This window comes from Mytilus edulis, chromosome 11 (genome assembly GCF_963676685.1).
Source record: "Mytilus edulis chromosome 11, xbMytEdul2.2, whole genome shotgun sequence".
In the NCBI taxonomy this organism is placed as follows: Eukaryota; Metazoa; Mollusca; class Bivalvia; order Mytilida; family Mytilidae; genus Mytilus; species Mytilus edulis.
The window spans coordinates 6,945,363-7,017,451 of NC_092354.1; the positions used below are offsets into that span (position 1 = coordinate 6,945,363).

Below are 72,089 nucleotides of genomic sequence, written 5' to 3' on the forward strand. Positions count from 1 at the left end.
GCATTAAAAAATTAATGGTTATGATTTATATGCTATTGACATTTAGTAAATAAGGTATTAATTTTTTGTTTAAATAGAGACAAAAGTTTAGTTACTAAGATATAGGCAGTTGATATTCAATGAAACTAAACACACTATATAGAAAATTATGAATTTAAAAATAACCTCTGAATTTTGTTATGGATAGCATGTATCATATCTTTCCTTTGAACGATTTTAGATTTTTTTGTATTGTTTTAAAACTTTCAAATTTCCTTCCCTTAACATATTTAAATGGCTGAGCTTTACTAAAAATGATTATAGCAATTTTCAGATCTTTAGATGAAGTTTTCTTGGCATGGCTTGAGGTGAATTGAGGTATACTTAAAATATGGTCTACGTTGTCTCCAATCAGTTGTATGATGGCTGCTGAGCTACTGGCTTTCCTGGAACCATTTTCATTTTTTTTTCTTTCTATATTAATAAACATTACAGTGCTCTAGCTAGAATTCAAAAGGGGCAGGGTGCTAGTGGAGGGCAGGGCACTTTTTTATGATAGGAGAAGGCACTGCTCATTTTTTTTTGTCTACGTCCCTGCGTGTATCACGATTTCACATATTTTTTTTTCTGTATATATTGTTAATAAAGATGCATAAGTTGTTGTTTTGATTATTTATTCTATAAAATTTGCATAAGAAAAGTCATTCATACTACATGTTCATAAAACATGGCAATACACATTCATACTATTAACCAAAAGAGGCAAAATAAACTTACTTTTCTCCCCCACCCCCTCTCCTTCCAAAAGAAAGATCATAAACTAAACATCTCATAGTTGACCATACATGTACATGACAGAGTACTTTAAAATTTTCATCTAGAGCTTGACCCTCAACACCTGTTTTCATTGTTCATGTTCAGAAATATATTATTTAGTGTAGCTTCATCAAGTTGATTTGTGATGAGAGTTAAACTGCACACTTTCAGGTTAGAAAGTACATAGCTTGGACACCTGTTCAGAACTTTAAAACTTGTTTTTAAATTTCTATTTTGACAATGTATAAAACATGGATTGCCAAAAGTATGATTATCAAAAATAAATTGCAATATATTTTTTTTTGTATGTTATTTTTTCCTATTTTTAGTGCTAGATAATATTTTAGGAGCACAATTTTGTAATAAGCTTTTTTCAGGGGAAATAACTCCAAAATTAATTTCCATGTTTACGTCTGCTTGTCGCTCACAAGTTGAGATGAGCGATGTTTCTGTAAAGGCATAGTTTTATTTTGATAACTTCAATTCAATTCTAAATTCACGAAAGTCTTCATTCATACACTCTTCCATGGTGACTTGAGGATCGAAAAGAAAATGCCGACACATTCATCATATTTATGACAAAGGTACATTGTCTTAAAATTAAATTACCTAGTAATTAACACTTTTGAAGTCTTATCCACTATAATTGATTGTAATGACATGATTAACCTCGTTACCTGGGGGCAATCACCAGGTGTCAGATATGTAATTGAACTTCTGATAAGAAATCGATTGAAACAAAAGGCAATTTTACCAAAACGGCACAAGGGTTTTTCGAAAAACAGCGTCAGGGCAGAAGGGCGCGGCTAAGGGCACCCAGGGCGCGGCGCCCTTCTATTTTGGGCTAACGAGACCACTGCATTATATTTAAGTAATACAGATGTGATTGATGTTTTCTTTATATTATGAAACTGTACAAGGTTTTGTCTGCATGTGTTGCTCCCAATATCTTACTGTTTAGTAAAGTAATTAAACTAATATCTTAACCCTTTTTAATAGATTTCATCGATCATAAGCAATATTAGATTCATAGTTTGCAATTGTATAATATGAGAATTTATCAGGTTAACCTTACTTCACCATATAAATTTATCCGCAGTGATGTTAAGGTTGATCGCCAGACAAAATGAGCCAAAAAATGACGTTTTTTCAGTGTCTGGCTTAAAAAGAGGAAAATGGCATCGGTTCAACATCATACTTGCATTTATGTATTCTGGATATGTTTTTCTTTAAAAAAAAATATACAAACTATATTTAGACTATAAATGTTGGTCACGTGATGTATCTAAATTGAAAGTAGACACACTGCTAAAAAAACGGGACAGAACAAGGGCATACTGTTGATAAAATTTTATAAACAAGGTATCTATGACTTGGAAATCATCTATATTTTATTAAAAATACATGGCAAAGTTTTATATTACAGCATGTTTAAGTGAAAAGATGAGCTGAAATGGCAACAAGCTAAAAAAGACGGATTTTCTCCCTTTCGTTTCAGTTTCTAGACTAAACCCGTATCGATGCATTCTTTGCCACTATGCAAGAAATTGTTAAAAACTATACTCTTTCAGACAGAAAAAGAATTTCTAAAATAAAATGTTCGTATGCCCTTGTTCTAGTCCGTTTTCATTAATTAATTGACAATATAAAAGGTAAACATGACCTTTAAAACGTTTGGATGACGTGACGAATTGTAAACGTTGTCCGTCAACGGGTTCATTATCCGGTTTGCCAAGTCTCCACAAGACGTGATTATTATTGATAAAAACTTCCAATCATTTGTTGTACTAGATGAACAAGAACTCGGAGAATGTTTTAACAAAATATTTAAAATATACCTATAAAAACAAAACCTCTTACAAGGTTAAAAATTTCAGTAGAACCAAGGGCTCTTTAAGGGGTTACAATACCCTACTGTATGGAGTGTTGTTGATATATTTTTTTACTGCATTAATCATTTGTATTTAATACTATTTTAACTTACCTCAATGGATTCCCCCCCCCCCCCCCCCCCCCCCATGCATTAAAACTATTGAATACTCATGCATAAGCTCTCTGGTTACAAATATATACAACAACCCCCTGTTTGCCCCTTTTGACATTTGACGTTTTTTCCCAATTTTTTTTCTTCTTTTGTATGAATGATTTCTGATTTGTTTGATCAATAATGAGTGTTAACATGCTAGTTCATTTTTTTAAATTCCAGTTTATTTTTTGTAGAACTTCAAGAGGCACCCATAGGGACATATGGTGATGATGTTGATGGAATGGAAGTATGCAGACAATTTCGTTTCAGGCTACCTCTTGAAAAAAATATGTTTAATGTTTGTTAGTAAATTAAAATAATATGTATATAATTCATAATTGTGTTGACTTTTTCACTAACATTTGAACTTGCCTTTTCTTTCTCCTTCACAATGCACCTCATATAAAAAAAATCATTCAAATCTTTTTCAATTTTTTATTTATTTCAAATACATTATGACAAATTTTTGAACAAAATAACAAGAACTACAGCAAACATTTCTTTTTACAAAATATTTGAAAAATGTCAAATTTTTTATGAATATTCATTGGAATCAAGATGGCAGACAAGCCGACTACACATCCATAATGAATACATGCAACTTTGCTAAAATATTAATAACAAGATCTACAAAAGACAAAGAATCTATAAAATACTGGGATGAGAAGTCTAAACCTCAATTACAAGAACATATAAAAACGCCTTCAGCTCCTAAATATGATACCACCATCAGTCCAGCTCAAAGATTCCACTCCTTCAATAATTATATTACTGGGTGTCCAAAAATGGCAATCTCATTTGATAAATTCAGACGTAGTCTTCCTAAACTTGAAAAGGAAATTACCACCAATTCAAACTGGTCCAATTCAAACAAGACTCAGGACAAGACCAAATATATAAAGTCTTTTTCGTTATATGCATGGGACAAGTTAACTCTACAAAAAAAGAATAACCATACAATATATGATTGCAAAGCATGTCTTGTTACTAATTCAGACATTGCCTCAAGCCACTGCTCTTATCCAAGCAAGAACAGAGACCTTGTTGAGCTATGTACCAATATAACAGATACTATATTGGAGAATTCTCCACCAACATCAAAGGGCGTCGAAAATGAAATTCAAAACTTTGTACAAATTTTATCTCCTATAGCAGAGAAAAAACATGGTATTGATTTAACAAAATCTGTATCAAAGATAATGAAATTAACACCAAAAAAGAGTTATTTGGAAAAAAGAAAAATAGAAACCACATGCAATAAAGAAAACAACACTAAAATCATGAACCAAATAGCTGCAAATGATGCTGATGTCAAGAATTTTTTATCTTCGGGTAAATCATACAATCAGTATGACAGGGACAGACTTTCTGCATACCATATAAGTCACGAGGAGGCAGAAACCTCTATGTTGAATAGGGTACAAAAAGAACAAGAAGGAAAAAATATACCCAAAAAACACCATGGCAATTTTACGTCCTACACTTTTGACCAGGATATGTTCCTAGACGAAGTTAAATCAACTACACCAGGGAGCAAAGTTAACTGGCAGTATCTGGCAAGAAAATATAATGTATTAAATAAAAATGGTATCCGCCCACTAAATGGTGGACAAGTTTTAAAACAGTTTGCTCAAGACAATGGTGTCAATATACACAGCTTCAACCCTCAATCAAGAGTCAGTGGACGAGATTACATCAGGAGAGTACGACGTGCCAAAAAAAGATTGACCAAGCGAACATCTATACCATCAGTCAAAACAGCCAACAACATCAAATCAATTGTCAAGAAAAAGCTAGATACTGGTGTGATCAACATTGGGAAAAAAATCATTCCAACCAGAATCACATCAAATACAATTAATAAAGAAGGTACAAATCATGTATATCGTAATATCTATATTTTAAAAGAAAAACCATGTATTGTTGAAGGCCTTACATTTGACTTCATCCACTTCATTTGAACTTTGGTGGATAGATATCCTAATGGCAATCTAACCACATCTCCTTATCTCAACAAGTAGATCTTTATAATAAACCTACTATGATAAGGTATAAAGAAATTATAATAAAAGAAAAATAATAATTGCTGCATCTTATAAATAATCAAAACAAACAGCTAAATATATTTCACTTTTATGCAAACGCTAAATATAGTTATAAATACTAACCTATCAACCATATACAATGCAAACACTAAATAGTTGTCAATAATAATTTATCAACCCTGTCTCATTGGCAGTCATACCACATCTGTTCATTTTTAAAAGCAACCAATATTTTTAAACATGATAACAATTGAACTATTAAAAATAAAATAAGATCAAATGCATAAAACCATTATCAACAAAGTCAAGTAACATCCTGTCACAACATGCATCCTCACATGAGGAAAAAACAAAAATAGTTCCAATTCATTGCACTGTATAAAAAATGACAATGTACATTCAGAAACTTTCACATGCATTGATTAATGTGATCACTGTATATATTAGAAATGTCAGATTGTCACTGCTTTTAATCTCAAGAAAGCATAATTTGCATTTATTAACACAACAACTCAAAGTTAAAATGCATTTTAAAAGCAAAAAAAGTATATGGGTACTAATTCGACTAGACAAAAAATTAGTCTTATGCAGGTTAATGAACTTAACATACCCGTTCCCTGAATATAAAATGCACCCTTCTATCATAGGTGGGACATAAAATGATTCTACTTGATCTTGTTTTAAAAAAAAATTGCAAGAATTACATCCATTTATAAGGTTTATGAGAGTTGTCTTTCTTCTATAATTAAAATAAAAACTTTTTCAGGCAACATTAAACTTAAAAATATACAACTGAAAAAATATTGCTTTTATCAGTCTACTAGCTCATATAAAACCATGAAACATACAGTTTAAGCAAGATGTCAATCAATAGCAGGTATTGCAGTGAAGGCAATTCCCCCTCCAACCTAGATATAAAAATAAATTAAAACACCCTTAGCATTTTCTTATGCATCATATGATTTCTGGAACAAATCCCTCAGAGAGTATTTTAAGCTCTAACTGCATCAATTTTTAATTTAATGGGTAGCAAATTAAGTTTGCTGTGGAGCCAGTTAAACAGGCATATTGCAACCATTTCATAACCAAAAGAATTCATCATAGCTTAAAATGTAATATGGTTCTCTCTTTTCTAATGAAAAGGCTAGAAATCTTTTATAAAAAATACAATTCATAATGTCATGTATGTTTTCAGGGCAAAATTATGAATGGATGCCATGAAAATTGGTGACATGATTTAATCTAAATGATGTTGCATTAAAATAATTATTGTTACCAAGTTCTGAAATACATACTGAATTGCTTTTATATATCGTCATGTTAGAATATAAAACAAAGACAGTTTTGCTTATTAAAAAATCAAGTCTTTTCTATTTTACATGACAAGATTAAAATTACATCAATATAAATTCCCATTTCAGGAAGTTGGTTGCTAATTTTCAAAATAAATATCTTTCCATAACACTAATATATATTGATAGGGATTAATTAAGGAATCTAAAATCAAAACAAATATAGGAGTAAATGTGCTAGTATTTGAGATATCAGCCATAGGATTTTGGTGGGAAAATGATTTATCGGTAATTCGTATATTTAGGAGATTACTGTATTGTATTTTAAGCTCCGACAGCATCAATTGGAGATTTGATGGTTGCAAATAAAGTTTACTAGCGACGCGTTAACAGAGGCAGTAAACTTGTATTTGTGACCATCAAATCCCCAATTGATGCCGTCTGAGCTTTAATACAATATTGTTATCTCATAGCATCACTATTGATTGATGCCATGGAAATAAGTGACGTTATCCAATCAAAATGAAAGTTTCAAACATTGTTGCATTAGAATTTCCCTTTGATATTACTGCCTAATATTTTCGAGTATCAAAGTACTTGCTGTCTCACTGAAAATATAAGGCAATACATTACGTGACGTCATAATTACCGATAAACGGAATAGTAGGTAGTTTCGTTATTGATACTGACTATATCATGTGGAATATCTTAACTCGCCCTAACAGGCTCGTCTAGATATTCCACATGATATAGTCAGTATCAAAAACAAAACTACCTATTATTCTATATATCTCTCTAGACTTTTCATAGGTTTATCATTGACCAGTTATAAGTTCTCAAGAACTATCAACAATTAAAAAAATCAGATTTTATGACACTTTTACAAATGGCTATGATTGAACATGTTAAAGATCTATGAAAAGAAAAATGGGGGTTTATGGGCAAAGTTTGTTAAGGCGTTCAAATGGATAAAACCAGAGGATTTCAAAAATCTATCAAAAATCCCAAAACATGACAAGCAAACATCCTAACAGAGTAACAGATAAAACACAAAATCAGAATAGCACTTTTTTATAATAAACACTTTTTATTACATTGGTTGCAATAAATTACATTGATCTCCCAGTTGAATAAAAAACCGGTAATTTCACATGTGAAATAAACATGGTTATTTCACTCTCTAACGTCATACAACAATAGGCGTTGTCAAGATGTCGATAAAGTTTGATCTAAACAAATTGTGAATGCCTAGGGAAATAATATAGTTCCTTACATTTTCTACATTAATTTCATAAAAAAAAAAGCCATTAGCCAATGTAATAAAAAGTATAAACTAATCCCCGTATTTGAATATAAAAAATAAGACAACTTGTGACCGAACGCCGCTATGGATTAAACTTGTGCTGCACACTCATTTAATCCATTCGTCTTTCGGTCACACGTTGTCTTATTTCTGATATTCAAATACAGCGATTAGTTATACTATAAATCCATATCTGATCATTTTTTTAAAAAATTTTCACAGAATTAAAAAATCCACTATCATACTCAATTTGATATATTGATAAATAATTAATATTTACATTTGATCATGAAGACATTATGGTTTCCTAAGAATAATATATATATCTTGTACATTAAATTAATAAATTTCAGGTACATTTGTTGAGACTGAAAAGATGATCTACAGTAGGAAATTTGACCTACATACACTCACGAGAAGAATTCCTAGAAGAACATGTGAAAGCTGGCATCATGAGGCAATTTACAGATGACGAGTACAACAATCTTTCTGATGAAGAAATCAATGAGAGGTATTAAAAACCAAATGACATAAAAAGTACTTTTATGTTATATATTAACTCAATACCTTACTAATGTATAAAACCCCAGAACTCAGATTTGAAAAATCTTAAATTAATAAAAAATGAAAAGGAGCTTAGATCAATAGATAATCAATAATCAACCCAAGATATATTCAAACTGGCTAAAGTGTCAACATCGAACAAACTGACAAGGCTATATCGAGAGCGTGGCACTCTCTTTGCACGAGACATCGGATTTAACGTCCCCCTTCTGACCGGACCGGACGTGACTGCGAACTTAATACATCCCGCACATTCAAACGGACGCCTCACTTCGGCAATCGTTTTACTGCCGGTCGGGAGAAGACCAAGTGGCCATATTTCTATACCCCAGTCACCCTTGGGGAGCAAGTTGTCTTGAAAAGTCACGAGTATAAAAATGTATGTCAACATATATCAAATATTGCAGAAATTGTATGTCTATCACCTAAAATGGTTGTCAAAGTTCTATGCCCTTCAGAAAAGGACAATCTTTTTAAGGCTGGTTAAGGGTAAAACAAAAATTTTCATGCAGATGACACAGAGCAAGATTTGTTGGATAAAATAAATTCTGATATTGTTGATAAGGAAATCGTTGGGTGCTCTCAACTAAAAGGTTGTGGCGGGATTGAGCTGTAGGAATGCAACCAGAATTCCAGGGACCTTCAGGTTATTGACTGTTCATGGTCCGTCAAGAAACTAAAGGATTACTTAGGAAATCAGGTAAAATTGTATTGTATGCCTATACAAAAAGTTTTAGATATGGAGCCAGTACAGAAGAGTTGTAATTCTCGATCAGAATTTAAATGTTATAGCCGCTATAAAACTTTTTTCTGTAAAAGATATCCGAGAACATTCAAATACATGTGTTATTGCGAAACTAAATGAAGAAAATCCAAACAGTGACTCAGATGATTTGCTAGATCCTATGTTGAATCGCAACGACACCGTAAAATATGACACTACAAGTATTTTATTAAAAAAATATTCAGTCAAGAATGTACATTTTATTAGAATAAATATAAGTTTTGTTTTCTCATTGTTACAGGCTAACTAGTTCATTTTCCAGTAATAGCTGTGCGACATTACACTTCTAGTATACACTTCCAACAAACAAATGGAGGTGTATCATGACGTTGATTAGCTATACAGCCCTTACACGGTTGGTCAGTTAACTTCCGACACTCCTTTTAAACATTTCTTTATACTATAAATGACATATTTATTTTCCATTACCTGTGTGACGTAAGAAAAATAATTGTCACTTCATGGCTTCTACCTATATGAATTTACCACCATATTTTAGAGATACATTTCGGTTAATAAAAATCGAGTAATCCCTTTCACCATGTAAACTTCAAGGTATTCCTTACTAGATACACTTTGAAATGAAAGTTTGTATTATCTGGATATTAAGTGTTTCATTGATCACTTCGAATAGAAATAATGTGATCTTTCAGGATAGCGTTCCTGGTATTTTGATAACTATTTTCACCACTGGGTAAATGCCACTGCTGTAAGTAATGACTTTATTTACAGAGGGTGACTCAATTAGCTTTCGCTAATCTACCTTGAGGCTCTCAAAGAGAACAACAATACAAATATTTCAAAGCTTAAAATTTCTAGCATCAGTGACTGACTATAAACTGTCTGTAGAACAAGAGAAAACTTAATATATATAAACAACTCGTCTAAACATCAAATCCCCAAGGGTGGCTGGGGTATAGAAATATGGTCACTTGGTCTTCTCCCGACCGGCAGTAAAACGCTTGCCGAAGTGGGTCGTCCGTTTGGCTGTGCGGGATGTATTAAGTTCGCAGTCACGTCCGGTCAGAAGGGGGACGTTAAATCCGATGCCTCGTGTAAAGGGAGTGCCACGCTCTTTGCACGTTAAGAACCCTTGCAACAACTCTTTGAGGGGTCCGTAGGTGGCCTGCTGCAAGGCAAAATTTCTGTCCCTATCCAATATACCCTCATTTTCCAGTGGCAGTCTAAATTTACCCGACCATCATCCCAGATGGCCTCTATTGTATCAACCTACCTATTGTATTTATTGTGAACTTGTTCTCGTCCTGAATATGCATGAAATATTTGCCACTGGACGTTAAGCAACCAACAATCAATCAATCAATCTAAACATCAACCCAACAATGTAAAATCTGTAAATTTGCTTTCGCAAATACATATATATATATACATAACATACAAATCATTAGAATATTTGAGTAAGTTGTTATGAATCATTTATAGTCATGTTCTAAAGAAAAAAGGGGGGCGAAAGATACCAAAGGGACAGTCAAACTCATAAATCTAAAACAAACTGACAACGCCATGGCTAAAAATCAAAAAGACAAAAAACAAGCAATATTACACATGACACAACATAGAAAAGTAAAGAATAAACAACACTAACCCCACCAAAGATTTCCTCATTGAATTTGTGTTCGGTCGTACAACAGCTAAATTATTATTTGCAGATGACCTTAGATTTCTACTATGTAGGTTAACAATTGGACAACACAGTTTTTTTAGTAATCAGGTGCTTTATCGTTTAGAATTTTATGAACAAGAATAGTTTATGATATGAAATTCTAAATTTGAAATTCAACCACTTTAAGGAGCTACCATTTGATTTTTATGGGGGGGGGGGGGGGGGGGGCGGGGTTGAGTTTGGCTAGGATAAAAAAAAATTGTCCTGCATTTTTATTTTTCACTCTGTTCGGTCCTGTATTTTTGTAGTTTATCCTGACTTTTTTTTACCTAAATTTTCGTCCTGACTTTTTTTTTACTCAAAACTCCTGTCCTGCCTATTTTTTTTCAAATTTCATCCTAGCCTCCCCCTAAAAATCAAATGGTAGCTCCCTTAGCTCTTTAAATAAATTTATACTAGGTGTTAGTATTGATGCATCAAGTATAATCCTTGCAGCTCTGTTAAGAATTTTTTTATATCCATCCTCATAGCAATTTCCTCATATTGAGAAACAAAAATCAAATATGGGCAGAATATACGCATTACAGCTTTCTACTACTTGTATCGAAAAAATTCTCAATTCTAGACAGCCGTGCGATACGAGAACTAAAGTTTTTACATACATAGTCAATTTGAAATTTCCAGTCCAAATTTTTGTCAATATATACAACCAAAAGTTTCTGTATTTCAACGGGTGTGATTGGGCTATCTTGTATACATATATTAAAGTCATTTCCTAGCAAAGTCCGTTTCTTATTTGTTCCAAACAACATAGAAATAGTTTTTACGGAATTTATAACCATCCCATTGTTTAGACACAAAAAGTATTTAACGGTGTTGGCATCGTAATTGAGTTTTCTTTCGATCTCTTCTTTATTTGTTCCTTATGTATGAAGTGGCTGTATGAGTAGCTTCTAAAGTCAAGAAGACGAACAAAAGGAGACCTAAAATGGACCCTTTGGGAACCCAATATTTGATACATTTCGATTCTGAGGCTGTATTAACAGAGCACACTTTTTGTTTTCTATTAGACGGGTACGTCTCAAACCATGTTATTGAATGATTAGATACTTTACTTTTAATACAATAACAAATTAGAAACTTATCTTGATCAAATAAACGATTTAAGGTAACATCAAATAAATTATCAAAAAAAAAATGACAAATTTACAGTAAAATGTTGAAAAATTATCAATAAAGCTAAAATTTGAATTAACTATTTACCGTTCCTATGACCCGAATTCGGGTCATAAGCACTTTTTTGCGTAAAATTTTGATTCAAACCTTACGTTCTCTGTCATTTGACTATCAACAGATTTTACAAAGGTCTTAAATGAAATCTATGAGTTTCAGCTACACGTTAAACCGCCAGTTGTGTATATTGGGGTTGATCTTTATGGTAAAATAAAGCAATTACACTATCATCGTTTTAAAAAAAATCAGATAAAATTTAGTAGAAAAACTTAAGGATAGTGTGAATCTTGAACATTGTGTTTCGTTTCTATAAACCGCTAAAATCGGTTTATTATGGATTGTCCGTAGATGGACTGTTGCAAGTCCCTATCCAACGAACCTCATTTTCCAGTGGCAGTCCAAACTCCCTGACCAACATTTTCCGAGTGGCATCTATTATGATAATTTGGAGAAGCAGCTATTCTAGTATGGACAACCTCAACCTGAGCTGCATTAAATAATTCCTGTTGAGGATTGGAATCTTCCTGTTGAAGGAAGTCTACTGATTAAATCCATATCTTTTCAATCTGTTTTCTAATTTGGAAGGAATATCTTCCCTATATAAATTGACAATAGGTGTTGCTTCCGAGTTTATATTTGGCAATATTATACTTTACCATATCTTCTTTGGAGTTCTGTGTTGTTATCAGTTGACAGTTTATGGCTATTCCATCCTTTCCTGAAAACTTCATTAATCACTAGCACCAGTTTGTAACACCTTGTGATTAGCTCAAGGGAGACTGGAGTGTAGAAATATGGATACTTGGTCTTCTCCCGACCGGAAGTTAAGGTTTCGTCCAAGTCCAATTTTTCCAAAAATGGCTGATATTTTTAATCAACTTTTTGTGCTTTATTATTCTTTACTTGCCACTAAAACAATCACAATTGCTTAAATCATAAATATGGACTTGATTGCTTACAAAATCACGAGTTATATAATAGTAATATTTCGACAGGGGTGTGTTTTGTCAGAAAAAATAATTCTGAACACATTTTTTTCAAAAAGTCCCATTAATTTATTATTTAATGGAATTCAACAAATCATATGCTATTCTATTCTCATATTGTCTCGCAGTTACAATCCTATACAACAAATTATGAATAAATTAACAAAAAAATAGCCCATTAAAGAGATTTGTGGCATTAATTGTTTCAAATGTTTTCTTCTATAAAAATTAAAAGTTTAGACCTTTTGTTTCGATCATAAGAACTAAGTTTATAATTGTACATCTACATGCCGAAGAAAGGCTAATACACTATATCTCAATCAATAATAACAATGACACATTTTTCAAGCGTATCAACTGTGAATGAAATTGCAGTAAATTGCAAATAAAATGTAACATATTCTATAATTGAACACGGATAAGTGTCTATACTAAGTATAATTGCTGCAACCAACACAGAACTAACTGCTGCCCTTCTTTTGATCGAGACTACAACACTTCTTGTTGAACCATAATTCACATCGGTCGCACTTTATCGTGTCACTGAATACCTCTGGCATGTTACAAATGCAGTGCAGTCTCAGTTGTATATCTGCATCTTACATTAGACCGATGTTTATGTGCAATTTGCGGAAAAGATGTAATATCGCTAATCGCAAAACAGCGCAACAAGTGAGAGCGAATTTGGCTTAGATCGAAGTTAGCAGATAGGACACCGTGTTGTCCCTTTTTCACAAACTCCACCAAAAATGCAATACACATTACACCACAGTCAACTTTGCAACAATTTGCAAGGATGGCGACAAGCCCTCGCGTGCACTTCGCATGCTGTCAATAAGGTATACCGATTGACTGTCAATTGACTTGTATGACAAGACCCAATGACCTTTTCCTGTGTGGTGTATTTGGGCTGATGGTGGATATGCATGTTGGAACTTTTTTCCTTCGTAATAATGCCATGTGTTGGCTTTTTCTTCGGAGTATGGCGCCAGGACGGTTGCCTCAAGACCATTCTTTCCCACATACTTGTCACTGATCAGTGCGGTATGGACTTTGCTCATTGTAGAAAGCCGTACGGTGACCTAATGTTGTTAATTTCTGTGTCATTAGGTCTCTTGTGAAGAGTTGTCTCATTGGCAATTACACCAAATCTTCTTTTTTATATTGTACTATAATTCATCATGCGGAACTCACATACCAAAAATTAGCCCAATAATATCTAAAGAGGTTTTAAAAAATACTCTGTACAATTGTTTGATGTGGAATGACAGAGTGAGGGACAAGGGTAACACTATATTTTATGGCCTGACCACTTAACGCTTTGGCCGCGAAGTTAATGTGCACAAATGTAACGTTATATGCAGCATTAATTTTACAACTTTGCAAAAGACATTGAAAACATTTTCGCGTGAACGTTCACTCCTTCACTGTGACGTCATTTAACGTTGTTTTATAACGCAAAGATCAAAAACATCAAGTAAGGACAAAAACAGTACGGAGACAAACAAATTTGACTACATTTATCATTTATATAAAGAAAATATGTTAAATTTATGTATGGACACATATGTCCTTCCCGTGGCGTGCAGACAATGGACACATATGTCCTTCCCGCAGCCAAAGGGTTAACGAAAAAAGTAGCAGAATTAATGGAGAGAAAAAATAATAATCAAAAGAATATCAAGGGGTCCAATAACAGTTAACAAAAAATACATTCTCACAATAACAGATAACTAAAAAGGTAAAAATCCTATAACACTATTAACAGGTCTCGAACGAACGGACCCGATACCGTAAAATAAAAATTAAAACTAAATATCTTTGTATAATAACTGAGTAGGATCTGTCCAATAACCAGGCATATTATTTGAGAACTATTTGTTGAACTGGTCTACAGAACTGCTGCGGAGGCGCTCTGTTCGTACTGTTCAGACATATAAAAAAAACCAGCTGATTACACTCGAGGCAATCGAATGAGGGGGGATTACACGAATTTATGTATGTGCTGGTAGATTCTGCCGATAGCCGGAGCACCTCTTGAGATCTAAGGGTGCAGTTGAATCCGTGTACATTACTGTGCATGTCATAGGTCCACAATGATGTTATATGCTGAATAATAAAAAAAGGCCCGGTACTAGGGTAAAAAAAACACTTGCAGTAAGACTTTTGATTCAAGTATGTAAATTTTCCTGGTGGCGGTAGATGCTAGGTGATGGATCTAGGCGGAGGTTGGATCCGGAGTAAGAACCCTTTTTGAAAAAAAAAACAACAGTACTGAACACATCCCCCTGTACATTTTTTATCTGTTGGAACGCCATACATTATTGTGGGGTACGTAAAGTCGTTTGAAATTTGAATTTGGTAGCAAGAGGGTAAATACAAGTGGTACAAAATTGACCCGCATCATCTGTACATAACGCGAAGCATTGTTGTTGATATACATTTTAATAAATTTGTGTTTTTTTCAGTGGCATTTGAACGCGTCTGGATGCATCTACTCGGCATGCATTACAAATCTTTTGTGTTTGAAACACACCACGTTAAATTACGTCATAGGTTCCAAGGTCGGCATAGATTCAAAGTGCAATAAAGGAACAGACCTTGTTAGCGCAAGTACAATAATTTGTTAGACCGCACGGTCTTTTTTATTACCCATAATAAGACTAAGAACTATCCATTAACCTTCCTATTATATTTTCAATTAGACCTTGTTAACGTTACTGCAATAAATTGTTAGACCGCATGGTCTCACGGTCTTAATTTGTTACTTATACTTTGAGACAAATAATGCTAACAAATTTCTTATATTATAAGCTAAAAAGTAAAGGATTGGGTGATTCTATAAACGTTATAATTTAGCCATGTTAATATTGTACAGAAATTGAGTCACCAAATGATAAACCTGGTCTCCGATATATTCTTAGACAATACTCATCAATCTTGTGTGGCATCAGGTGCAGTTATACAACAGAAGGCAGGCATCGATAATCGAATATTATAGTGGAGACACGCCGCTTGTAGTTATTCTACTGATACCAGAAACAATCACATGTCTGAATTTGCCAGAAATATAAAGTACTGATATAAATTTAAAAGATTAGAACTGTCATAACATTAAATATGGAACTGAAATCTATGGCATACCTTAGTTGCAGAGTAAGGAATTTGTCATAAAGAAGCTGGAAAATGGATATTAGCACATGGAATACCTGAAATTCTCCAATCAAATTTATATTTTGAAGAAAACAAAGATGAATATGAATTAAATAGAAGAGCTACATGACGACAACAAACATACACATGTACAAGGTACCTATTAAATGTCACAAAACAACATACCCTGTCATTTAAAACATAAAACTACAAAAATATTTTCCTATACCTGTGGCATGAACAAAAAATTGTTGACACTTATTGTACCTGGTGTTTTAATAACACTCTAGACAGTTTACAAAGTAGACAAGACAGACAAATAATACAAAATAATTTATTCTGCAATATTGAGAGATGGATAGTGTTTGAACTGAAAACTCGTATCCAAGGCTTGTAAAATATCAAGTGGTTTTAGATTTTAAATATTTTATTAGCGTGTTTTATATGGAATAATTGTCTACAAAATGAACAGTGAAACGTTTTTTAGATTTTAAAGATACCAAGGACAGTGTTTTGAACAGTAAATGCTATTGCGAGGGCAGGAGTATTTTAATTATAGTCTATAACACTATGTTATATGGAGATATAATAGTGATCCGGTTATGAAACGATTGGACTGTGTAAGATATATAGTTAACTACGTTTACATGGTGATGGATTAGTCCGCATGCTGTATATATGTTACTGATATATAAATTATTATAATAACTACCTACGTATACTGATTTTATGAGTGCCCCGTGTGTAAGGGTTAGGGTGCAAATAAGGGTGCAAATTGGAATTACGCTATAGAAGCGAAGCTCCTGCTAGAGGAGGAAGATAAAGACTAGGTAACAGGTAACAGGTAACAAGTAGTAATTTACAATGGTGAATAAGATAGAAAGAAATATATGTTACGCTAAAATTCGGGGGACCTTCCCGGTGGTGTTATCGACGGGTAGTTAGTGACACGAGAAGATCATTTTGCGTTTATAAAATTAGGGATTCTTGTGTTGCTTGGACCTTTTTCTCTGACTTACTAAAATAAACACGAAGTCGCTGTGTAAAGTTCAACAGTGTATTCGATTATTATAAAACACAATTCACAGTAATAACGCAGGGATGATTCCAGGTGTTTTCAAATGGGTCCCTGTAACATCAAATTGGGAATTTTTATCCCAATTGGGAATTTTTTATGCATACAACCTAAAAAAGAAATAATATCATTTCCTGACCTTTAAAAACGGAAAATGTATATTAAGTTTCACCTGTACACTGATTGAAGAAGTTATTGGATTCAGACAAGGGAAGTTGTATTACATGAATACCATTGCACATGATGCACTATCATGTTAACTTTGGTAAACAAGGCATATATACCAGCTAACATAAACCTATGGCAAGCAGTTTAGCTATTTATTCGAATTTCAAATTATCTCAAATTATCTCATAATATATAAGATATCTTATATAACATATCAGATTTTTATAAGACATCTCATTTAATATATGAGATATCTTATATAATTAAATTTTTTAAAGCTATCTTAATATATATTATATGAGATATCTTATTTATTATATGAGATATCTTATTTATTATATGAGATATATTATATATTATATGAGATATCTTATATATTATATGAGATATCTTATATATTATATGAGATATCTTATATATTTAATAAGATAGCTTATATATTTTATACTTAGATATCGTATATAATTATAAGATATTGTATAATATACCTATAAGATACAAATGTATCTTATATACTTTATAAGATATCTTCTAAAGTTTATAAGATATCTCATTAAGTATATGAAATATATCTTATAAATATTTTTTATACAAGATATCTTATAAAGTTTATTGGATATCATCTTAAGAAAATTATATAAGATATATTATATGAATTATCTTATAATTTCTATACGATGTCTCTAATAATATATCTTATATGATATGAGCCAGTCCCTGCGAAAAGGTACAAAAAGTCCTTTTGATAAACTTTACAGGACACGTTATCAAAGTTTGTTATAGTATTTTTGAAAAACGATTTTATCCACAAAAAAAATACATTAATGTAAACATTCATAAGATTGTCAATTCTATGCCGATATTGTCAATTAAAACAGAAAAAGACGTAGAAGTATCTGAATTTTTGGTATTTGAGCAAGTGTAAAATCATTTGTTCCCCGAACTAATGCTATACCGACCAGAAACTTAAAAATCTATGACACTACAGAGACAAAAGTCAATAATTTAAATGCTTTTGTTTTATGCTTTACAAAAACTATGACATCTTGTGTTTTAGAAATTGAAAGTTAAGTTAAGTTAAGTTAAGTTAAGCTATTAAATATTATATTAATTTATTAAATATTATATAAATCAACCTTAATTGCACGGGATTCGAACCTTTGCCCAGTTAGATTGCATTGATATCAGCATTGTAAGCGAGAGTCTTATCCCCACTGTTACCGGGGTTAACATTATCAATTGGTAAATCAAGCCATTTAAACTGTACTTTGAAAATGATTGAAATATATGAAATATATGAAATAATTCATTTAAAATCTTGATAAAACTAAGGGAGGGAAGGTCTAAACACTTACAGGTGCGTGTAGTTCACAGCTTAATGATATGAGGAAAAGTAAATGTGTTTTATAAATCACAAGCCTACTACCAATAATTATGCACACTTTTTAGAATTTCGTAAATTTTTCGTTTTTGTACCTTTTCGCATTGACTGGCTCATATATAAGATATCGTAAATAATCTTTTTTATAAGATATCTTATATAAATAGATATCTTATATAATAAAGAAGATATATAATATCGATTATAAGAAAACTATATGAGATATCTTATAAACTATAAAAGATATCTCATATCAAACTTTTATCTTTTGAGGAAATAGAGCAAAACATAAAATAACTTCTTTTACAAAACAAGTTTTAATCAAGTTACATAACCGGTTCTGCTGGGCTATCTGCTTTTATAGGATCAGCGCTCATTAAAATTTGTTCATCAATTTATATCAAAATTTGAATTTGTTCTTTGCCGAGGTCTGCTTTGACACCAATTTTGACAAAAAGCATGTTTTTGATCAACCTGCTGAGCGATCTACTTTTCTTTAATTCAAATACTCCCATGCAGTTTTATTCAATTGTATCCGACTGCTAAAATTGTTTACCTCACGTTGACATAATTAAATCGTTGTTAATATAATGCGATCGTAGTCTGACAGCATTCTTATCCAGATTTTACCACGTTTTGACGACAAACTATAAAAAATTATAGTTGCCGTAATCGGTGACTGAAACTTTTCTGGAAATACCGATTTTTGGGATACGATTGCTTTCAAGCAATCTGTAGACTTATACCGGTGGCTCAGAGCATTGCCCTCACGTCAATCGTTTTATTCTAACCATTAAGGAACATCTCAGATTCTTATGATTGTCTTGCTTTAAAAGGTAAAAACTAACAAAGGAATTAAACTTAAACAACTTTCCTATAATGTTCTTTTCATAATCTTAATGTTTAATAATTTCCTTGACTTATATGCGTGTTTTAAACAACACGGAAAATCAGAATTAAGCAGTATTTAAATTTAGTATTTTTATAAATTTAGAAACACGTCAGAGGGAATTCCCAGTTTTGATAAAATGAGAGAGTTCTCTGAATTCCGATAAATCTATTTCTGTCATTTAAGAACTGAAGTGGAGTTTTTCTTATATGTTACCGTTATGAAACTGATATTTGAGATTGTACTTCCATAAAGAAATAGAGAACCATCTAGGTCGTTTAATAAACATTTAATATACATTTGTACGTTCTCGCTCCAGGGTTTGTTTTGGAAATTATGCCCATGCGTATAGTTTTCTTGACTTCAAGGGGTTTTGGATTGAATGGTTGCTCTGGATTCTCCACTCAATTAATTAATTTATAACTCATAGGATCTTTTCTATGTATGTCTGCTATTGAAGGTTATTGTTGCTGCATAATTTTAAATCATATGCATCATTTAAATTAAAATAAATTAGTCCTCATCGTCGAACACCCCTTCAGGCGAAATGGAGTCTTCCATATTATCGTTTCGAGTTGTCTCCCTTCCGGAAGACTTCCGTGAATTCTGAATCAAAACAACGGTCCCAATACAACACTTCGAGTATTAGCTCGTTCTGTCAATAAACGTCGTATTATATTAAAAAACAATCGCATTTTAAACCGATAAATGTGTACGGAAAGGAGTCATGATCACTGACCCAAAGGAAATTAAATATTTAAAGAGTTAGGAATGGGGTTCCTCCTAGAATTAACGTAGGAAAATAGGTGATAAGATACGAAGTGAAATACCTTCTCTCAGTCTGAGTCTCAGTGACTGCTGTGGAAAGTAAACTTGGAATTGATAGTACAAAATTAAAACATAGGCCTGATTACATTGTTCATACACTTTTGTCCGTGATTGGCTATTTTGTAACTATTTTAAATGTGCAGTTGAATTAGTTTTGAAAATAATATTATCCAGCTACATGTATACAGTCATGTGTCAATGAAACAACGGCAATCGTATCCCTCAGAGCAATCTGCTCTTTGATTATTTTATTTTCCTGAATAGGGAATTGATATTCACAAACATTTTTTGGGGCCGCTGGCAGATTTAAGGGCCGCTAGGCGGCCCTAAACTATATAGTGGAATCATCCCTGTAACGTAATAACAGAGTATACCGTATATACAGATATATAACACTAAGTAATAATTACATTAGATGTATGTTTCATTATAATACGTTATTCTGATTGGCCGACTGCACATCTCGTGCTGTTCCTGAAACAATTGTATTAGAGAATAACATTTATCATTCATGATGACACGAGGTTCCACAATAAAGTGCACAGGTAAATTAAATGAAAACTTGATAAAAATCGTGTTTTCATGATTCTAGCTAAAAAAATGTAATTATAAGTATTGAATGCTTCTTTTTGTAACTTTATAGGGTTGTAAAAGCGTTGACCGTGCGCACATTTTTAGTATGAAGCGCGGAAACAAAATGTACTTCGGTCGACGCTTTTACACCCCAATAAATTTACAAAAAGCAGCATTCAATTCTTAAATATTAGCAATCCCCTTATCTCGTTCTCTCGTCAGCTCTGCTGTATCCAATTATCACTCCCTTATATACCTTTTCTTGCAATAAGGGCTTAAGGGCAACCGGGCTTATGGGCACCAGGGCTTATGGACAACATATATATTAGGGCTACCGTGTATCAGGTATTAATAGGGCTTACAGGTTCCATAATTAAGGATCATAAAGCACCATATTATACGTAGTCATAGACGATCGGCCCTGAATATGAGGGTCCTTAAACACCAAGTTTTCATACCCTATATATTTTCATTCCATAGACCTCCCCTTTTGAAAAACTGAACTTTCACTGTAATAACAAAAACATGTTAAAAAAACAAATTCACATACATGTACATAACTATAAAACAAAGTCATAATACCAAAAATGTACTAGACTGCATATATACAAAAACATATCAACAGACATGATTAAAAAAATCCAAACAAGTGAATGAATAGTTATAACCATGATAACACGAATTGACTGATTGGTCTTGTACGATAAAGTTCTTTAGCACCCTTTTAATTTAATAAGCACATTATGGACAGGAATTCAACAATACGCACCAGGTTTAGCACAACTAACTAACTCTCACAGTCAATCACCTACTTAACAAAGAAATACATGCATCAGTTGTGAAAGCATATTAACAAATATTTATAACACATTTTAAGACAACAAAATCACAAATGTTCATAGTTTACAAAAGTTAAATTTGATGTGTTTTATTAATTACAGTTCTTCTACATCTGGCTTTGGCATGGTTGTCCTCCTATTTTGTCATATTGAATGTTGATATATTTGGTCTTGAATATACCGGAAAAATTCATTCAAATCAATGTTTTGCGGTTCAGCACACCCAGTGAATGAAAACATTTGCTCAGTTTCTATCTGTTTAACATTTGCTCAGTTTCTATCTGTTTAACTCCGGCTACCTCCGTGACTGTTTTTATTAAGCAAATAGAAATTATCTCTACAGATTCTACAATTTCATCCTGAGTACATGAATTTAAAGAATTGATACTGGTGGACAATTTGACACATTGTCATCGGATACATACACTAAATCCTCCATCTGGTCATCATTCATGTCATTGTTACATAAATATTCATCCAAATTTATCCTGTTTTATAGCAAGGAATGTCATGTCTTTTTACTGTATACACCTTGATATAGACACCTGACATCAGATTCCTGTTTTCTAGCAAGGAATGTCGTGTCTTTTTACTGCATACACCTTGATATAGACACCTGACATCAGATTCCTGTTTTATAGCAAGGAATATCATGTCTTTTTACTGTATACACTTTGATATAGGCACCTGACATCAGATTCCTGTTTTATAGCAAGGAATATCATGTCTTTCAAAATTTCAAAGCTTAGTGCTTGGATTCCACCTGTTAAAAATCAGGTAGTGACTTTTGAATGTAATTTATTATTATGTCCAATTTAATATATTCTGTGGTGTTCATGCAATCTTTTTTGTCATATCTTTATTTTCTATTATTGTCAATATTGTACATTTGATAGTATGTGGTATATTTAAATGGTGTTTGTTTGTATTATAAAAATCATGTGTGCATTTTACTAAGTCTTATTTTAACATTATTTTTTTTATCAGTTGCCAGAAAAATACATCAGCAACAGTGTCAAAAAGTATGCTGAATGCGCCAAAGAATATCATTATTCAGTTACAAAGGTAGTTTTATTATTTTAATAGTTACAATTGAATTAAACATTGTTGACAAACTAGTCTAATTTCACAATATTTTTGCACCTGCACCAAGTCAGAAATTCTAGTCTGACTGTCACATCTTGAATCATATTTAGTTCTTTTATTTGTATATACACTGATACAACATGTTTCTAAGTCATGTAAGGGGTAAACTGGGTTTCTTTAAGTTGTCAATATGTACCCTTAGCTTTGATGATCTGTAATACTAATAGATTTAAAACAATGTATAAGAACAAAAATATATTATATTATTTTTTCGACAGAAAAATTTTGTCAATTAAAAATATAAATGTGTGTTTATGTATCCTTCATAATTGCCCAATACCTTTCCTAAAATTGGTAACTCAAGTTTTCATAATACAACAATTTAAGTACAGTCATTCTGTTGAGCATATTTACATCTATTTAAACTTTGGTTATGCTTTTTCCTTACAGGTCAACTAGTACACAGAGAAAAGTGCTAAAGCAGATAGAACTCCATTTCAGGATTGATTTAAAAGATTATGTTGAGGACAATAATGTATGTTCTTTCATTAAAATAATGATATTTCACTGATTTCAAAAATGTCATTAACAGAAAAAAAAATTCAACAAAGGTCTCTGTATCATTAAGTTCATAAAATCCTGAAAACCAGCTCTTTTTTGTGACTCTAATAAAGATAATCATCGTATTAAACTAAGAATGTATCACAAAGTTAAAAATCATTTCGAATTAGAGAATTATTATACCTCATGCTGGACATTATTAACAAAAGTGTTATATCTTAAATGGAAAAAAATATTATTTTTGATAGCAAAAAACTAATAGAAGTTTGTAGATATATTCTAGAACACCTTTAGAACAAGGAATTTGTCAACTTTTCAAGGATACAAAAAATAATGTAGGATCCAGCAGAAGCTCAGCTAGGCCATGTCCGATTATGTTAAACAGGGTTACTTTGGAATACTGAATAATAAATGTTACTGATCATTTTGAAGGGTAAAGAAGTCAAGGCTGACCTTTTTGCAGTGATAGTCCACAAAGGGGGGACTTTAAAAAGTGGGCATTATTATGCATATATACAGTTTGGAGGACACTGATATTGTGTAGATGACATGAGGGTTTGTATAACAATTAAAAACTTAAGACTTACAGGAACAGACACAAAATATGTTTACTCATTAGTATACCTCCAGCATACCTTGTAATTGCATCTCCTCCTAAACGTCTGGATGGATATTGATAAATTTTGCACAGTTGTAGTGCATGACATGAGTATCTGCATGAAGCAAGATAAACCAGATCCTCTTTGTAAAAGAGGTGATAATCTAATTTATTTAGTTTAATTTTGAAATTCAAGTTAATTGTCTTGTAAGCGCAAATCCTCCTAAACTATTCAATGGACAAAACAACCAAGGCCACCCTAAGGTCTTCAATGAATGGCAGGGAGTACCCACACCTGGGGACAGACTAACAGTTGGCCCCTTAAATCATTAGTAATTGTACAATAAAATCAGCTAGCTCCTTGATATTAAATGAATGGATTGATATATAGTTTGATATGAAGTTTTAAGTTTGGTATTACACATATATTCTTTTATAGCCACATGTTTGATCATTGGATTATCAGCTTAGTAATATGCCTCATTGCTTAAATTTCATTGTTTTCTTTCAGATTACAGAGGTTTTTTTATCATCCGTTAAAGCAATGGGATGGCCAGAGCTATGTGCTTTTTTCTAGAAGGAACTGAAAGTCCATAAACTGAGCTTATATGTTCAATGTTTTACCAAGTTTTTACCTCATTAACCATTTTCTATGCAACTCCCAGTTATTGATGTCCAAGTTTGAGGTTGTGATTTATCTTTAGAATATTAGTGTGTTACATCATCATGATCATTGAATACATTTATTGTGCAATTGTTATAGTCTTGAGAATGATCTCACAAGAAACAACCTTGTGCAATGTATTTCAAAAACTTCAAGTCAATTGTCTAGTTACCATTGTTTTTTTGGTATTAAATATGTATTGCCTGCTCAAAATGCTGAGTACAATGTATTTATGTATATCACCCGTACACAATTCTTTGTATGTGACAAATATGCATGCATAAATTTTGTGGTATAAATTTCTGCATTGATTACATTAACTCTAATTTTATTCTCAATTTTATTAATCACAGATCTGATGTAGGGTGACACATGCGTTTCACCTGAAAGTATTGCCATATATCCGATAACTTCCTATGCAATTGCCTCATCGCTCATTCCCATATTTGTAACATTCCTAGTTCTTGGGAGTTTTCTGTATTTTAACATAATTCATGTTTTTCGAATCGAATGCGGTTTATCTGTGGTACGAACAAAATCATGATGATCATTCATTAGATCATTATTCCCCATTGTTCCTCCCATTGGATTGTCAAAACTTTGATTGACTGAAAGTTCGCCTGGTTCTGTGAGTATTTTGCAGATGACTGAGATGTTGTACCCTTCGATTTTGATTTTTAAAGCCTTCAGTTTTACTCACTTCTACACATTTGCTTAACTTCTCACACGGTGAATTGTACATTCTTTTTGTCCTACATATAGCAAAAAAGCAGCAAATACCGTACCAATTGCAATTTCTAACGGTAAACAGGGAGTCTAAGCACAAGGTGTTTGTGATGAGCAGGAAGCAATCAATTAAAATTATACCTAATCTACACTTTCTAAATGTTTTTTTAGGGGTTCGTATGAATAGTAAACCCGGCAATTGTAACAAGCCCCTGTGATTCCACTACGCGATTGAATGATTTTGACGTTTGTGGTTCAACGTATTTAGTACTTCATAGTAGAAATATATCATACTGACGGATCTCTTAAAGTTGAATCACGTTGGAAGAACAAAATAAATACAAATTTCGCATATTCAAAACAAACCACTAAAAAATGAAAGCCAATACATTGATGAGATGTATAAGTACCGAGCCACGTCAAACGGATATCGCATAAAACCATTCAACAGTAAAAGTAATATTAATTAGAACAAAGACAAATGAAAGATCAATATAACAAATTGTTAAGATGACAAACAACATTAGTATGCAGAATATATACACCAAAACTAACTGTTCTTTAATTTTTCCATCGATGGTTACAATTCTATGTAAAATCCCTTTTCATTTACCAGTAGCTTATTCCAATCCCTGACAAGAAGTTTCTATGCATGATTGTAAGGTCAAAGGAAAATTTCATAAAATAGCTATATATTAAGATGTATTGACTAACATGTATCAAAGAAGCAGTTAATCCTGATGCCTTGTAAAAAAAATGAAAAAGGGGGTGGGCATTTAGACATCAGTGACAATTAATACTTGATTTGAAGAAGCATGGGAAATGCATACTCTACATAGATGCCACCGGGAAAGTAATAAGAAACATCCCTTCTATTATGCGGCTTGCATAAAGCACGACTCATGAACATGCTATTCCCGTAGTGGAAATGATTGATTACAGTCACACAACTGTAATACAATTAACGGAACCAATTTTCTTGCACCAGATGCGCATTTCGACGATACATGTCTCTTCAGTGATGCTCGTGGCGAAAATATTTGAAATCCAAAGCTTATATAAAAGATGAAGAGCTATAATCCAAAAGGTACAAAAATTTTAGCCAAATCAGTGAAAGGAATCAGAGCTTTGCATGAGGGAGATACATGTAACACGTGTGGTCTAGCGGGACGGCTGCAGTGCAGGCGATTTGGTGTCACGATATCACATTAGCATGGGTTCGAATCCCGGCGAGGGAAGAACCAAAAATTTGCGAAAGCAAATTTACAGATCTAACATTGTTGGGTTGATGTTTAGACGAGTTGTATATACATTATGTACACAGCCATGTATCACCATCATTGATGGCGATCCGATGGATACATCTGTTGTAGGGTTGTCACTGACTCAGACGTACTTATGAATATAATTATTTTCTGTGACTGTATCTTACATTAATTTGTAGGATCCTTTACTATAGATAATTTAGCTGATCTGTAACAATAACATCTTCATGCCTTATATATCATGTACTGTAGTACGCCGCTAGATTAAAACTGACGTGGAAAGGTAACACATGCCCACCGAAAGCTCTTTTTTTGAGAGCCCAGGTGGTCGTGGCTTACACACAAGTTTGGAAACTGTGTTGTTCCTTAAACTGTATTTTACCACAATCGGAATACCATCTATGAATTAAATAAGCATTTTGGTTTTGTCCCATTCAATATTAAGAGTCTAATCCTCTTGACTCAAATAACTACTTAATTTGGGGTCGAAACAATGTGACCTTCTTCTGGTCATTACCAGTCAGACAATCTTCTTTTCAATTTTGCGCTCCCTTGGTTCCTCGTCCCCTGTGGACATGCATGTAAGAGGGTGTTTCTTTATATACGTATTGTAATAAACCTTGTCGGGATCTGCTTCTTTTTGCAGCAATCGCTCAGCTGTCTATAAACTTTAACTTGTTACACTGTGTGATGTTGAGTCAAATACTGTCTTAACTGAGTGGTTATTTAAAAACCAGTTACCATCACCTGTTGCCTGGACCGGCCAGTATCCACTGGGAATTGATGAAATCTTTACGTATCTGTGAAAAAGAAATCCAGACTTTAAAATAAAAAGATCTAAACTTTAAGGTTTTTCCTAACACTACAGGGAGATAACTCTTTTCTAACGGACAACATAATTTGAGTCAGTGAAGTGTTTTAAATATTCGATGCAATTTCAAGCGTTTAATAGACTTAGATACAATGTTGACAAAATGACGCCTGTCAGCTGTAGGAATTTCTGAAATATTAAACACTTTCACAATGGATAGAGAAAGGAACAAGTCTGGCTTTTTTATAAGAAACAAATCAAAAAAATCGAAAAGGCATTCTTTTTTTTTAAAACTGAATAATGACAGTAAAAACACCTCTTATCAAAACGCAGATTTACTAGACCACAACCAATACACGCACCATCTTACTCACTGGCATTGGTTGTGAAGTGGTTGTAAATGAATTAATTATAGATGCTGATCAAAAACAATACTTGGATGGAGGCTAAAAGCTATTTTTAAAATTTATAAAATATTTAAAGGTCATAAACCCAAAATTAAAACTTTACTTCATATATTTGACCACACAGTAAAACCAATTTTAACTTATGGAAGTGAAATTTGGGGTGCTCTAGATTCAAAAAAGTTAACTGAAAAAGGAGATTGTTATTTTGAAAAATTATGTAAAGAACTGCAAACAGAATCAGTTCATTTAAAAATCTGTAAATTTTCACTGGGAGTAGGAAAGAGAAGCACAAATATGGCAGTGATAGGTGAGCTAGGGAGATATCCTTTATTTATTGAAGTTATAGTTAATATGTTTTCATACTTATCACGTTTAACAAGTACAGAGGACCAATTATTGTCTGAAGCTCTCCTTGTATCAAAATCCTTATCAAACCATAGTAAGAAAAGTTGGTTTAATTCTATAAGTTCACTAGCAAAATACTTAGACATAGATTTATCACAAGTTTTTAATATAAAATCAAACTTGAAAAGATTTATTTTAAACAAACTTAAATTAAAGTATAATAAGTTATGGTATTCATCTTTAAACAATGACAGAAAAAATATGTCATTTGGAAATAAACTTAGAACATACAGACTTTTTAAGAGAAATATATATTTTTAACCTTATTTGGCTATAGGTAATAGGAATCTGAGAATTCAGATGACAAAATTCAGAATTAGTAATCATGATTTAGAAATAGAGAGAGGTAGATACAGGGGACTTCAGGCAATGGATAGAACTTGTAATCTTTGTAAAAAAAAGAAGTGGAAGATGAACTCCATTGTTTACTTAAATGTTCATCTTTGGAAAGTGAAAGAGTTTCCATTATTTCCAACATAGTTAAAAGTTACAAAAACTTTCACAATTTAGATTATCAATCGCAATTTATTTGGCTAATGTCCAATGAAGATAGTCGCATTTTTAATCAAGTGAGCAATTTAATTAATAATTTAAATGTTGTTCGAAAACAACTATTAGAAACTTAGTGAGTTTATATATTTTACTGTAAAAAGACAGAGGCATAATTTAGATATCTGTACAGTTTCTTATTGTAGGATCATAAAAGCACCAGGGGAAAAACCAGAATATTTAAATTCAGTTTCCTATATTTTTTAGGATCACTGTATTTGTCAAAGTTGAAACATGATACATTTTATAAATATACATTAGTGTGTCTTTCTTTTCTCTTCGTTGTAATCATTGATTTAATTGTACTCAAATAATTGTAATCATTTTGTAATCATTGTACCAAATTTAACTTGTGATTATTCTGCCTGTAATGGGCGTCTTTAATTGACAATAAAATATATTTGATTTGATTTGATTTCATACTCGAAAATCAACCAATCAAATTGCTGGATTTCATGTTTCGAGCATGATTTTTGTGCTCCGAGCACTGAGCAAAGTGTTATGCCTTCAAGGCCAGATGTACATTTATTTAAACCAATAAACTTGTTTTAAGGAAATCATTGCTAACACTGTATGCAATATTCCTATATATATCGCTCATCGCATTACCTAACATGAGAGTATAAGGCGAACAGTTGACGTTTTCTATAAAATTATCATGTCTGGCATTGAATCAACACAAGGGTACACGAGATTGAGGCATTCAACTAACAAGTGCTAGTTCACAATTGACATATCTATACAACTAACAGGCTGACCATGTGAAAACAACAAACGAATATAAACAGTGGTTTTTATAGAATTTACAGACGCATCTGAATAACTTGCTCCTGTTTCAAGTTTATGTGATTTTTTTTTTACAACCACTACAATGCCGTAGGTTTTCGAAATCAAAGAACCGGTTTTATGATTCGGAATCTTGAATCACATACAATTTTAAGTGGTCCCGAATTTAAATCTCTTTCTCTTACATCTCATCTTCGTACATATAATTATACCCCCGCTTTAAAAAAGTGGGGGTATACTGTTTTACCTCTGTCTGTCCTTCCTTCCGTCCGTTCCATGAATATTTTTCGTCGCATTTTTCTCAGGAACTACAATACAAGGATTTCTGAAATTTCGTTTCAGGGTTTATCTAAGTCAGCTATACCATGTGATGCGTTTTCAGATTGATCACTAGACAACTTCATGTTTACCGAACACTTGTATGATTTTACACATGATAGCCAAGTTGAAAATTTTCGTCACATTTTTCTCAGGAACTATAATACAGTATCAGTATTAGTACGTGTTTTAAATATAGGCGCCACCAGAAATGAGTTCCTGCAGTCGTGTTTGCGGGAAGTTTGTTGGATTGCAGCTGTAAATAGTTTTGAGTTAAAAGCTATACATATTTCAGGTTGCGATAACCGTTTACCAGATCTTTTGTCTAAATGGGATTTAGATAATAAATTTCAGTTAGAATTTTACGAAAGGACAAAAGGCATGTCCCTATATAGAGATTTGATTCCTAAAGAATTGTTTGAGTTTGAACATATTTGGTAATTGTTTATTCGTGTATTTGTAGATTTGCAGGTACAAAGACGAGATATGTTTGTGACTAGGATTTCGGCTTTCGCGAAAGGTACTTTGGTTAATTTTAAAACGCAGTGGAGAGCTTATTTATTATTTTGTAATTACTTTCATTTTGAACCGTTTGATATTGATTCTGAATTATTATGCACTTATTCAGAGTTTCTCAGTACAAGTTTCAGATCAGCTCAATCTATTCGCAATTATGTAAACGGATTTAAAGTTCTTTTTCTGTTGTTAGGATTAAATGTGAATGTATTTTCGTCTGACGAATTGAAGTTGACGATGAAAGGCTTAGACAGGAAATTAAAAACATTTACCTAAACAGGCATTTCCTTTTACTTAAGAAATTTTAGAAAACAAATCGCGAACATTTGAATTTGAATACGCCGCTTGATGCGACATATTATTAGTTATCTTGGTGTAATCAGGGGTGTACAGAATTTTACACCGTTGTTGAAAATTCATACACTCTGAGGCGCAGCCGAATGGGTGTATGAATTTTCAACAACGGTGTAAATTCCGTAAAAATGAGGTCAAGGTCAAATGAAACCTGCGTAACCGACATATAGATCATAAAATATTTCCATATACCAAATATAGTTGACCTAATGCATAAAGTATTAGAAAAATAGACCAAAACTAAAAAAATTAACTTTGACCACTGAACCATGAAAATGAGGTAAAGGTCAGATGACACCTGTCAGCTAGACATGTACACCTGACAATCATTCCATACACCAAATATAGTAGACCTATTGCATATAGTATAAGAAAAACAGACCAAAACACAAAAACTTAACTATAACCACTGAACCATGAAAATGAGGTCAGGTGACACCTGCCAGTTGGACATGTACACCTTATAGTCCTTCCATACACCTAATATACTAGACCTATTGCTTATAGTATCTGCGATATGGACTTGACCACGAAAACTTAACCTTGTTCACTGATCCATGAAATGAGGTCGAGGTCAAGTGAAAACTGTCTGACAGGCATGTGGACCTTGCAATGTACGCACATACCAAATATAGTTATCCAATTACTCATAACAAGAGAGAATTTAAGATTACAACAAATCTTAACTTTTTTTTCAAGTAGTCACTGAACTATGAAAATAAGGTCAAGGACATTGGACATGTGACTGACGGAAAGTTCGTAACATGAGGCATCTATATACAAAGTCTGAAGCATCCAGGTCTTCTACTTTCTAAAATATATAGCTTTGAAGAAGTGAGCTAACACCGCCGGATCACTATCCCTATGTCGATCTTTCTGCAACAAAAGTTGCAGGCTCGACAAAAAATTGTGAATTTCTGAATTCTTTATGAAAATTTAAATAATTTATAATACACAAACACAAGAATAGACATATAAGGCTAATCTATTAATTTATATAATGAACTCACACTTGTGAAGTTAGAGCTATACAAGCACCCAAGATGCGGATTCCGAATTTGAACCAAAAAAGGGGGAGGGGTGCGTGCCCAGACACTAATCGACGTTTGGAGGGCTACACATAAACCAATAATAATGACCTGAATAATTCTGAATTGTTTCCCTTCACATGATAAAGCAAGCAATAAGAGCATATTTGTTTATTCGTTCAATCATATTATTACATAAAACGCGGGTGAAAACAAAATATACACATAGTTTTTCCGTCAGCCGATCCGACTATTACAGGGTCTTTCAAACGCTTTTTTCTTGCAATTTATGGCGATTATGTTACTTCACGTTAGATAAATTGAAAAGTGCAGGTACATGAGCTATACCAACCCACTAAATTCTGGTATTGGTAGAAAGGTCACATTCCTTATTTTTTCAAAAAGTGCTGCTACTAGTTATAAAGCGTTCGTGTAATAGAAATTTCACAACCCGAAGTGCCAAAAAGTCAATAAATCGATAAAGTTCTCTATGTTTTATTGTTTTTTATTTACAAAATATCTAATAAAAAACTAGTAACAGCACTTTTCAAGTAAAACAAGTTATGCCGATTACAGGGAGCCCAAAATCAGGGCGATCCGACTTCATCTTCAACCCGCACTATTGACTTTTGTGGAAAATGTCGTTACTTTCGGTAAAATCTGAATGAATATCCAATAATTAGTAAAATTTACTGAAAAAATATTACTCAGAAAATGTTAAAATTTTCAAAATAAAGCTGTGGTTGTTTCAATTTTACTTCTAATACATTTGTCAATGCAAATTAGAAGAGTGTCTTGATCAAATGACCGATTTCAGGTAAAATAATATACAATTATTAAACAAGATGTCAAATGCACCGTAAAATGTTGAAAAAATTATCAATATAGGTAAAAGCTGAATAAATATCCAAAATTTAGTAAAGTTTACTGAAAAAATATTACTGAGAAAATGTTGAAATTTTTAAATAAAGCTGTGGTTGTTTCAATTTTACTTCTAATACATTTGTCAATGCAAATTAGAAAAGGATCTTGAACAAATGACCGATTTAATGTAACGTTATATACAAATATCAAACAGTTGTCAAATGTACTGTAATATGTTAAAAATTACTTATATATGTAAAATCTGAATGAATATCCAAAAAGTAGTAAAATTTACTGAACAAATGTAGCAATTTTTAAATATTCACTACCAACTCTTAAAACACTTGCCAGATTCCTCACTAGACGCTCTCTTGCAGCTCATGATTAACATCTGGGAATCTGGTGATTTACCATCAATCTGGAAGCTTGCAACCGTCGTGCCTATTCCAAAACCAAGTAAAGATCATACGGATCCTATAAATTATCGACCAATTGCTCTTACCAGTTGTGTCTGTAAAACACTCGAACGGATGGTCAATGATCGCCTTGTTTGGTTCCTGGAATCCAATGGGCTATTAGCCAATATCCAGTGTGGATTCCGACAGGGCCGCAGTACTCTTGATCATCTTGTTCGATTCGAATCATTTGTCCGTAATGGTTTTGCGAAAAATGAACATGTAGTGTCGGTCTTTTTCGACCTTGAGAAGGCCTATGATACTGCATGGAAATATGGTATTTTAAAAGATCTATTTGATATGGGGTTGAAAGGCAATATGCCTAATTTTATTTCTAATTTTCTCTCTAACAGACAATTTAATGTTAGAGTTAATTCGACCATGTCTGATCTGTATGATCAAGAGATGGGTGTCCCTCAGGGCAGTATTTTATCTGTTACATTATTTAGTCTTAAAATCAACAGCCTTGTTGAAGTTTTAAAAAGTAATATTGAAGGTTCATTGTACGTTGATGATTTTTTAATATGTTACAGAGGCATAAATATGAATAACATTGAAAGACAATTGCAATTATGTCTTGGAAGAATTGAAAAATGGGCCTCGGAAAATGGTTTTAAATTTTCCACGTCAAAAACGGTCGGGATGTATTTTTGTAACAAAAGAAAATTGCATCTTGATCCAGAACTAACTTTGTACGGCAACCCAATTAAAATGGTTGATGAAACCAAATTTCTTGGTTTACTTTTCGATAAAAAGTTAACCTTTCTACCCCATATCAAAATGTTAAAAGCGAGATGTTTAAAAGCTTTAGATATTTTAAAAGTTGTCGGCAGCACCGACTGGGGTGCTGATCGCAACATTTTACTCAATTTATATAGATCTCTAGTTAGATCTAAACTAGATTATGGCTCTATAGTGTATGGCTCTGCAAGGAAGTCCTACATACAGATTCTCGATGCTGTGAATCACCAAGGTTTGCGTCTCTGTCTTGGCGCATTTAAAACCTCACCAGTTGAGAGTCTGTATGTAGAGGCTGATGAGCACTCACTCTCTGACAGACGTTTGAAGCTTGGACTTCAATATGCTGTCAAACTAAAAGCCCATTCAGATAATCCTGCCTACAGCTGTGTTTTTAATCCGATTTATGAAGATATTTTTGCAAAACATGAAAATAAAATTCCTCCGTTAGGTATACGTTTGAAACCACATTTAGCTTCTTTTGATTTAAAATCTGTTGCTCAAGTTAAAACTTGCAAATGTCCTCCATGGGAACTTCCCAAACCAAAAATGATATTTGATCTCCGTGAACAACAAATCCTCTTTTAATTCAGCAACACTATGCTGAAATTAAAGCCGATTATCTAGATTTTTCAACTGTCTATACTGATGGATCAAAAGATGGTGATAAGAGTTGCATCTGCTGCTGTCTTCAGGGATAGAGCTGCAACCCTCCGTTTGCCATCTGATGCATCCATCTTTACTGCTGAAGCAGAAGCAATAATTTTGGCTTTGAAATTTATTGCTTCTTCAGATAAATCCAAATTTATTATATGTTCGGATTCACTTTCATGCTTACAAGCTATACGAAATACAAAAATTAAAAACCCAACAATCCTGAAAATTTTATATGTAATGAGGAATTTAAAAATTCTTCTGAAAGAAATAATAATTCTATGGGTTCCGAGTCATGTTGGAATCCTTGGAAACACAGCTGTAGACCTTGAGGCAATGAATGCCCTGGGTGACCCTCTATCTAACTGTATACCATATACTGATTTTAAATCTAATATTAGAGAATATGTTTTTAATATATTGAAAAATAAATGGAGTAAAAAAGATGATAATAAATTGCATGAAATTAAACCTAATTTAGGCAAACCTTTTAATAATATGGTGTGCAGAAAAGATCAGTGTGTTATTACTAGATGTCGTATTGGTCATACTAGAATAACACACGAGTATCTTTTAAAAAATGAAGATGAACCACAATGTGTTCCTTGCAACTGCAAGTATACTATTAAACATGTTTTAATTAATTGTATTGACTTTGCTGATATTCGTAAGAAGCATTTCAATGTCAATAATATGTATGATTTATTTAATAATGTTCCATTTACAAATATTGTTGCTTTTTTAAAAGAAATTGGAATTTATTATAGAATATAAAAATGTTATTATATTTAAATCGATCTCAATTTTTATCACGTTATTTTACTGTTGATTTTTATTTGTATATACTCAATTTGCTTTAGTCAAGAATTTTAGTATATTGAAGGACTTTTTGTCTTATTTTAAAAATATGCTTTAAATTGTAAAAATATTCGAATTAGCTCTCGCCGCGATATAGCCTTTTTGTGCTAATGCGGCGTAAAGCAACCAACAATCAATCAATCCTATATTGACTCTTAAAATTCAAGAGTCTATCTAAAAAATGAGGGTACTTTTATATGGCCTTCCAAATACCGTTTCGATCCCTAACATCACTGAAGAGACATTTATTGTCGAAATCCGGATCTGGTGTACTTTAAAAATATTGACACCGTATGTTTGTGGCATAACATCGTGGCCACAAGTTAAAAAAAATAATTCTGTTGAGTATTAAATTTATATTTAGATCCATTTTGTTACATCGTGTGATCAATTTTTTTTTGGCAATCGCCAATGGCAGTCAGCAGGGTTGAAGAACATCAGTTGTTCGACCTGTTAGTCAAATGCGTTTTGTTTAAATATACTTTTTCACTTTTTTGTTCTTTTGGAAAATGTTGTTTTTGCTGTTTTTAGACCCTTCTAAAACGAAATTGTTTTACATGCACACGTATAAAAATTGCGGTTTTTATCCAACGCAATCAGAGGTTTGAACGTAGTTTTCAATTTAGACTTGTTTATATATATATATATATATGGGTTCGAATCCAGGCGAGGGAAGAACCAAAAATTTGCGAAAGCAAATTTACAGATCTAACATTGTTGGGTTGATGTTTAGACGAGTTATATATATATATACAACTCGTCTAGACGAGTTGTATATACATTATGTACACAGCCATGTATCACCATCATTGATGGCGATTCGATGGATACATCTGTTGTAGGGTTGTCACTGACTCAGACGTACTTATATATATATATATAGTAAAGTACTTCTATTCACTATTTTATTACTATGTAAGCCAGTGGCGGATCCAGAAATTTTCATAAGTTGGGGCTTACTGACTGACCTAAGAGGGGACCTTAGAAGGGGACTGCATTGTCACGCTTCAGTGATTCCCTATATAAGCAACCAAATTTGTTTCCAAAAAAGGGGGGCCCGGGCCTCTTCCCCCCTAAATCCACCTCTGCAAGCTAACAAATTGGAAACTGTACCTACGCCTTAGTATGTTTTAAGTTTGAATTTTTATTAATCTTAATTTTATATGATAAAGTCATGCTTTCAGATAACAAACTAAATTAGAAAAAAATGAGACAGTGACTGAATTTAGTACGTCAAATAGAATAAGCATGTACGAAAGCGTATAATACACGGATCAATAAAAACTTTGGATATTTTATCAAAAGGCTTTCTTTTCTGCGGTGGAAAAGAAGACTTAACAGTTACAAAGAAAAAATACGAAGTTCAAAATAGCACAGCTGTACGTCATATTACGAATATTTCCGACTTTGTCTAGTTTCAGATGGGTTGTGGTTCGGTGAAATTGGTCTTTTTCTCTGTTGTATAGATCATGTAGATATTATACATTTTATTCTAAATTACCATTGAAATTTGTCATTATAGTTGTATCCGAATATATAGCAGTCTCCTTCCTCTTCTCTTATTTTTGCCTCATCTCCGTTGATACGCTCCCCAACATACTCTAGTTAAAAATCTCCCTTTTTGAAATCAGAATTGCCTATCACTCCAAACTACAAAACATTTAACACAATGTAATTATAACATGATAATTTAGATTTACAAGCTCAAAACGGAAGGTATGTTTCTTTTTCATATTTACTTTGAACATAATTCATCAAAATCCTAATATGAAAGAGAATATATAATATTTACTGGAGACTGTTTGTCTTCAGTTTCATCAAATCAACTATAAAGCAGTTAAGGAGGTGTTTAATTTAACTTTTAAGATTTGTAATATATTAAAACAAAGTTGCTTTGTAATTGAGTAATAACAATATGCACAATACACTCATACCAATATATTTAGAGATGAAAGTTTTTGTAAGTCCCTCTTGGTCGAGTCCTGTCTCACACCAAAATTCAGCCCAGCCTAATGGTGAACGTCTTTTCTACAAAATAATAAGAATATTTAATCTTGTTGATATGAAATGTCTGTTTAACATCATGTTCACATATTTGTACCGATTCTATAAATACAATGTATTATATAAAAAAGAAGGTGTGATACGATCGCAAGTTGAGCCAAGGAAGATCTTCCCGAACTATTCTAGTTAGCTTACGTTTATGTCTCTTGGTCTACAACAACCTTTTCTCTCTAAATCGTATGATATCAAGATTTCTATTATGGATAAGCATAAGTAGTGCAATTTTAAAAACAAAACTTTTTCCATAACCAGTGGGTAAAATTCCAATTATTTCTGTCTTCCCTTGCTGTAAAATATCTAATATTTCTATCTGCTTTTCTTTTAAATTAAAACTCAGTGCACGAAGGTGCGATTTGTAGTCGGCCATCTTTATGAACTGGATTTTATGTAATATAGAGCGTAGTAAATCGGTTTGGAGACAAATTCCACACAACGTGTGGCAGAGGTCATATTTAGTGTAGTGATACGACATTTTAACTGTCAATTTTAAATTACCTTTATGACAGCAGCTTGTAAGGAGTGTTTCCATCTTCTTACACACAATTGAACCAATACAGCATTACCAGCTGGCATACAACAAATCCTTTTATTCGCATTTTGGGACAGTACATTTTGATAGTGATTAATTGATTGTTGGTTGCTGAACGTCCAGTGGCAAATATTTGATGCATGTTCAGGACGAGCACAAGTTCACAATAAATACTAATATATAGGTAGGTTGGTACAATAGAGGTCATCTTGGATCATAGTCGGGGCAATTTGGACTGCCACTGGAAAATGAGAGTATATTGGATACGAACAGAAAGTTTACAATAAATACCATAGGTAAGTCTTGAAATAATAAAGGTCGTCTGGGATGATGGTCGGGGAAATGTGGACTGCCACTGGAAAATGAGAATATATTGGAAGAGGACAGAAATTTTGCCTTGCAACAGGCCACCCACGGATAACATACTATCACATACTAGTATGTTATATACATATTTATGGATCTACAACTGTGGATACCTGTAACTTGGCATTGCACAAAGTTATGTTTTTCTCTAGCTGTTTATGACGTCTTTACACTAAATCTATTGGATGTTCGATGTGTACGGATTGATAATTTAGTCTTAGATGCATGATTTATTTATTAGTTGTTAGTGGCTGAATATTTCTTTTAATGGATTTTTTCTTCCATAGACTTTGTTTTTCAATAAGGTTTCCTTCCTTGTTTATCGTTGTTGTTATGAAGGTGTTTGTAGCTATCTTTTTTCCAATGTTTATTTCGCCTGACTCTACCTTTTCCTTAACTATACCTCTCAGTATTTTGGCTGACCTTGGTGTATTGATAGAAATGTTCGTCTTCAGCAACCTTTTTTTTTTGCACGAAGAACACGGCGCCAGTAGTCCCTTCCACTGACTCGACTTTGTTTGGTAAATTTGTAAATATCTATTCCTAATTAAAAAAATAAAGGTAAATTGAAAGCAACTGTTTCAGACCATCGAAATTTATTTTAACATTATCAAAAGGAATGCCAAATTAGATTTTTGATGAATTTACTAAACATAGAATATGATAGTGCAAGTTTAGCATCTGTGTACTATGGACACATTCTATAAATGCTACATTATGGTTCTGATTGGGTAATAATAGCAAGTCCTTTCTTTTTTTTTTTAATAATTTTTCTTTCATAGACTGTTTGTTTTTCAATAAGGTTTCCTTCCTTATTTATCGTTGTTGTTATGAAGGTTTTTGGAGCTATCTCTTTTCCAATGTTTATTTCGCCTGACTCTACCCTTTCCTTAACTATACCTGTCAGTATTTTGACTGACCTTGGTGTATTGATAAAAATGTGTCTTCAGCAAACTTTTTTTTGCACGACGAACACGGCGCCAGTAGTCCCTTCCACTGACTCGACTTTGTTTGGTAAATTTGTAAATATCTATTCCTAATTAAAAAAATAAAGGTAAATTGAAAACAACTGTATCAGACCATCGAAACATCGAAATTTATTTTAACATTATCAAAAGGAATGCCAATTATGATTTTTGATGAATTTACTAAACACAGAATATGATGGTGCAAGTTTAGCTTCTGTGTACTATGGACACATTCTATAAATGCTACATTATGGTTCTGATGGGGTTATAATAGCAAGTCCTTTCTTTTCTTTTTTTAATAATTTTTCTTCCATAGACTGTTTGTTTTTCAATAAGGTTTCCTTCCTTATTTATCGTTGTTGTTATGAAGGTTTTTGGAGCTATCTCTTTTCCAATGTTTATTTCGCCTGACTCTACCTTTTCCTTAACTATACCTCTCAGTATTTTGGCTGACCTTGGTGTATTGATAGAAATGTTTGTCTTCAGCAACCTTTTTTTGCACGACGAACACGGCGCCAGTAGTCCCTTCCACTGACTCGACTTTGTTTGGTAAATTTGTAAATATCTATTCCTAATTAAAAAAATAAAGGTAGATTGAAAGCAACTGTTTCAGAAAATCGAAATTTATTTTAACATTATCAAAAGGGATGCCAAATTAGATTTTTCATAAATTTACTAAATATAGAACATGATAGTGCAAGTTTAGCATCTGTGTACTATGGACACATTCTATAAATGCTACATTATGGTTCTGATTGGGTAATAATAGCAATTATTTTCTTTTCTTTTTTTAAATCAAATTGATACTTTAAAGCACAACATTTATTCTTAGAAATGTTTTACAAAAATATTTTTTACTGTTTTTGCGATTCAGGAGTTGTGGATTGCTTGATTACAAATTTACTTTTAGTAGCAAACTTTTAAATAAAGAGTTTAAAGCAATTCATGGATCTATCAAAAATTTATATTCAGTAACTATTTAAAGAATAAAGGAGTCTGTAAAAATTGCTTTCATTATACCTTGCTCTTTAGCATATCTGTCCTGAATTCAGTGGCATTTTGTTATTTGGATTCTTAAAGTTGTGTTTTCTTGCCATGCTTGTCCAATTTATAGTTTGACACTCTTCAATTAATGATAATTCCTCAATAAAATTATGTCTCAAATTTGTATTTGTCAAAATTTCCATGATGTTTTTTGAGTTTGAGTTTTCCAAGATTTTCTTGCTCTAGTGTTGTTTTTTTTTTTGTGATCTTTCTTGCCTCTTTTTTGGTTGAAAAAAATATCATCCTCTCGCGGTCATGGCTTTTATAAGATTTCCCTAATGTTAAAAACTGCCTAACATCATTGTCATTGTCAGTTAATGCACTGTTAATAGATTGCATGGACATGTTGAGTGTTTTTTTTCATTGTGTTTTTCCTGCTTTTCTGCAGTTTCAGTTGGTGACAGATGAAAAGATTCAGCAATAGCAGTTTCAAAGTTAACATAAGATTTTGAGCAAATACTGGGTTTGTCACTTGTTAAAACAGTTAGGTAGTAGAATAATAGATTGTATAACAAATGAAATGTACGTTGTTCAATTGAAGGTAGTTCTGGGGGAATGAACTATTTTTGGATCTAAGACTATTTAAATTTTAATGTATTGACAAAATATTAATTGGATAAAAGATAATGTTTATATTGCCTTTGCTCTCATTTTAATGTGTTTCACATTAATCCCCCTTTGTGAGAAAAATAATTATCATGTTCGTGAATAGTCAATTGGTCAATTACCGATTTCATTCTGTTTTTTCACACTTTTTAAACAAATTAATTCCCTTTGTCAATTTTGGACTCAGGTTCTATGCAAAGTAAAATGAAATTAAAAATGATGAATCGGCGGTTTAACTTATCTATCATGAAAAATAATTTCTGATGACGTAAGTATTTACATTTGTAGCAAAGCAACAAGTAAATGTAATTTAAATATTTCAAAAGCTTTTAGATTACTCACATTAAGCACAGGCAAATTTGCTCTTTCTCCATTGTCAATGAAAATTATTGTCCCTCCTAAGTGAGACAACTTAAAAAGAAAATTTCTACTACAGGGTCAATTATGGGAATTGGCAAATGAACTATTGTAATATAAAACTTTTGTAGGAATAATCCAATTTAAAGTTTTGTGTAATTTTCATATTGGACCCATAAAATATCCATTTTGTAATCTTACCTATGTCAATATGGCTCGGGATCTCACAATCCTTTTCTCTTCCCGGTCTTTGAGGGTGATGTTTTTTTGGGGGCTCTTGGTTGCTAGTATAACGAGTTTGATAGTCTTTAAATTCTTTACAAAACTTTCAACCAAGAGATCTTTTCTGCTCAGTGGGAACTTTCCTTAGCAACTTTCTTTCATGTGCGAAACATCTCACAAAACAAATAACACATATTAAAGTCAAAGTTTAAACAAAGTGTTATAAAAATTTTACCAACTCTTTGGATATCCATGATAAATTATACAGTACTTAATTTGTATTTGAAATTTAGGTACTACAGATATTTGATTACTACCGTTACATTTTCAGCATTTTGAAAGTTTTTCTATTCTAAATCTCTTAAAATTATGATTTTCAAACATGGAATATTTAATTATTTCTGTACCAAAATATTTAGTACAAATCAAGTACTGTAAAATACAAGTACCTAAATATTACAAAAATTTTAAAGTTAAGAAATAGTACTAAATATTAAAAGTAAATTTCCAGTACTACATATTTAGGCCGTACCTTGACCAGTGATTGTTTACTTTTATAAATTGTTACTTTGAAGGAGTTGTTGCATTGGCACTCATACCACATCTTCCTATTTCTATATGCAAGGTTTATACAATTAAAACTAGTCATTTTGTTATAAACAATTTCTGTAAGATATATTGAATTTTTTTTTCAGGTGGAGGAATGGGTTGCCGAAGAGGATCCAAATTTGTTAGTCCTGTATTTACCAAAGAAAGGAAAAAGAAATCCAAAACCACAACTCATTGTCAAAGGTAAAGTTATGAAAATTAAATTACAAATGTAGTTTCCGAAATTTATGAAGAGTCAAGGATATCAGTTGATTGGGTTATAAGAGAGAAATAAAATGCATTTGTTAATGTGAACAAATACATCATTAGTTATGTTAAAAGGTATAAAAGATCTATTGTCTTCAGGTAGATTTAACTTCATCATACTTTCATGTTAAAACAACATATTTTTATTGGCAATGTCTGTTTTATGTTATTTGCTACAGACAGTGGAACAGAAAACCAACAACTTATATAACATTAAAATTACTAAGGTAACAACTTGCAACATAAGCACAGGTTCTAAATTTGAAGGAAAACTAGCATAAGATATTAGCGTCATTTCAAGGTCATGATATAAAAGCTCACCGGATAATTTGTATTACGGCTACAGCCATCAGTAAATTGTATTATTATTGTTATATTCTCCCCAAAGTTAGTATGTTACGCAATGTAAAATTATCCTGATTATTAGACGTGTTAGAAAAGTCGATACTACTGCTGGCACTCTAGTCCTATAACATATGACCTCGGGGGCATTATTTACTATTTCTATTTACTGTTCTGATATTTTTTTTTTTTACTATCAATGTGCCACCCGAAAAATAAAAAATGAAAATATCAGTATAAAAACGTTAAAAATTGAATAAAAATGCGGAGTCATATGTTATAGGACTACTGGCGCTCGTGTTGGATGAAGATTAATACAATATGATATACAGGGTTCATCTCTTAAAGTTTAAATACTATCTCATATTTTGTTACCTGTATGGGTGTGTTTGATACCGTTGATGTTTACTGCAGCAGTGTTTTTAATAAATAACACAGAAGACGATCAAATAAAGTATCATGTACAAAAAAGTAAAATAGTTTAAATTTTTATATTTTTTTATCAATTATCATATGTATCTTGTTTTACGTTTTGTAAACATACGGTAAAAAGGGCATAGTCGTATAACGCATGACTTCACATATTTACGTTTTTATATTAAATTGTTTATTAATATATTCTTTTTTAGCATACTGATAGTAGAACAGCTGAAAGTAAATTAAAGAGATAGAAAAAATAGTTCAAAACAAATAGCAGAAACATGAAAATACACCCCTAACCCTCTCCATCCTCACCCCATATAAGAGCCCTTATACCAATTTTATGGGAAATATATTCACCAAATATAGCCGTCAACAATGGCTTCAGTTACATGGGAACTGGTCAAACATTCCTACTGCTTTAGCAGCCATTGATGGAACCTCCCATGCCATATACAGGCCTCAAGTAGAACCGCAGGAGGAATATTACTTTGGACATCGCCATGTTCATTGTATCCATACACAAATTGTAGTGGACAATGAAATCATATACGCCTTGTTAAAAGTGGCTTTTTTGGCCATCAAAACGATGCTCAACAATTCAATCTGTTACCAAGTATTGGGACTAATTTAGAATTAGTTTTTCCGCCAAATTGTGTCATTTTAGCCGATAAAATTTATGCAGATCGTGCACCTATTGTTACTCCATATAGGAGACATCAATTGAGACGGAAAACGCCGAGGGAAAAAAGAAAATGTAAGAAATTTAATAGAAGAATGTCGACGTGTCGGGTGTACGTTGAACATGCAATAAGGCGTCTTAAAACATTTAGAGTTGTTGGAACTTTATGGAGACATCGCAGAAATGAACTTAATCAAATTGTTGAATTATGTGCTGGACTTGTTGAAAGACAACATGATTTATTTTCGTATTAAACAAATTCCACCCAATCAAACAATGCTTATGTTATAAGACGAGAGCCCACAAAATCTTGTATTTACGTTGCAATATAAGCATCATGCTTTTATCTTATGAACAAGGAATATTTAAAAAAAAATGTTTCATTATAATATATTGGGAAACAAATCGTCACTAAATGAGAATAAAACAAGGAGTTAAGGCGAAGACATACTATATCTTCTTCCTTTAGTGGATTTGCAAGTCAAACAAGCATTGCCCCCCTTTTCAACGAAAAATAATTAAGATTTTTTTTTAAATAATTTTATATATATTCCTTTAATCAAATAATACCAATTGCATTTTTTTCAATATTCCTCGTGATTAGTTTTAAAAGTCACATGCGTATGTCTTGCTAAAAATAATTACGCCTTACAGTGGTATCAAACACACCCATACAGGTAACACAATATGAGAGAGTATTTAAACTTTTGGAGATGACCCCTATATATCATATCGTATTAATCTTCATCCAACACTAGCGCCAGCAGTAGTGTCGACTTTTCTAACACGTCTATTATAAAGGTGAAAGTTTGACAAATGACAAATGACTTGTGACTATGACGGTCGGTCAAATTTGACAAGCCACTGACCTTTTGATTTTAGAACTTATAATAAAATATATACAATATGGGTAGTTTGCATTAATTGTTCTAAATAATAAGGATATTCTTAGTAGAGTTGAAAGATTCATCATTTCGTTGATTTATTTCAGAAGGGATGGACATGATGAAGAAATGATATTAATATCCAACGAAATGGAAAGGCAAAAGGAGGAAAATTTAGAACTCAAAGCAAAACTCATTGAATTAATCTAAGAAATACAGCAAACTCAGTTAACAAACATTCAGTGTATTGAGAAAAAGAACAAAGAATTAGAACTGAAATTGAAAGAGGAGAAAATGCAGAAGAACAAAGAATTGGAACCGAAATGGAAAGATAGGGATGAGAAAATGCAGAAGAAGAACGAAGACAATGAGACTTTAACACAAAAGTTTGAGAAATTGTTGAAAGAGAAGAAATAACCCATGAGTATAAATTATTATCTATAGATAAAGAATTATTATGATCATTATTATAAAGAGCTTTTAACCTTGTATTTTATAATAGTATAGAATAGTAGGTATAAAGATGTTTTTTAAGGGATTTTGAATATCTATACCACTGTTTTACCTCTGTTTGTCCGCCCGCCAATCTATCCATCCATCCCCGGAATATTTTTTGTCGCATCTTTCTGTGATGCGTTTTCAGATTCATCACTCGACAACTTATTCCTGTTTACTGAAAACTTGCATATTTTTACACTATTTAAATTATCCACTTGTGGCGGGGGTATCACCAGTGGCCTCACTTTTACTAAATATTCCCTAGGATTTTTTACTTTTTATAATTCTAATGGCCAAAGCACAGTTGATTATATGTTAACAACACCTAATTTATTCTATTGTGTACATCATGTTATTACTAGATCTCCAGTGGAATTGTCTGACCACTGTTTATTATCTGTCTCTCTCTGATGTTGGTAAATTTCAATGGGAACATTCCATGTCAGACAATTATCATGATGCTTTATTGCATAAAGAGTCTGTAAATGATATATTAGATCTAATGAACAAGATTGATGATGAAAACTGTGATGATATTGATTTTTCTTGTCTCATTAGTTAATAAAATTTATGTTAATGCAGCATCGGAAACTTTAGTATTAAAAAAGAAAAGTTTTCGTCCATCTAATGAGAGAAAAAGAGCTAAACCAAAAAAAGCATGGATGTCCAATGATTGTCTTTTGCTGAGGAAAGAAGTAAGGTATCTTGGTAAAAGACTCCAAAAGGATAAAAATAATGCTCACCTTCGCCAAACATATTCTAATTGTGTAAAACATTATAATAAACAAAAAAGAGCTTAAAAGCAGAGTTTTATAGGACATTTTTATCAGTAAATTAAATAGCCTAGAACACAAAGACTCTAAGTCCTTTTGGAAATCTATTAACAATCTAAAAAATAACCACCAACAGGCAAGGCACCCCGTCCATTATCAAAGCAGGAATGGGTAGAACATTACAAATTCTTATTAAACTCTGATTCAGAACTTAATTTTCCTGATGATCTTGAGACATTAAAAGACAATCATTGCTCTCTGGATTACCCATTTACTTGTAATGAAGTTAAAAAGGGTATCACTAGACTTAAATTTAGTAAATCTGGTGGTCCTGATTTGATATTGAATGATTGGTAATCAGGTCCAACATGAATTCAATTCGGATATTGACTGAGGTATCCAGGATAAAACGCGCAGCAGAGCGTGAGGACTATTCCAAAGTCCGTGACATTTGTTCCGACATCAGAGACAAGATTCACAAGAGAAACAAATGCATTAAGATTGCAGATAAGTCGCCAGCAGGGTAGGATACCGTGAAGGAATATATGTCCGATGACCTGGCTTCATGACTATATTGGTACAGGTAAAATCAAGACCTCATGTTGTCAATCCACTCACTGCATTTTGCTGAAAAAAGATCACTGTCCATTACTCAAAAGACCTAGCATAAATATGTAAGAAATAATTAATGAAAGCCATAGATTGTTGGAAATTTACACATGGCCTGGACTGTGATTATCAAAGTTTATCCTGAGCATTGGCGAGGGGAAAAAAATTGACGCTTTTTACGGCCCAGGCAATCTATGGCTTCCATGAACTATTTCCATTATAATGAAACACTTACATGGCAGAGGACATTTTAAGGAAATGTTTTATACTATTAGGGGACAATTTAGCACCGACATTAGGGCCCATTTTAGCGCCAGATAAATCAATTCCACTGTATTTTTCGATAGACCATTTTAGCGAAAATGTACCTTGTGGAATAATACTCATCAAGCTTTGGGCAAAAGCTCAGTGTAATTTAAAGCGAATAATTAATGGTTCAGTCATTCCATGACATTATAACGAGCAATTAGTTATCACAGCGCTTTTTGCATTTTTCTTGATATTCATTCTCTGCACTGTCTTGCACCGTAATGGTATTGCTAGCTCTATTATCTGCACTGTCTCACACCGTGATGGTATTGGTAGCTCCATTCTCTGCACTCTCTCCCACCTTGATGGTATTGGTAGCTCCATTCTCTGCACTGTCTTCCACCGTGGTGGTAATGGTAGTTCCTTTCTCCGCATTATCTTCCACCGTAATGGTATTGGAAGCTCCATTGTGAATACATTGATCCTTCGAAACTGTTTTTTTAAGATAACATGACAGTTGATTTATTAATTATTTGCACAAAATAGTTTGAGTTTTTGCCTTATTTGATAATTTTTTAACTATATAATACTTGAAAATGTCAATTTCGCTCTAGCTATTTGATTTGTGTCAATTAACAACAGGTACAAAAAGCGTGGGTTCACTTTATCGCCTATAGGTATTTTTTTGTTCACGCATCGCTGTCAATGTAACGAACTTTGACTGTCAAACAAGTGAGAAGTTTAGCAAGCAATAGAAATAGGTTCAATACTCCATTTCATACGTGAGGAAATGTCTGTTTCAGGAATATGACAATTGTTTTTCATTCGTTAGATGTGCTTGAGTTTTATATTTTTATTTTAATAAGGCGCTTTTCTTTTTTAATTTTCATCGGAGTTAAGTAATTTGTGATATAACTGTTAGCCCTGCACGCGGATTTCGGATAATAGAACGAACAAACGAAGGAACAGAGTCTAATAAAGTAATTATAATGATAGTGTGCTACAACAGCTACAATCCATCGATCAATTTATCGAATTTCATTCAAATTTACGTATCTTATGTTATGAAATAGGTTCAAATAAAGTGAATACGTAGCACACTATCCAAAAATCATTTGAATTATAAGGTAAAATGAGTTGTTTTATTTTTTTATTTCCAGTATTCAAAGTGAAATGGCCAGTAGATATATGTGATGTTATGTTGGAACAATCGATATGTCAATACATTCCAGCATTATCTATACGATCTCCATCTGACACGCGATGTATCCCTAGCCCACTAGTAGAGGATTATAACATTAAATATAAGGACTCTTTGATTCATCTTGTTTAAGATGACGTTTGTCATTATATGAAACAGGAAAATATCTCTGAAGAACCTGTGGAGGTAGACATACCATTAACATCAACACCAATTGCTAAATGTGATGAAAATGACATGATGTTTGAACCTACACAAAAAATTGAAAGCTGTAAAACGGAATCTAATCAGGCCTCCGAAAAAGGATCCTTTTTGTTACTGAGATGGGTCAGGGCATTAAAAGAAAAGTCGTACAATATTCGCATTATAACAACCAATGGTTTTGAGAGGAAACATAGGGATCCAAAACAAAACTCGTCCAGTTCAGTGAAGGCAGGATTTCAAGTCTTGCTGTTACACTAATAAATGAATTCCTGAAAGAGAGCTACAAAATGTAAATACTTCAAAACTTTGTATCAATATTAACTGATAAATGTCAGCTACTTAACAACTGGCCACAAAAACAACAGCATTTGTAGAACATTTCAATATTCCTACACTTAACTGTTGAGATGATTACTTTTGTAGATTAACCAATCATTATGAATTTAAAAAAAAGGCACAAATATCTACTGCTGTGAGAAACCGATTAAAAACTATCTGTTATAATTCTTACATGATTGGCATATTGGAATACTATGATATATGGTAGGTGCTGCAGACTTCTTATAGTGGTTCTTGACATTTTATATTCAGATGACGACGTTTGTGAGTGAATTTGTTGAGTTTTTACACAGATAAATTCCTTTCAAAAGGCTTGTAAAAGTAATATAAATCCTTGTATACACATATAACTATTGACATTAGCATTTAACTAAAATTTCTAATCAAATTCTTTATCATATAAATTTTATTTTAATATTATTTCAAGGTACAAATCTTACAATGTGCAAAGTTTGGATATTTGCAGAAGGTATCATAACGAGATTCAAGACTTCTTCCACAATAAACCAAAGATGTGTATATAGCACTCCAAAGATTGCCACCAAATGTGAACACAATTCCATCAACTAATTTTTCGTGTGAAAATGGCATCATGAAGGTTGAAAGTGTAGACATCAATAACACCTACATCATTGAAGTCAGAGCAGAACCGAAATGCTCATGCAAGGACTGGTTCAACACCCATCTACCATGTAAGCACCTCCATGGTTTGTTTATTGCAGTTGAAGGTTTTAGTTGGAATGACATGCCCAAGAATTATACCATCTGTCAACACTTCAACCTGGATCCACATCTTAAACAACAAGTTATGGCATCTGTGAAACAGTCAAGTTGCACTTAGGACATCCATAACAGTCTTTTCTTAATTCGGAACCATAAAGATCTTTAAGATATTTACATTCAGTTGCAGGCAATCCAATCCAACATTAACAGGAAGATCCCATGTGAAGCTGGTCTTCCAACTTGAACAACCAAACCAACAAAAAGAGCTAGGAAATTTATTAACCTGCCACAAAGGAAAAGGTTTATACCAACAAAAAAAAGCAACCGAGAAGCCATTGAACATCCTAAAAGATGTCATTGTGAAAGGTACATATGACCTTTCAATTGACCTATGCAGAGAAGATATCGAAAGTCTGTTCGAAAATCTGGAACCGTCATCTCTAACAGATAGCGGAAGAGGTTTGCTATTTGTATACCCTAAAGTGTTATATGTTTGTTGCCTACACATTAAATTCTTAATTCTCTCTACAATTAAATGTTTTATTTTAAATTATTCCTATAAATTCACATGATGAACTATTAAGTATGTCTGAGGGATATGTACATCTTATTTAAGTATCAAATATATGTTGCATTTTAAAGAAATTTAGGTCATATATAATTAACATATTATTAACGAAAGATACCATGTATCCAGATCTTTTGAAATTATAATTTTTGTAATTGTATTTTACACCTCACTTTCAGAAATCATGATGTTTTGCATTAACTACTTTTCATCAAAGAGGATTATTAACTGAACAAATAAGGTTTGTGGACTATTAGTCCCCGAGGTTATCACCAGCCCAGTAGCCAGTACTTCGGAACTGGCATGAAAATACGGATTTTTTTGTGTTATTAAAATTTGCTGTTACAAAGTATTAAAAATTATTATAAATTAAGGAATGTATCTCCCTCATGCAAAGCTCTGATTCTTTTCACGAATTTGGCTATACTTTTTGGACCTTTTGGATTATAGCTCTTCATCTTTTATATAAGCTTTGGACTTCAAATATTTTGGCCACGAGCATCACTGAAGAGACATGTTTTGTCGAAATGCGCATCTGGTGCAACAAAATTGGTACCGTTGATTTTATTATAGCTTATGACATCAACAAAGTTGACCTGAGCGTTTCATGAAAAAAGATTCAAATGAAGTTTAAAAGTTGTTCTAAACTTGTATTCAAGTTTGCTTCATCTATTAAAATTGTAGATTTACATAGCATTTCAATAAACCAATTGCAGACAACTGCATTTAATATGGTTTCTTTATACCAACATATTATTCGGTCCATTTTCTATTGCTGTGGTAAACACAATTTGGAACAGTGAAACCAGTGGGTTATAAGATTACCTGCTATCAAAAGTAGGACCATTTAACATAATGGATGTATATACATCAATCTTGTTTCTGAAGTCCTTACTGCCTGATGGGGTAAACACACACAATTTTAAAACTATTTCTTTCCATTTGAGTGATTAAAACCAGCTAAAATTTCCTAAGCTTTGCAAATAGAAAAGATATAGCAGTTAGTTTTATAATTTATAGATTCCAATTTTCATTCTTAGGTTTTTAGTCTTCAACCACTAACAAACTCTAGTCTGCACCCTTCCACGAAATATTTAATTATATTTTTTTTTAAATGTTTATCAGATTTCTAAAATTATGAAATAAGTTGTAAAATTTAGTCAAATGTTAAAAAAAAAAAATTAAACATACAAAAGGTTTGAATGTTTGTCTATAGAATTAGTTCGATCTCCTATTTCTGTGGGAAAATTGGATTTGAAATTAGCTAATTTATGTCAAAATCATTTAAATTGTTAATTTCATCCAAATTACATGTAGGAGCTGATACTAGTTCATTTGAAAAGTTTTGATTGGGAATTGGAGGAAATGTTAACATTCCGTGTGCTTTTGGAGCAGTTAACATTTTCTTTAACTGTTATAAGTAACATGCATACCTTCAACAAATATACTGGCTAGCTGAAGCAGCATTCCATCTAAACAGTCTCAAGAAGTACATCATTTAATGGGTTTCCAGAAGGTAAATATGAGTACTTTTTAAAATATTTTTCTTTTATGTTGGAACACGATGATTCGTTACAAAATGAGTGGTCATCACACATATGTCTTCCTTCATATCTATTCTTGAGAGTTATTTTGATTTTAACAGAGCATATAGTTGACGCAGTCTATCTAGTATTTAATTATCTTTGGTGCAAGATTCTTGTGTTTTAGTTTAAGCTGGTAAAAAATTGAAAAACAACACGTTTAATATTTTTTTGCGTCTGTATTGCTTTTCTGGATATACCTTCATCAGGAACGCTCAAATCCAAACATTTGAAATCCGAAGATGTATAGGTACTAAAACTGTTGAAGAGCTATAAGTCAGAAATACATAGCCAAATTCTTCTAAAGCCAACTTTACCTGAGCGAGTAAAGTGCGTTTGCTATATTCTTTTTACCATGATTATTGTCGGACATTTTTTTTTATATTTAAAAAAAAATTAAACGAGAAAACGTTATACTTTTTCTACTATCGTTGGATCGGCATACAAAGATGTTTTATGATCCCTAACATTTGGGGGGTCTGTAGGTGGCCTGTTGCAAGGCAAAGTTTCTGTTCCTATCTAATGTACACTCGAGTTCCGGTGGCATTCTAAATGTCCCTGACCATCATCCTGAATGGCTGTTTACACATACTACGTACTATCTAGCTCTGAGAAACCGTAAAGTCAACAAAATGTTTGCTGTTGCATCACAACATTAAACACAAGGGGATATGACAAATGTAAAGTCGATGGGGGAAAAATATAAATGAGAGGCAGGATCTGCTTACCCTTCCGGAGCACCCTTGTTTTTGGTGGGGTTCGTGTTGTTTCTTCTTTAATTTTCTATGTTGTGTCATGTGTACTATTGTTTTTCTGTTTGTCGTTTTCATTTTTAGCAATGGCGTTGTCAGTTTGTTTTAGATTTATAAGTTTGACTGTCCCTTTGATATCTTTCGTCTCTCTTTTAGGAGGAGCCAGCGACAAAACTAAGGACAAATTGCAACGTTGTCCCAAATCTAAAATTTAGAAGAAAATGAACTTGATATTTTAGCAAACTTTTTTGGACAAGATGTCCGAATTCATAGAGAACTTTACCGTCGACCAAAATTTACCCTAGATATTGCACAAAATTACTGATCTCACTGGAAAATAGAGGGTTTTCTAGGCCTTTTTGAAAAGTCGGCCTGAAATTGAATGGAATTTAGAATAAAGTTAATAAATTGTATGCCTTCCATCACAGAAGAATATCGGACAAACTTTGCTGGAGATATTACTCTCAACAGAATATTTATTCACACTTTTAACCTAGAAACAACATCTAAATATCTAGCAGATATACGGAACTCATTTCTAAAATCTAGAACGTGAATCATTTGTAGCAACCGACAATCACTAAAATGCCGGACCTCTTAAGGACTTTCCATTGGATAATTTACAGAACCTGAATTTAAGGTTTCTAAATCTGATATTTTAGAATACAAAGGATGTGCCAATAAAGTGCAAAGAAAAAAATAACACACATTTGATTGTTGACAGTGAAACAAAAATAATTACCTTACTTGAAATTTTATAACAAATCTGGAGGATTTTCCTACTGTAGAAAAGATCATAAAAGTAAGGTCGGACTCCTCTAGAATCTTAACTCTATAGTCGTTACTGTATTCCAGCATTTAATTAGGAGTTTGACTAAATGTTGGAGTCCGAACTGAGAAATAGCACACAAAAAGGGTCAATTTGTAGATCATAAGAACTAATTTTGGGTTCGGACCATTTTGCATGGTTTTACCACAGACTTGCTCTTAAGGTCACTGCTAGCTGGTAGATCAACCGAGGGTTTTAAGATGGCAACATCAAGTGGTTGAAGATGATTGGTGTGTGGTGGTAATTCAATGCTATGTATACTGTTTGCTTTAGCCTTTTCTATCAGGTCAATGCTGATGTGCGAGTCGTGATTGTCAATAGTCAACAGCGGTGGTCTTCTAGTGCCACAGAATGGTATGAACTCTTTTTCAAACCAGTTTCAAACAACTTCGTATCCATGAACACGGATTCAGAGGAGCCATATAGCCAGTTTTCTGAAACACAATCAGCAAAGCTTCTATGAGGCAGGCAACCATAAAAATTATAAACAACAATGTCTATCAGCTGCTATGCACATGTGTACTGTAATGTGACCATGCACCAATACTTTCTGTTGTCAACTGTGGGATCCTTTCAGAGTTAATACTTTTTCTTTCCTTTTTTTCTTTTCCACTAAAGCCAGACGCCAGACTCATCACAATTAAATATTTGGTTTGGTTTATTGGTTAAACCTAAGGTGTCAACTGCGTCCACCAGCAATTTTAAATATTGTTCCACGACATTAAAAATACGGCTCCTGGCTTTGTTCTGCTGTTCTGGTAGTTTTTTCCGACAATTCAAGGTGTCTGTTCAGGAATTTATTAAAACATGTGTTGCTAGAACCTTTGTCCAAAATAAATAAAGTTGTTCTACCTGATTTCTCTACAATTGAAATTACAAATGCTTTCAATATCCTTCTTGTCAAAGGAACACCCCTTTCTGCCATATACTTCACATAGTTTATTGAAGATGTCTCTTCCTAATTTGTTTGTATCTTTGATGGTCCATTCAAATGGTTGTCATATTTTCCATTGACATGGTATGATATGGTTGTCTTTGGAACCCAATATTCTGCAGAATTATATTCACCTCTTTCAAACTCGTCATCCGCCTGATAAACTGTCTTCTTAATACTTTCTCCAAAATCATAAACATCTTGCTTGTTTATTTGTCTTTTCGGTTTGGGCAGTTTCATGACGAGTGAATCACTGTTCATGTTCAGTTTCAGTAATGTGATTGATAGCTTTAAAAAGTTTAACATGGTTAAATGAGCAGTATAAAACAGATATTTCTCTGGAAGGGAATACGGGTTTAACAGAACCTAGAATATCATCTGGATTCATAGGGTTTTCAATTAGATAATCAGCCATCAGGCCATTTTCCGCACCGTCTTTATATTATATTTGACTCCGACAAGTTTTTAACATGGCTGATATCAGGACTGTTGATATTCAATTTTTTGTTCGAATAAATGCAAATTTATTAAAACGAGCTCGCTTTGAATCAGAAAAAACAGATATAAAACTACTGTTTAATAACCTATCAACATCTTTTATTAAACATCTTCAATTTAAAAAGAAAATGGTTAATATCATTCTTAACAGGTTAGCATTTAATAACAAATCCCTATACTGTATTCGAGTGGTGAAAAAAGTAATATCACAAAAATACTGACTTGATGACGAAAGTGGATCTGCCATAATGAGCAAAGCGATGTGATACTTGCTTTAAAACGTGACTTCAAATTTTCTGATGAAATAAAACATAAATTGGGTACTATTGGCAGACCACCACGGTACGAAAAAGTTGACAATCGTGTATAATATTGAATATACACGTTTGGTAGGGTTGGTAGAGTTGTACAAGTTCCTAAATTATAAATAAACTGTTATCACAATATGTCTATCTGTTTTTGTAATTTTGAGTATGCAAATGTTGAAATTTAGATAATTAAATGAACCAGGGCTGAAAAAGAGGGACAGTCAAACTCATAGATTACAAATAAACTAACAACGCCTTGACTAAACATACAAAAAAATTATGCACAGAAAACACCACATAGAAAAGTTAAGACTAAGCAACAAGAACCCCAACAAAAACTTAGGGTGATCTCAGGTGCTCCGAAGGGTGAGCAGATCCTGCTCTCAACATATGGCATGACGGTTTCCCAATGCCAATACAACTGCATACCAAATACCATTGACACACAAAGTTATTCGCTTTAAACAATCTTATACTTGTAAACTTTGTACAAGTCGATGAACATTGAAAATGTTAATTATCTGACGGCTTGGTCAAATTATCACTTTGTTCTCGCATTTCAGTCAATCATAACGGATTCTTTCCATGGAAGCCAGTCATTTCGTAGCTCTGTCATTTCGTACCCAAACATAACAAAATGAACATCAAATATCATCTACACAATCATATTTTATTAATATCAACATATATGTAGTATATTAATAAACTCATCATAGATACCAGGAACAAAATTCAATATTTACGCTAGACGTGCGTTTTGTCCTCAGCAGACTCACCAGTGACGCTCGAAACAAAAATGTTATAAAAGACCAAAGATATTACATGTTTATTTATATTAATTTACGGAAAATTCACTAACATTGTTGCCAAGTGTCCAGGGTCAACACATGGCAGCTTCATTTTTCGAAATTCAAATGTTGGGATACACTTGGACCAAACCACAGAGGCTTTGATGTTGATTGGCTGTTGCTAGAAGATAGTGGTTTGGCCTGTAAACCGTATCTCATGACCCCTTATTTAAGACCATCAACAAAGTATTTTTTTTTACTCAAGTAAGATAGTATCTGCGTACATCGTAGATCGAAAATATGTAATAAGTATGGACCACATTAATATCTGATGTTTGACCAGTTTATAATAAATCAAATCAATGAAGGAAATATATATAAAAAAATAAATAGTTGGTACATTTTTTTTCAACACAAGCAATAGGCGTAATTGAAAAAATACATGTTTTCTTTTCATTTTTGGCCATGACATTGTCGAGGGGGGGATAGGACCTTTATCGGAACTCCGGGATCGGGTGTTTTTCAGCTCGGGATATAGGGATTGACCCTTTCGGGATCCGCGAATTTTTTATTCGAATTTCGTGACCTCGGGATATCGTGTTTTTAAGTTCGGGACGAGGACCCCTCCTATCCCCCCTCATTGTCAGTTTATTTTGGATTTATCTGTTTGATTGTCCCTTTGGTATCTTTCGTCCCTCTTTGAAGTCATTATTTCACTATTTTGCAAAGAAAGCCAATGATCGATAACCGGGAGGTTGAGGAAATTGATATTGGAGAGGATTTGGGCCGTCAAGACGGAATGAATGTCCGTAATTTGATTGCAACTCATGTAGAATAATGTATATACTATTATAAGAAAATTTATTTACAGCACCCGTAGATTGAAATACGGAACGGAAATTTGATCTTCCGGAGTCATGGTTCTTAAGTTGTACCTTAAAAAATACTACTTTCGTTCCTATTATATTATAATAACATTATGTAAAAAATGTTCATTTCTTTTTGTATTGTGACATTAACATATCTTTGCGTTCTAATCTTTTTGCTTATCTAAAAGAATATGTACCATTATTTCAACATCTTGATGCATTCTATAAACTTAAACACATTCTACACCCCATCCCGGAACTTGTTTGTCATATTGGAGTCTTCATTTAACAGTCTTTAGAACTGAGGGAGTCAGGCATTTTTATGATGGTATTTTTTACATACATTTATAATTGAACTCTAATGTTCTATTATTATATATATTGTATTACATTGTATTTCATTGTATTGCATTGTAATGTATTCCTTGACCTTTATGGGTGTAATTTTACAATAAAGATTATATATATAATGAATAAATGGCTTTCAATGAATAGATATTTTTTAATGCATCAGAAATAAAACTCAATGTAACACAAATACTAAAGATATTGATTTGTAACGATTTATCTCACTGTTCATTGTTATTGTAATTCATTTCCTGTTTTAATTTTTTTTATTTTCAATTTCAACTCTGAAGTTTTCTCTTTCGGACATTATTTTACGTTTTTCTTAGATTATCCTTGTCAAGTTTTAATACTTCAATTTGTAACTCCTGGTATATCTGTTTTATTGGCTTTGGTTGTGTCTTGGTTACTGCCACTAATTTGGAAGGAACAGTTGACGGTTTAGCAAGTGTGGTTGAGGATCTTGGTGCCAGACGGGTACTTTCAGACGCTTGCTGCCAAAAAAATCCAAAATATTGGTCTTCACTATCTTGTCAATCCTAATTCCAAAGAGTCATTGGGCATCGTATTCATACATTTTTTTTCAATAAACTAACAACTAACATCCATCCACACATGTCAGAGTAGTTTCGATAACCTGTGCATACTTTCTACGGTAAAAGGGCTCACAACTGTAGAAGAGGTCAATGTACCGAAATATTCTACGTTTTTGTCGAGCCTGCAACTTTTGTTGCAGAAAGCTTGTCATTTGGGATAGTGATCCGGCGGAGGCGGCGTAAGCTTACTTTTTTAAAGCTTTATATTTTAGAAGGTGGAAGACATGGATGCTTCACACTGTGTATATAGATGCCTCATTTTACGAAGTTTCCGTCAATCATATGTCGAATGTCCTTGACCTCATTTTCATGGTTCAGTGACCACTTGAAAAAAAAAGTTCAGATTTTTTGTAATGTTGAATGCTCTCTTATAAGTAAAAGGATAATTATATTTGGTATGTGCGTACCTTGCAAGGTCTTCATGCCCGTCAGACAGTTTTCACTTGACCTCAACCTCATTACATGGATCGTTGAACAAGGTTAAGTTTTGGTGGTCAAGTCCATATCTCAGATACTATAATCAAGAGGGCTAGCATATTTGGCGTATGGAAGGACTGTAAGGTGTACATGTTCAACTGGCAGGTGTCATCTGACCTTGACCTCATGTTCATGGTTCAATGGTGATAGTTAAGTTTTTGTGTTTCGGTCTGTTTTTCTCATTCTATATGTAAGTTGGTACCTCTAACCATTTCCTTATGACACTTCCACCCAAACGTTCAATCCTCCTTTCTGTTGCTGTTTCCAACCCTATTTTGAACCTCAATCCTGGCTTTCATGGCTTCTTGTGAGTTTTCATTTGATGATGAGATAACCTTTGAATAAGTCTGAGTAATTCGACATCCAAAACCCATTGTTCTCCTCACAAAACAGTATGACATGAGCTCTATTTTGCTGCGGTGGTTGGCCATGATGTGCTCCGTCATGTCAACCATCCTCCTGTTCGACGTCTCCTCACTAAATGCTGGTCAAGTTGGAGTATACTAGATATGATGCTATAGGGGAGCATGGACATCTTGATTGCATCAACACATTCTGTCTTTATTTCTCTGATTATACGATGGTATTTTGACATTATAGGATGGTACTTTGACATTATACCATTGTACTTTGACATTATATGATGGTACTTTGACATGATGTAATGGTACTTTGTCATTTTGTAAAGACATTAATGGGAAATAAGAAAAAAAAACAAGAATGTGCATCCAGTACACGGATGCCCCATCCGCACTATAGTTTTAGTTAAGTGGACTGTGAAAATGGGGGAAATCTCTAATTAGGAATTAAAATTTGAAAGATCATATCATAGGGAACATGTTTACTAAGTTTCAATTGGATTTCCACTTCATTAAAAACTACCTCGACCAGAAACTTGAACCTGAAGCGGGACGAAGGGACTGATGGACCAACAGACCAAAGAACTTAATGCCCATGAATGGGGCATACAGACACAATGCAAGAATCACTCATGTTGAGAGTAATACTGAAGGTTGATTTGAAGCATGCGTTTGTACATTTTTAAATAGTAAAGTTTAAATAGTAAACATTGTGGGTATGCTCACGAGACACAAAAAAGTGGAAGGGCCACCCCCACCCCTATATTCGCAAGCGGGTATGACATTGTAACGGGATCAAATGCCTGTCCGAAACGTGTCCAAAGCATGTGCTTCAATGTTATTTTATTTCATCCGCCGCATGTGTCATGTCACTTTATTCAACCTGGAATATGTTGGTCAATGGTCAATACAACTGTTATATAGTACGACTCGTAATTGGGAGGAAGAAGATTGTATATTCTTTTCGCGGTAGAATTTATGTTTATACGATATTCGTCTTGAACATGTATGAAATATTTGCCACTGGACGTTAAGCAACCAAAAATAAACCAGTTTGCGATTTTATTTATTCCGTTGTAGCATCATATGATGTTATATACAGTGTGCAGTAATATGCCATCCTTGTGAAACTAAATGAAAAAGTTATTTGTTTACATAATTATTTAACTATTTTATAAAAATATAGAATATAACAATAAATATTTCCCTTCTATTCCTTCATGATAGTCCACATGTAGTCTCTTAAAATTCTAAATTCTTATATTTCTAAGGTTTTTTCCTATTAAGTATCTTTTCCATTATTCTCTATTCAGTATTTTATGTTGAAAACTTCTCTACAGTCTGATCATTATCATTACCCCAGTTTTCTATATTTCTTTAGAGGGGAAAAGTAAATAAATCAGTATATTGTTTAACCAAACAAGAAGAAATATCGTTGAGTAAATAAACATAAGCAAACAAGTTTTTTTTTCACCTTTCAATTCAATTACTCATCATACCCATCATATACAACCATTAATACTTTTGAGACGACCTCTTACATTTTACCTGTCGTCCTGGTAAACTGTAGGTGTAGACAATTGTTGAAAAGAAGCAATTTTTTTTAAAACTATCAACATACAATCAATGATTAGTAAAGAAGGTGAGACATTTTTGCGTGTGTCGTGGGTTTTTTTTTCTTTCTTAAAATATAAGCAATAGGTCAACTATATTTGTTGCATGGAAGCTGTATTTGTCCGTTTATTGGTATCACTTTAGTTTAAGTAAACTAAAGAAGTAAGGTTGGGATTGATTTTGTGGGTTGTGGTCCCAACAGTGTACAAAGGGGTCCAACTAAGCTGTTTTTCTAGTTTCCAATAATTTGCGTGTAATGTATGGATCATTCTGCAACTCTGGAATTGGGGGCCAAAAATTCAGGGCTCCAAAACAAGCCATTAACTTGAGACTATTTACATATATTTTTTTTTTACTAATTTAGAGAACTTATACCATATTAATAAACTTATTTACCTTTAAAGTAAGAGATTACTGTATTGTATTTAACGCTACGGCGGCATCAGTTGGTATATGAAGGTCGCAAATGTATTTTCAATTTATGAGTTGGACTGTTCCTCTGATATCGTTCGTTTCTCTTTTTGTAGTGATGGTAACATTTTACATTCCGGTATATATATATATACAACTCGTCTAAACATCAACCCAACAATATTAGATCTGTAATAAAATTAACGGTACCAATTTTCTTGCACCAGATGCGCATTTCGACAATACATGTCTCTTCAGTGATGCTCGTGGCCAAAATATTTGAAATCCAAAGCTTATATAAAAGACGAAGAACTATAATCCAAAAGGTCCAAAAAGTATAGCCAAATCAGTGAAAGGAATCAGAGCTTTGCATGAGGGAGATACATTCCTTAATTTAAAATAATTTCTAATATTTTGTAACAGCAAATTTTAATAACACAAAAAAATCCGTATTTTCATGCCAGTACCGAGTACTGGCTACTGGGCTGGTGATACCCTCGGGGACTAATAGTCCACCAGCAGAGGCATCGACCCAGTGGTAGTAATAAAATTAACGGTACCAATTTTCTTGCACCAGATGCGCATTTCGACAATACATGTCTCGTGCAAATTAATTTATATTTTAGAAGTAGCACAACAAATAATTTTTTTTGCAAATTTCACATTATTTTTTATGGTAAATATCCTCTGTCAGAATAACTTTTTTTGTCCCCTTGCTGGCCAAATTATTTATTTCCTCAAAATTCAGAATCAAAATATTTATTTATGAAAACACCATGCAACCCCCTCCCCCCTGCAAGTTAAATGGTCTGTCCCTTATTTATTCATTTCTGAAAATTTTATCATTTGTAATTTTATCTATCATATCAACCAATGTTACTTGATAATTTTTGTCTCACCTGTAAAGAAAATCACAGAAAGAAAGACACATGGATTGCTTTTCTGATGGCTGCAGTGTAAACTTTTATCAAAGTTTTGTGATCAGGTCAGTTTTGAGCGACTAGGCTACTTTCAAGTTTTTTCCCTGCTGTTACTCAGTAACTATACTTAGTAGGTCAATATTATTTTGTCTATGGGATAAAGGGAAGGTTCTCATGTCAGTGTAACACCTAGCTGTCACCCAACCCTGACCTCATTTTCGTGGTCCACTGACCACATTTAGATTTTGGGATAAGGTCTTGTTTCTTTGTAACTATACTTGTAAGTTAATGATATTTTGATTATGGATTCGTCCCATGGTAAGATGTACTGGTAAGTCAGTCTGACACCTGTCATCCAACCCTGACCTCATTTTTATGGTTCAATGATCAGGTAAATTTTTTATTAGGTCTGTTTCGGGCAATTTTATTTGATTTCTGTATTCATGCAAAGATCAGTCTGATATAAGGTCAATATTTAGTGACTTACCATCCTTGACCTGGGGACAGGGGATTCCATCTATTTGGGGTAGGCGAAGTGTGAATCATGTAAAATCACTATTAAAATAGACAGAAGAAAATTTTCCGCATTGGTTTTTTTTCCATTTAGGTCAAGAAGATGTTTTGTTGGCCTGTTGATTGAAAATTTCATGTTGATGATTACCCCCCCCCCCCCCCCCCCTTTTTTTTTTTGCTGGTACAAAATCATAAGAACTTAGTTATAACACCCTAGGTGATACAGAATTAAGTTAATCTGGCCTACATTAGCTGCTTAGACATTGATATGAAAATATGATAGAGATATCATGTGTCTTATAGTCACATTTTTTAGCTTTTTGGAAATTTGTTATCAATTGATAAGATATATAGTTGGAAAAGATGCCATCAAAAGTGAGAAAAAAAACTTAAAACAGTACATGACCATTTATATATGAATCAATATGGAATTGTAAATTTTAAAATTTTAGTAGAGGTTTAGTAAAAAAACTTGTTTATTGGTACAAAATACAAAAAAAATCATACATTTTCCCGTACTTTTTTGTGAAATAAAATTATTTTGGATTTAACTCTAAATTTGCACACGAACATAATTTTTTTTTTTCTTTTTGAAAAAGACTCTATGGAGCATCAATTTTGTAAAGGAATAAGATTTTCTTGTTATTTCTTATTAGTAAAAAAAATCAAAAATATGTTTGCAGCAATGTTTTCCCTTACTTTTTATTTACATTATTTATTGCCAAAAATAGAATAGATCACTATCGGTATTGAAAAAAAAATGTCTACATTGTTAAACTTGAACATATATTATTGCTTGTCATTGGAATAACAATTGGTTTATGTAGTAACATTAAATGTTTTTGTATTTCAAACAAGGCCACCCCTTCCTGAAAAAACTGCTGATTTTCCAATGCATGTTATTGTGGACGTAAAGATGCTGCTGCCCAAAAAAAATTGGACACGAATTTTTTTTTTTTATATTATTTTTTTGTTAACTAACATATCAGTTTTATCAATTAATGCATAGTTTGAAAGATTCTTGTTATTTTGATTTTGAGCAGCAGACATCCTTAAGGTATCATCTATTACAAATTTACATTGAAAATTTAAAAAATCTTGATTAAAACCGTTGGCAGGTTGGGGAATATATTCTATACAACTATGTTTCGAATATGGTCGATATAATGTAATATCAGAATAAATTATCAAAAAGGGATAGAATTTACTAAAGAATATAATATTGTTAAAAGAAATAAAGTTGGTTCAAGTTTACTTCAGATACAATTGTCATTACATATTATAAATTTATCTTGATCAAATGACCGATTTAAGGTAACATCTATTACAAATATCTAAAAAGATGTCAAATTGATACACTGAAAATTATCCTTATCAAATGACCGATTTGAGGTAAAATCTAATACAATTATCCAAAAAAGTTGTCAAATTTAAAGTAAAATGTAGAAAAATCATTAAGAAAACCAAAGGCAAGTTTATTTTAACAGTTTATACACTTATCCTTAGAATGTGGTATCAGAATAAATTATAAAAAAAGGGGCAAAATTTACTAAAAAATATTTTTTTTAATAATAATTGATTTTGTTCAAGTTTACTTCAGATACAATTGTCACTGCATATAACCAAATAATCTTGCCGATTTAAGGTATCATCTATTACAATTATCGAAAAAGTTTTCAAATTTACAGTGAATTTTTTATAAAATCTTGATTAAAACCGTTGGCAGGTTTGATAATATATTCTATACAACTATCTTTAGAATATGGTCGATATAATGTAATATCAGAATGAATTATCAAAAAGAGGTAGAATTTACTTTAAAAAAATATAATATTGTTAAAATAAATTAAGTTGGTTCAAGTTTTTTTCAGATACAATTGTCATTACATATAAATTTATCTTGATCAGCGACCGATTTAAGGTAACATCTATTACGATTATAAAAAATAAGATGTCAAATTGATACAAAGAAAATTATCTTTATCAAATGACCGATTTGAGGTAAAATGTAATATAATTATCAAAAAAAGTTGTCATATTGAAAGTAAAATGTAGAAAAATCATTACGAAAACCTAAGGCAAGTTTATTGTCACAATCTATACACCTATCCTTAGAATGTGGTCAACTTAATGTGGTATCAGAATGAATTTTGAAAAAAGGGGCAAAATTTACTAAAAAAATATGTTTTTAATAAAAATTAAGTTAGTTCAAGTTTACTTCAGATGCAATTGTCAATGCATATCACCAAATAATCTTGATCAAATGACCGATTTAAGGTATCATCTATTACAATTTTCGAAAACGTCAAATTTACAGTGAATTTTTTTTTAAATCTTGATTAAAACCGTTGGCAGGTTTGGTAATATATTCTATACAACTATTTTTAGAATATGGTCGATATAATGTAATATTAGAATGAGTTATCAAAAAAGGGTAGAATTTACTAAAAAATATAATATTGTGAAAAGAAATTAAGTTGGTGCAAGTTTACTTCAGATACAATTGGCATTACATATTATAAATTTATCTTCATCAAATGACCGATTTGAGGTAACATCTATTACAATTATCAAAAAAGATGTCAAATTGATACAAAGAAAATTATCTTTATTGAATGACCTTTTTGAGGTAAAATCTAATACAATTATAAAAAAAGTTGTCAAATTTAAAGTAAAATGTAGAAAAATCATCACGAAAACCAAAGGCAGGTTTATTGTCACAATCTATTCACCTATCCTTAGAATGTGGTCAATTTAATGTGGTATCAGAATGAATTATGAAAAAAGGGGCAAAATTTACTAAAAAATCTTGTTTTTAATAAAAATTAAGTTTGTTCAAGTTTACTTCAGATACAATTGTCAATGCATATCACAAAATAATCTTGATCAAATGACCGATATAAGGTAACATCTATTACAATTATCGAAAAAGTTGTCAAATTTACAGTGAAATGTAAAAGAATCTTGATTAAAACCGTTGGAAGGTTTGGTAATATATTCTATACAACTATCTTTAGAATATGGTCGATATAATATAATATTAGAATGGGTTATCAAAAAAGGGTAGAATTTACTAAAAAATATAGTATTGTTAAAAGAAATTAAGTTGGTTCAAGTTTACTTCAGGTACAATTGTCATTACATATTATAAATAATTTAATTTATTATTAATAATTTATTTTCATCAAAAGACCGATTTAAGGTATCATCTATTACAATTATCGAAAAAGTTGTCAAATTTACAGTGAAATTTTAAAAATCGTGATTAAAACCGTTGACAGGTTTGGTAATATATTCTATACAACTATCTTTAGAATATGGTCGATATAATGTCATATCAGAATGAATTATCAAAAAGGGGTAGAATTTACTAAAAAAAATAATATTGTTAAAAGAAATTAAGTTGGTTCAAGTTTACTTCAGGTACAACTGTCATTACATATTATAAATTTATCTTGATCAAATGACCGATTTAAAGTATCATCTATTACAATAATCGAAAAAGTTGTTAAATTTACAGTGAAATTAGAAAAAAAAATTAATTAAAACCGTTGGCAGGTTTGGTAATATATTCTATATAACTATCTTTAGAATATGTTCGATATAATGTAATATCAGAATGATAATAAAAAAGTGGTAGAATTTACTATAAAATATAATATAGTTAAAAGAAATTAAGTCGGTTCAAGTTTACTTCAGATACATTTGTCATTACATGTTATGAATTTATTTTCATCAAATGACCGATTTAAGGTATCATCTATTACAATTATCGAAAAAGTTGTCAAATTTACAGTGCAATTTTTAAAAAAAGTCTTGATTAAAACCGTTGGCAGGTTTGGTAATATATTCTATACAACTATCTTTAGAATATGGTCGATATAATGTCATATCAGAATGAATTATCAAAAAGGGGTAGAATTTACTAAAGAATATAATATTGTTAAAAGATATTAAGTTGGTTCAAGTTTACTTCAGATACAATTGTCAATGCATATCACCAAATAATCTTGATCAAATGACCGATTTAAGGTATCATCTATTACAATTTTCGAAAACGTCAAATTTACAGTGAATTTTTTTTTAAATCTTGATTAAAACCGTTGGCAGGTTTGGTAATATATTCTATACAACTATCTTTAGAATATGGTCGATATAATGTAATATTAGAATGAGTTATCAAAAAAGGGTAGAATTTACTAAAAAAATATAATATTGTGAAAAGAAATTAAGTTGGTGCAAGTTTACTTCAGATACAATTGGCATTACATATTATAAATTTATCTTCATCAAATGACCGATTTGAGGTAACATCTATTACAATTATCAAAAAAGATGTCAAATTGATACAAAGAAAATTATCTTTATTGAATGACCGATTTGAGGTAAAATCTAATACAATTATAAAAAAAAGTTGTCAAATTTAAAGTAAAATGTAGAAAAATCATTACGAAAACCAAAGGCAGGTTTATTGTCACAATCTATTCACCTATCCTTAGAATGTGGTCAATTTAATGTGGTATCAGAATGAATTATGAAAAAATGGGCAAAATTTACTACAAAATCTTGTTTTTAATAAAAATTAAGTTTGTTCAAGTTTACTTCAGATACAATTGTCAATGCATATCACAAAATAATCTTGATCAAATGACCGATTTAAGGTAACATCTATTACAATTATCGAAAAAGTTGTCAAATTTACAGTGAAATGTAAAAGAATCTTGATTAAAACCGTTGGAAGGTTTGGTAATATATTCTATACAACTATCTTTAGAATATGGTCGATATAATGTAATATTAGAATGAGTTATCAAAAAAGGGTAGAATTTACTAAAGAATATAATATTGTTAAAAGATATTAAGTTGGTTCAAGTTTATTTCAGATACAATTGTCATTACAAATTATTAATTTTTCTTCATAAAATGACCGATTTAAGGTATCATCTATTACAATTATCGAAAAAGTTGTCAAATTTACAGTGAAATTTTAAAAAATCGTGATTAAAAGCATTGACAGGTTTTGTAACATATTCTATGCAACTATCTTTAGAATATGGTCGATATAATGTCATATCAGAATGAATTATCAAAAAGGGGTAGAATTTACTATAAAATATAATATTGTTAAAAGATATTAAGTTGGTTCAAGTTTACTTCAGATACAATTGTCATTACAAGTTATGAATTTATCTTTGATCAAATGACCGATTTAAGGTATCATCTATTACAATTATCGAAAAAGTTGTCAAATTTACAGTGAAATTGAAAAAAAAGTCTTGATTAAAACCATTGGCAGGTTTGGTAATATATTCTATACAACTATCTTCAGAATATGGTCGATATAATGTAATATCAGAATGAATTATCAAAAAGGGGTAGAATTTACTAAAAAATATAATATTGTTAAAAGAAATTAAGTTGGTTCATGTTTACTTCAGGTACAATTGTCATTACATATTATAAATGTATCTTGATCGAATGACCGATTTAAGGTAACATCTTTTATAATTATAGAAAAAGTTGTCAAATTTACAGCGAAATTTTTAAAAAATCTTCATTAAAACCGTTGGCAGGTTTGGTAATACATTCTACACAACTATCTTTAGAATATGGTCGATATAATGTCATATCAGAATGAATTATCAAAAAGGGGTAGAATTTACTAAAAAAATATAATATTGTTAAAAGAAATAAAGTTGGTTGAAGTTTATTTCAGATGCAATTGTCATTGCAAATTATTAATTTATCTTGATCAAATGACCGATTTAAGGTATCATCTATTACACTCATCGAAAAAGTTGTCAAATTGACAGTGAAATTTAAAAAAAAAAACTTAATTAAAACCGTTGACAGGTTTGGTAATATATTCTATACAACTATCTTTAGAATATGGTCGATATAATGTCATATCAGAATGAATTATCAAAAAGGGGTCGAATTTACTAAAAAATATATAATATTGTTAAAAGAAATTAAGTTGATTCAAGTTTACTTCAAAAACAATTGTCATTACAAATTATTAATTTATCTTGATCAAATGACCGGTTTAAGGTATCATCTATTACAATTATCTAAAATGTTGTCAAATTTACAGTGAAATTTAAAAAAAAGTCTTGATTAAAACCGTTGCCAGGTTTGGTAATATATTCTATACAACTATCTTTAGAATATGGTCAATATAATGTAATATCAGAATGAATTATCAAAAGGGGTAGAATTTACTGAAAAATATAATATTGTTAAAAGAAATTAAGTTGCTTCAAGTTTACTTCAGGTCCAATTGTCATTACATATTTTAAATTTATCTTGATCAAATGACCGATTTAAGGTAACATCTATTACAATTATCGAAAAAGTTGTCAAATTTACAGTGAAATTTAAAAAAAAAGTCTTGATTAAAACCGTTGGCAGGTTTGGTAATATATTCTATACAACTATCTTTAGAATATGGTCGATATAATGTCATATGAGAATGAATTATCAAAAAGGGGTAGAATTTACTAAAAAATATAGTATTGTTAAAAGAAATTAAGTTGGTTCAAGTTTACTTCAGGTACAATTGTCATTACATATAAATTTATCTTGATCAAATGACCGATTAAAGGTAACATCTATTACAATTATCGAAAAAGTTGTCAAATTTACAGTGAAATAAAAAAACAAACTTAATTAAAACCGTTGGCAGGTTTGGTAATATATTCTATGCAACTATCTTTAGAATATGGTCGATATAATGTAATATCAGAATGATTATAAAAAAAAGTGGTAGAATTTACTATAAAATATAATATTGTTTAAAGAAATTAAGTTGGTTCAAGTTTCATTCAGATACAATTGTCATTACATGTTATAAATTTATTTTCATCAAATGACCGATTTAAGGTATCATCTATTACAATTATCGAAAAAGTTGTCAAATTTACAGTGAAATTTTAAAAAAAGTCTTGATTAGAACCGTTGGCAGGTTTGGTAATATATTCTATACAACTATCTTTAGAATATGGTCGATATAATGTCATATCAGAATGAATTATCAAAAAGGGGTAGAATTTACTAAAAAATATAATATTGTTAAAAGAAATTAAGTTGGTTCATGTTAACTTCAGGTATAATTGTCATTACATATCATAAATTTATCTTGATCGAATGACCGATTTAAGGTATCATCTATTACAATTATTGAAAAAGTTGTCAAATTTACAGTGAGATTTTAAAAAATCGAGATTAAAACCGTTGACAGGTTTGGTAATATATTCTATACAACTATCTTTAGAATATGGTCGATATAATGTCATATCAGAATGAATTATCAAAAAGTGGTAGAATTTACAAAAAAATATAATATTGTAAAAAGAAATTAAGTTGGGTCAATTTTACCTCAGATACAATTGTCATTACATATTATATATCTATCTTGATCAAATGACCGATTTAAGGTTTCATCTATCACAATTATCGAAAAAGTTGTCAAATTTACAGTGAAATTTTTAAAAAAATTTGATCAAAACCGTTGGCAGGCTTGGTTATATATTCTATACAACTATCTTTAGAATATGGTCGATATAATGTAATATAAGAATGAATTATAAAAAAGTGGTAGAATTTACTAAAAAATATAATATTGTTAAAAGAAATTAAGTTGGTTAAAGTTTACTTCAGATACAATTGTCATTGCATATTATAAATTATTCTTGATCAAATGACCGATTTAAGGTATCGTATATTACAATTATCGAAACAGTTGTCAAATTTACAGTGACATTTTTAAAAAAATCGTCATTAAAACCGTTGGCAGGTTTGAAAGCATATTCTATACAACTATCTTTAAAATATGGTCGATATAATGTCATATCAGAATGAATTATGAAAAAGTGGTAAATTTACTAAAAAAAATATAATATTGTTAAAAAAAATTAAGTTGGTTCAAGTTTACTTCAGATACAATAGTCAATACATATTATATACAGTACTTGCAACCTTAGGCGTTACTGTTTGACGTGAACTTGACTGATCGGTGAATGATCGGTGACGGATGTTTGACTGATCGATGAGTGATCGGTGATCGGTGACCCATAGGATCCGTCAGATAAGTCAAATAACCTATGTAAGAGTTACCCTGACAACTGTCACCGATCGATCAGTAAATTAAATTTATGCACGGATCGGACGGATACGTATATATTTAAAATTCTTATGTAAACCGAACTCCACAGTGTTTACAATCGATGAACGCGGACCTCTACGAAGACACCTTAATTTACACGTTATAATTTGTAATAAAATTAGTTGCAATAAAAAAGTAAAAATAGTTTAACAGATGCTTAGAGCGTTAAATTGTTTGTGTTGATTAATATTTTCGTATTAAATATTATAAACAATTATGTATTATATGACTCAGTTAACATGAACTTATTTCTACGAAAATGGTTATTGTTGACCGCCATTGGATTTTTGAACTTTTAATAGTTTCGAATAGGTTGTTTTTTCATGAAATTAAAAGAACGTCAAAGAAATGATATTAAAAGTTTGTTCCCATTGTTTAGAATTACCACAATTAATCTTCTTTTTATCAAATATTGTACTATTTTATTTGCAATCAGTTATTTTTACCATCTTGAGACAAGTCTTCTAATCAGAATTGAGATATAATGAGAATTAAAATACTTAAACTTTTAATTTTGTGGAATAAGAATGCAGTTATTGATTTATTTTGATGCATATTATTAACTGTCATATGATTTCAGTACTTTTTGTACATCATGATTGGCTGTTCTTCATAAAATAATTTTACTTTAAGGAAAAAGATATTAAATTTTTGTACGCGTTGCCTAAAATTCAAATATTTCTTCATTTTACTGAAAATTATTGACCGCCATTGGATTTTTGTTCTTTTTATATCTGGATAGTTTTTTTTTCATAAAATTAAAAGAATGGCAGAGCAATCATACTAAAATTTTGTTCGCATTGTAAAAAATAACCAAAATTCTTCTTCTTTTTATTAAAAATGATACTATTTTATTTGAAATCAGTTATTTTTACCATCTAGAGACAAGTCTTCTAATCAGAATTGAGATATAATGAGAATTAAAATACTTAAACTTTTTAATTTTGTGGAATAAGTATGCAGTTATTGATTTATTTTGATACAAATTATTAACCGTCATATGATTTCATTACTTTTTGTACATCAGGATTGGCTGTTCTTCATAAAATAATTTTACTTTAAGGAAAAAGATATTAAATTTTTGTACGCGTTGCCTAAAATCAAATATTTCTTCATTTTACTGAAAATTATTGACATCCATTGGATTTTTGTACTTTTTATATTTTGAATAGTTTTTTTTCATAAAATTAAAAGAATGGCAGAGAAATCATACTAAAATTTTGTTCGCATTGTAAAAATAACCAAAATTATTCTTCTTTTTATTAAAAATGATACTATTTTATTTGAAATCAGTTATTTTTACCATCTAGAGACAAGTCTTCTAATCAAAATTGAGATATAGTGAGAATTAAAATACTTAAACTTTTATTTTTGTGGAATAAGAATGTAGTTATTGATTTATTTTGATGTATATTACTAACTGTCATATGATTTCAGTACTTTTTGTACATAATGATTGGCTGTTCTTCATACATTAATTTTACTTTAAGGAAAAAGATATTAAATTTTTGTACGCGTTGCCTAAAATGTAAATATTTCTTCATTTTACTGAATATTATTGACCGCCATTGGATTTTTGTACTTTTTATAGTTTAGAATAGTTTTTTTTCATAACATTAAAAGAATGGCAGAGAAATCATACTAAAATTTTGTTCGCATTGTAAAAATAACCAAAATTATTCTTCTTTTTATTAAAAATGATACTATTTTATTTGAAATCAGATCGTCATTAAAACCGTTGGCAGGTTTGAAAGCATATTCTATACAACTATCTTTAAAATATGGTCGATATAATGTCATATCAGAATGAATTATGAAAAAGTGGTAAATTTACTAAAAAAAATATAATATTGTTAAAAGAAATTAAGTTGGTTCAAGTTTACTTCAGATACAATAGTCAATACATATTATATATCTATCTTGATTAAATGACCGATTTAAGGTATCATCTATCACAATTATCGAAAAAGTTGTCAAATTAACAGTGACATTTAAGAAAAATCTTCATTTAAACCGTTGGCAGGTTAGTTAACATATTCTTTACAACTATCTTTAGAATATGGTCGATATAATATCATATCAGAATGAATTATCAAAAAGGGGTAGAATTTAATAAAAAAAAAATAATATTGTTAAAAGAAATTAAGTTGGTTTAAGTTTATTTCAGCTACAATCGTCATAACATATGATAAATTTACTCTGACCGAATGACCGATTTAAGGTATCATCTTTTACAATTATCGAAAAAGTTGTCAAATTAACAGTAAAATTTTAAAAAAATCTTGATTAAAATCGTTGGCAGGTTTTGTAATATATTCCATACAACTATCTTTAGAATATGGTCGATATAATGTCATATGAGAATGAATTATCAAAAAGGGGTAGAATTTACTAAAAAATATAGTATTGTTAAAAGAAATTAAGT

At 31.7% G+C, this 72,089-nt stretch overlaps 1 protein-coding gene across 1 annotated transcript; it reads left to right on the top strand.

Annotated features, from left to right (window-relative positions):
* The first annotated feature begins 3,408 nt into the window (after positions 1–3,408).
* LOC139493936 (uncharacterized) lies at positions 3,409–44,957 on the top strand. The gene is made up of 6 exons (XM_071282108.1): positions 3,409–4,690; positions 7,852–7,972; positions 22,546–22,623; positions 23,095–23,179; positions 42,053–42,149; positions 44,752–44,957. Exons 1-6 carry the CDS (start codon positions 3,409–3,411, stop codon positions 44,955–44,957), a joined length of 1,869 nt encoding a protein of 622 aa, XP_071138209.1.
* Positions 44,958–72,089: the final 27,132 nt, after the last annotated feature.

Coding starts and splice junctions, on each gene's coding strand:
- LOC139493936 (XM_071282108.1), top strand. CDS start 3,409: ATGAATACATGCAACTTTGCTAAAATATTAATAACAAGATCTACAAAA. Junction 7,973..22,545: donor GATGAAGAAATCAATGAGAG/GTATTAAAAACC, acceptor TTTTTTTATCAG/TTGCCAGAAAAATACATCAG. Junction 42,150..44,751: donor ACCACAACTCATTGTCAAAG/GTAAAGTTATGA, acceptor AATTAATCTAAG/AAATACAGCAAACTCAGTTA.